Source organism: Schistocerca americana, chromosome 4, assembly GCF_021461395.2.
Source record: "Schistocerca americana isolate TAMUIC-IGC-003095 chromosome 4, iqSchAmer2.1, whole genome shotgun sequence".
Classification (NCBI taxonomy): Eukaryota; Metazoa; Arthropoda; class Insecta; order Orthoptera; family Acrididae; genus Schistocerca; species Schistocerca americana.
Window position 1 is genome coordinate 341,286,659 of NC_060122.1, and position 72,089 is coordinate 341,358,747.

The following is a 72,089-nucleotide window of genomic DNA, read 5'->3' on the forward strand; positions in this document are numbered from 1 at the left end:
TTGCCCACCTCCTCCAGTAAACCGACGATACCAAGTCTCTAACATCTCCTGCGCCCTCTACAAATTTCAAAAATCCCCATAACTCCATTTAGGCAATTTACCTCGTGGTACAACTAGGTAAACTGAAGATCAGCTATCCCATGACCCAAGCAATAATTTCAGGATGAACCACCCAAAGGTTCCATTCCAACAATTCTACGGAACCTACAGCCACTCTGTCAAATTGATGAACAAACTGAAACACCTTACACTACCCTCACCGTAAACTAACGTGCAAACCGCACTTAATAACCGTGTAAGAAAAAATTCCGCAATGGATTAATTCGACATATCACTTAGTATGTCATTGTCGACATTATTTACAGTATTGCAAAATTCTGTCACTCCTTCCACATATTGAAACGCCACGCCCTACTCCTTACCTTCAGTGTTAGTTTACTTCCCCCCCTCCCCCCTTTCCTTCTCCTGTTCTACACTGAACATCTTCGGATTATCTATACTTTCTCCAAATTGACACCAACCACCAATCCTCAATGATGAAACCTCAGAATCTGCTGCACTCGTATCAATATGCACGTCCTCCATGCCCCTTCCCAACTCAGCACATTATAGCAAAGACATCTTACCTTATCCGCCAAATACACCCAGAGATCTGTCCGTTCTTTCCAAAGTTTGGTTGTAGGTCCTTCTTCGTGTTTTCAGTTCTACATCATTCTCAGAACAGTCTGTCAATATAATGCTCACCACCTAGTGTTCTTTTCCTACAACTTATTGCAATGAAGTTGTTATCAGGACAGATAGAAATTTTTACATTTGAAATAAAAAAAAACCATGAAAGTCTTCAATGTACCACCTTCTATATTAATTATTTGAAGATTTGCATGCGGTAAAGTTAGAATTAAACTTACGCTACTTGAGCCAGTGTGGACGGAAAATTACACTACTGGCCATTAAAATTGTTACACCAAGAAGAAATGCAGATGATAAACGGGTATTCATTGGACAAATATATTATACTAGAACTGACATGTGATTACATTTTCACGCAATTTGGGTGCATAGATCCTGAGAAATCAGTACCCAGAACAACCACCTCTGGCCGTAATAACGTCCTTGATACGCCTGGGCATTGAGTCAAACAGAGCTTGGATGGCGTGTACAGGTACAGCTGCCCATGCAACTTCAACACAATACCACAGTTCATCAAGAGTAGTGACTGGCGTATTGTGACAAGCCAGTTGCTCGGCCACTATTGACCAGACGTTTTCAATTGGTGAGAGATCTGAAGAATGTGATGGCCAGGGCAGCAGTCGAACATTTTCTGTATCCAGAAAGGCCCTGCAACTATCTATCGTGCAATTGAATCTCAATTTAGACAAGTGTAATGTGCTGCGAATACGTAGAAAGATAGATCCTTATCATTTAGCTACAAAATAGCAGGTCAGCAACTGGAAGCAGTTAATTCCATAAATTATCTGGGAGTGCTCATTAGGAGTGATTTAAAATGGAATGATCATATAAAGTTGATCGTCGCTAAAGCAGATGGCTGACTGAGATTCATTGGAAGAATCCCAAGGAAATGCAATCCGAAAACAAAGGAAGTAGGTTACAGTACGCTTGTTCGCCCACTGCTTGAATACTGCTCAGCAGTGTGGGATCCGTACCAGATAGGGTTGATAGAAGAGATAGAGAAGATCCAACGGAGAGCAGCGCGCTTCGTTACAGGATCATTTAGTAATCGCGAAAGCGTTACGGAGATGATAGATAAACTGCAGTGGAAGACTCTTCAGGAGAGACGCTCAGTACCTCGGTACAGGCTTTTGTTAAAGTTTCGAGAACATACCTTCACCGAAGAGTCAAACAGTATATTGCTCCCTCCTACGTATATCTCGCGAAGAGACCATGAGGATAAAATCAGAGAGATTAGAGCCCACACAGAAGCATACCGACAATCCTTCTTTCCACGAACAATACGAGACTGGAATAGAAAGGAGAACCGATAGAGGTACTCAGGGTACCCTACGCCACACACCGTCAGGTGGCTTGCGGAGTATGGATGTAGATGTAGATGTAGATGTAGATCCTGATGAAATGTAGGGTTTCGCAGGGATCGAATGAAGGGTAGAGCCACGGGTCATAACACATCTGAAATGTAACGTCCACTCTTCAAAGTGCCGTCAATGCGAACAAGAGGTGACCGAGACGTGTAACCAATGGCACCCCATACCATCACGCCGGGTGATACGCCAGTATGGCGATGACGAATACACGCTTCCGCGATGTCGCCAAAGACGGATGCGACCATCATGATGCTGTAAGCAGAACCTGGATTCATCCGAAAAAATGACGTTTTGCCATTCGTGCACTTCGTCGTTGAGTACACCATCGCAGGCGCTCCTGTCTGTGATGCAGCGTCAAGGGTAACCGCAGCCATGTTCTTCGAGCTGATAGTCCATGCTGCTGCAAACGTCGTGGAACTGTTCGTGCAGTCCGCAGCTCGTGGTCGTGCGGTAGCGTTCTCGCTTCCCACGCCCGGGTTCCCGGGTTCGATTCCCGGCGGGGTCAGGGATTTTCTCTGCCTCGTGATGACTGGGTGTTGTGTGATGTCTTTAGGTTAGTTAGGTTTAAGTAGTTCTAAGTTCTAGGGGACTGATGACCATAGAAGTTAAGTCCCATAGCGCTCAGAGCCATTTGAACCATTTTCTGTTCGTGCAGATATTTGATGTCTTGCAAACGTCCCCTTCTGTTGACTCAGGGATGGAGACGTAGCTGCACCATCCGATACAGCCATGCGGATAAGATGCCTGTCATCTCGACTGCTAGTGGTACGAGTCCGTTGGGATCCAGCACTGCGTTCCGTATTACCCTCCTGAACCCTCAGATTCCATATTCTACTAACAGTCATTGGATCTTGACCAACGCGAGTAGCAATGTCGCAACACGATAAACCGCAATCGCGATAGGCTACAATCCGATCTTTATCAAAGTTGGAAACGTGATGGTACGCATTTCTCCTCTTTACACGAGGCATCATAACAACGTTTCACCAGGCAACGCCGGTCAACTGCTGTTTGTGTATGAGAAATCGGTTGGAAACTTTCCTCATGTCAGCACGTTGTAGGTGTCGTCACCGGCGCCAACCTTGTGTGAATGCTCTGAAAAGCTAATCATTTGCATATCACAGCATCTTCTTCCTGTCGGTTAAATTTCGCGTCTGTAGCACGTCATCTTCGTGGTGTAGCAATTTTAATCGCCAGTAGTGTATTTACCGAATAGATATCTAACTTTTTTTGAACGATGTTCAGAACGTGCGCTACAGGACTTACGTTGTTAGTAGTGTTAGTGCCATGTCTTGCTGTTAGGTGCCGGTGTTGGTACAGGGATTTAGGATTGAAACAAAAGCATCAGCATGCATTACATCTGGGACAGTCAACACAAGAGTGGATGAGGGGAACAAAGATTCACTCGTAAAGCTGTTTTATCAGAACATCTGAAATAGTGCTGCTACTCTTCTCCAGTATCGACGCTGGTGCTGAAGAACGAGTTTAGAATTCTTGAGATTTGGGAATTTCTCCAAAAATTGTTAAATAAATTACTGTTTCCATGGCTGAGAACGCCGGGCGCAATGTGTCATCTTGATGCAATGCATAAACTACGTCATAATAGCTGAACATTCCGTGGCCAACCTGTGCTGGAAACAACTGTGAAATGGTCTTTCTAGTACTGTTCCGGGATATCGTGGATGCAGATGGTCGTCACATCGAGCGACGTTTTGGGAAGTGGTCCGGAGTCAGCGAGAAGCAGGGGGGCGCCACGCCCTGCCAGACAAACAGCCTGAAGTTCCAAAATAACTTCTTTACGGCTTTTGCAATGGTTCACCACAGGGCTAACCTGTCACTGAATCGAACTGTGGACAACGGACAGCATTCCGGATGACGCCGTGACCGTCACACGCGTGTAGTTGTAAGAGCTGCGATACTAACACAAGTTATTTTAGTACAAAACAGCTAAGTATTTATTCGCTTTCGGGCTGCGCTTACTTGGGGTTTTCTCTGCCTTGCGACACGTATGCTGAACACATCCGCGGCGGCCGATGTGGAACGGCTTCCGCCCTCTTTCACTTAGGTAACGCCGTGTCAGCTGTTTTCACACCTTGCATTGCCGGCTCCCCTCATAACGTTACTCTGTTGTATTTAGTAAGGCGTAACATTCGCGCTTGTCTCCTGTGTTTTTGAGACTTCTGTTGTTTGCGTATGTGTATGTTTTCTGTTAACATACATCCACCCACCCAAAGTGCATAAATATGCCAGTTTCACACACATGCTACACAGGATAAACAGAACACCTCTTAAACCAGAAAACTACACACGGGAACTAAGTACAATCAAACAAATTGCTGTTGAAAACGACTACAAAGCAGACATCATAAACAAATTCAACAACATGGTAAAACTCAAACATAAAAATAGCGGCAGCCACTCAAGAGCACAACCAAAGGATCGGAAAATGCAGAGGCAGTACACACAGACAACACAGGAGACCAGACCACATCACGAAAAAGAGACAGTTGGTACACATTAACATACAATAACAAAATATCACATAGAATTGGAAACACCTTGAAAAAGCAAGGGATTCGAATAACATTCAGAACAAACAGCACAGTTCAGAGAAAGCTAAGATCAGTTACAAAAAGCTCAGACAAATTCAGCAACGCTGGAATATATAAACTCACTTGCAACTCCTGTCAGTCCCAATACATAGGACAAACAAGCAGTAACTTCCGAACGAGGTACACAGAGCACATGAGAGCTCTAAAGACTGGCAGCACACATTCAACTTTTGCAGAACATTTAATGAACAAAAACGAAAACCCCACTAATGTCGGAAACGATCTACATATTCTGGAAAACAGCAACAATCTATACCGACAACTAACAACAGAAGAAAATTACTACATACAAAAGGCCATAGTGCAAGGGAAAAATGTAATAACACAACAATACACTCTTTACCGCTCTGAGAGAACTGACCAAGGACACAGAACAGAAACCACACACAAGCAACAGAACCACTTCCCCATCACACACAGAGACATAAATAAGCATAAATAAGGAACAGAAGTCATCGTAATTCCCGTTACAGTTTTCATAGCCTTCACGCAACAAGAGATTCTCCAGCAGTGACACACGCTAACAGCAAGATGGCGTTATGTTTCTTGATTATAAACAAAGTGCGAAAGTTTGGTTTTCTGTGTACAGCTACGTGACTACACGAATAACTAATTAACAGCCCAGTACACACCAAAACTGTATCCCACAAGACTACCGCAACCCCAAATGTATATTGCTGACATACTATTTCTTCTTTTAGTATTTGTGTACTAACAGCAGCTCACACAGTTGCAGATAACGTGATGTACGCTGAGAAAAAACGGCAACAGAAAAAAACACAGAATATATGTCGCAAACAGCAAGAATAATTCGTAAAAACATGCCATGACTTACAATAAATAAGGTCGTATGAACGAATCCATAGCAAACTATATTTCAAGAAACGAACAGTAATAATGTAATCACGTATTACTGCGTTTGTATAACTATGCTATTTTCTGTATGTTTTCATTAAAAAACACTGATGATGGTGATATTTGTCGCCGAAACTACATTCATGCTCATAAATTAACGATATTGCTGATACATGCTGAAACAACGCTCTGGTGGGCAGTTTGCGGGTTTAAATCACCTCGGGGTATTACCATGCGGTGTATTTGACCTGCGGTCGTCGCGCGGTGGCGCTGGCAGCGGTCTACATACACAGGGTTGTCTTGGTGCATGTCAGAGTACGGTGCAGCGAGTAAAAGTGCAGGCGTTCTCAGACGTGCTAATGGCTCAAAGAACACATGTTGATGACGTTATGAGAGGTAAAATACTAGGGCGACTGGAGGCTGGTCGTAGCACAGTGCCTCCGTGTGCCACAACGTGTGATCTCAAGATTATGGCAACGATTCCAGCAGACAGGAAACGTGTCCAGGCGCTACAGTACGGGACGTCCATAGTGTAAAACACCACAAGAAGACCGATATCACACCATCAGTGCCCGCAGACAACCACAGAGTACTGCAGGTAGCCTTGCTCGGAACCTTACCGCAGCCACTGGAACAGATGTCTCCAGACACACAGTCTACAGACGACTGAACACACATGTTTTATTCGCCTGGAGACCTGCAAGGTGCATTCCACTGACCCCTGGTCACAGAAGAGCCCGTAAAGCCTGGTGTCAAGAAAACGGCATCTGGTCATTGGAACAGTGCTCCCAGGTTATGTTCACTGGCAAGTCCAGGTATAGTCTGAACAGTGATTCTCGATGGGTTTTCAATTGGCGTGAACTAGGAACCATATACCAACCCCTTAATGTCCTTGAAAAGGGCCTGTATGGAGGTCGTGGTCTGATGGTGTGGGGTGGGATTATAATTGGTGCACGTACAAAAAAAAAAAAAAAAAAAAAAAAAAAAAAAAAAAAAAAAAAAAAAAAAAAAAAAAGGTTCAAATGGCTCTGAGCACTATGGGACTTAACTGCTGAGGTCATCAGTCCCCTAGAACTTAGAACTAGTTAAACCTAACTAACCTAAGGACATCACACACAACCATACACGGGTCAGGATTCGAACCTACGACCGTAGCGGTCGCGCGGTTCCAGACTGTAGCGCCTAGAACCGCTCGGCCACTCCGGCCGGCTGCACGTACACCTCTGTATGTCTTTGATAGAGGAACTGTAGCAAGTCAGGTGTATCGGGACGTCATTTTGCACCAGTATGTCCGCCTTTTCAGGGGTGCAGTGGGTCCCACTTTCCTGCTGATGGATAATAACGCACAGCCCAACCGAGCTGCCATCGTTGAGGTGTACCTTGAAACAGAGGATACCAGGCGAATGGAGTGGCCTGCCTATTCTCCAGACCTAAACCCCATCAAGCACATATGGGATGCTCTCGGTCGACGTATCGCTGCACGTCTTCAAACCCCTAGGACACTTGAGGAGCTCCGACAGGCACTGGTGCAAGAGTGGGAGACTACCCCAGCAGCTGCTCGACCATCTGATCCAGAGTATGCCAACCCGTTTTGCGGCCTGTGCACGTGTGAATGGTGATCATATGCCATATTGATGTTGGGGTACATGCGCAAGAAACAGTGGCGTTTTGTGGCACATGTGTTTCGGGATGGTTTTGTCAAGTTATCACAATTACCGTGGACTTACAAATTTGTGTCATGTGTGTTCCCTATGTGCCTATGCTATTAGTGCCAGTTTTGTGTAGCGCCACGTTGTGTGGCACCACATTCTGCAGTTATCCTTGATTTATGAGCATGAATGTAGTGTGGGAAATTAAATAAGTAAACTTGTAGCAAGGTTTCTTGCATGAAGACGGACTTAATTTCTGATACTGTTGTTCGTCTCCTGCACTAACAATGATGAATATCAATGAATAAAATTTAAGAGCATCGTACAATATGCTTTTGACAGATATATGCCGAGCTAAGTTATGAGGTATGGAAAACCGTCGTTCGAAAGTAGTGTCAGAAAGCTACTTTGAGTACAAAGAGAACTTCAAAACTAATTTGAACGAAGCCAAAGCCTCATAAACAAACAAAAAGTAAAGGAAGCCAAAATTAGCATAAGGAGGGTCATGTGTGGCGCTTTCAACGAATTCGAACTTAAAACCCTGTCCGTCGATGACAGAAAAAGCTGAGAAGTTAAATCAGTGAAAGGATGAAAGCCATCTGTCCAGACACTCTGTGATCACAATGGCACTGAAACGACGGTTGACAAAAACAAATCCGGAAATACGAAATGTCTTTTCCCAAAACCGTTTCACAGCGGAAAAACGCGCTAAGTATCTCTTTGAAGTAGGCGCGAAAGGCTTAACGCTGGTCATCGGGCCTCGATTCGAAGCGGGAATCGCCACTGAAGACAATTCTACTCCAGTAAATGGGATTCCAGATCGACGACGTGTCTGGAGATGCCCTAGACAATTGTGGGATACCAACGTCACCATCGCGCGCCATGGGCGCGGCAACCAGCAGTGATGGTCTGGAGTGTCATTTCTTTTCACAACAAGACCCCTTGGTTAGATCGACGGCAACCTAGCAACACAGAGGTACGTCGACGACATTTTAGGCCGCACCTTGTTACCGTTCATCTCAAGTCATCCTCCGCTAACTTTTCAGGGACGTAATGCTCACTTACAGACGACGACAGTTTCTATTGCTTGTCTTCGTGCTTGCCATACCCTACTTTGGTCAACGATGTCGCCACATCTTTCCCCAGTGGAGAAGGTTTGGAGGGGTATGGGCAGGACTCTCCAACCAGCTCGGAATTCTGACGATCTGACGCAGCCGTTGCTCAGAATTTAGCACTGTATCCCGCGGGACGAGACCCAACAACTGTGTCAATCAATTCCATGCAGAATACTTGCATGGACAAGAGCAAGAGTTGGGCCATCACGTTATTGAGTTACCCAATTTGTGAAGGTCTTTCTCTTGAATTAATCATCTAACTTCTCTTAAATCGTAATCATTTGTTTGTCTGCACACGTATATCACATTTACCTACTTCCGTCTCAATCTAATAATTCCTTCGTGGTACGTCTATTTTTTGTCTTAGAGTTTATTACCGTGACTCCAAATACCATAAATTCTTTCGACCCGTTACAAGCTCATACATCAGTCGATGTGAAATCTGTTTCCATTCATGGTTTAAGGTGCTGCATGCTGAATTGGTGTCGTTCATGCCGTTGCTTGAGGCTACAGTTATTCAGAAATCGCTAACACCTCGCATTAAAACGATCACTTGAATGCTCTTTGAGACGTCTCGCATAGTGAGTGGTTTCAGACGAACCCTATTCTGTCATATCTACTTCAACGGCCTCATACATGTTATAAGTCACTATATTAATTGCAGTCCGACAGCAGAATAGCGAACAAATGCGGCGGCGGTAGGAGTACCATTGGACAAAACATGTGTTTGGTTGCTATGTAGTGCGGAAATCATAACACAATGGAAATTTCAGCGTCCAGGGTCCTCCTTAAAAAAACGTCAAATGGCATATTTCAGCAGGATGGAGCTTCATCACAGTGCAGCAGTATTTCTCATGAGCATATCCTTCATGATCTCGTGTCTGCCATAAGGATTGAGGGTCGTGGTTACAGCATGTGGCGGCTTCACAACACAGTGAGAGGTCAACCTTAGAGTTCTTATACAGGGCGTCAAAAACCTAGAGGCGGTAAATCAGCTTGAGCCGAAGTGACATTAAGACGGAAAATGAATATCTGACGTGATTCAGTATCTTGAATGAGCCATACTTGTTTGGAAATTGGTAAAGTTCCGGAACAAACAACGTTACTGGCATCTGCAAAGTACTACACAAAGAGAGACAAATGGAAGGGTTGAGCATAAGATTCAGAGGTTTGTGGTGGGATTTTCGTCCATCTTCATTAGCGGTGGATTCGCTGAATAACACTCTGACAGGATTCGCACTGAACCTTCTACGTTGCGTATTACTGAAAATTCTCTCCCCTCTTATAGTAAATGTGGGATAGTAGTTTTACAATAATCTGCATAGTTCTGATGGAATTAATACTATTAAATATTGATTGTGTTATTTCCGCGTTCAGTAAAACCACAGACTTTGTAGTGACAGTATAAAATATGTGGAATTAATCCGGATTCATAATACTAGTACTATGTATGACTTAAAAACCAAAAATAAAATCATGTTGAATGTGCACTTTGAAGGTAATATCCGTTCATATTTAGCTCTTTCATTGTACATTCTGAAAAGTAATGTTACATCACATATATTTAGAATTATGGATGAAGAATTCTTGTGAAGTAGTGGAATACTGACCGTCCCGTTTCAAACTGGGGAAAAATGTACAAATTACGATGCTACTTTAGCTCTCTCTCTCAGATCTCTGAAAGTGAAACTCAAGATATTCTTCCAACGTAAATTTTATGAGGCGGATTAAGCGCTTTCAACGGCTGGTGGTATTTAATCATCTGTTTTGATAACAACAGATTAGATAATTTTATTATCATTAGAACTTAGCAGAACTGTATGCATTATTTTGAGTATTTACACGGGACACTGTCGCAAAAGGAGGCCCCGTTCATAACATTCACTATGATTTTTGTGTTTGGGTCCGTGTTATTGCTGCTTTCAGCCAATCTGTGTTACGGTACGTACTGTGCAGTGTGCCAACTCTTATTACATAACACACTAGCGTAACAGCTATTAGACAATCTCGTGTATTTTTAAAATACTTGAGCTTATCTGTCCATAGCAACTGCCTGATTGATGTTTCAACAGTGAAATGCTCAAATCGTTGGGTGCAAAGCAATACATTTGTGCATACAAGCTATTTAACAAATAACTAAGGTTTTTAGCTTTCCATATTTATTAATGCTGACAGTGCGTCTGTAACATTCATAATTTCTTTTATGTTTCTGTGATAAAGTATAATCGCTGAAGCACACAACACACTTAGAATTCACATTCTAATTAACCAGTTTTTATTATGATTCTCACTCCTACTACTCATGTTTCGCTATCACGTGACGTTTATGGGCTCAAACTGCTTCTACAATTACTGGTTGCTCCTAGGTTCTGAAGACCGAATATTTCCACTATTGATCCTGCTTTAAGTAGTTTCTTTTATAGAAAAGGAGACACTGTTTCCTCTGTAGTTCCCACATTGCTGGCGTAAACTGAATGGAAGATGTCGTCTGTAGACTACCATATATTCTTGCTGTCAAGCAATCTTATTTGGATGAAAGGTTCAAACACCAAGACTTTAATCATAGTTGAAACTGAGTATTTAGGAAATATTAGTTGTCCGCAGCTCGTGGTCGTGCGGTAGCGTTCTCGCTTCCCGCGCCCGGGTTCCCGGGTTCGATTCCCGGCGGGGTCAGGGATTTTCTCTGCCTCGTGATGACTGGGTGTTGTGTGATGTCCTTAGGTTAGTTAGGTTTAAGTAGTTCTAAGTTCTAGGGACTGATGACCATAGATGTTAAGTCCCATAGTGCACAGAGCCAAATATTAGTTAAATATATGTAGGTCAGAGAATCAGAGACAGATGCTAATAGGCAGTACGCCAACAGGTATCCACAAAAGTCTCAAATGTTTTGTAAATATTAGTCTGCCATCACGGGTTCCACATTAGGGTAATCCGGGCTTTGTTTACAACTGGCGAGTAAAATTACATGGCAAAGAACTTGCGATGATCAAACCTTTTTAACATGGCAAATGGTGTTTATTTGGTAACTCCTTGTATTTTGTTAAATTCAAGCCATAGTACTCATGTACAGAGAATTATTTATGCATATGTAACATATTATAGAGATATATCTGCTTAAAACCGAGTTCCTTTAACATTATTGAGGCTAGAAATTTGGGGAAAGTCCATAATTTCATAAGCAAAACGCCTGTTGGAGGCTTTTAACCAAAATAATATTTTCAGTCTTCCATTTGTGTGGCCACAGTGTCCGTCGTTGCTCTACAGTCCTTGTGGGTATTTTTGTTCTGTCATTCCAACTACAAAAATGCGTCATTTTGTTCACCAGACGCGTTTCACTTTATTGACGTAAGGCATCAACAGTGGTCTGTAATTGAATTATTTACATTTTGATTTGCTTTTAGATTGAAAAACAGTTCGTTAAGAATATCCTAAGTTGTACTTTTTGTACTTACGGTGATTTTAACTTGATTTCTTGCTTACATTTGGAAATGTACTAGCAGACCTCATTTACCGATGTAAGCGAGAAATCAACCGAAAATCGCCGTAAATACAAATCAACGTATTCTTAACGACAGTCTTACTCGACAAAGCGTTATACTCCTGTGCGGATCATAAAGGCAAATGTACATGTCATTGTGTTTGTAAATTGATGTGAAACACGTGTCATCACTGATAACGTTGTTTGTGCTGCCTCTACAAACGTGCCAAACGTAATAGAGATTACCACGATTTTTTACGTCACTGCCGACAACAATAACTTTATAACAAAACTAACGTGCGCTACGGTAAAAGGTGCAAATAACTATTTTACGAACCTTATCGTCTATACAACTGGTGTTGTTCTTGTTTTAATAATGAAATGCAAGAAATCTAGTTTCGACACACACGCACGTGTGTGTGTGTGTGTGTGTGTGTGTGTGTGTGTGTGTGTGTGTCAGTGTGAAGGTATGAGCGCGTCTAAGAATGAACGAGATGAATATAAATAGAGGCACATACACAGAGAGAGACAGACTCAAGACACAGATGTAGATATAGATAGAGATGGCTTTATCAGTAAGTTTTATCGACATATTTTTTCAGATGAGACACAGTAGCGTGAGAGGTAGCAATTTAATGAGTAGGAGCTTTCGTGTGCATCTGGTGCCAAGAATGAAATTGTTGACGCAGTCACTACCAGCTTGTGCGCGAAAAGTAATTTCACTGAAGGGCAAGGCACTTGCAACAAAACATAATTCATAAACTTCACTACGAAGAAGAAGATCAAATATACACCGTTCACTGTATTGTACTAAGCCCTGAAGTCTACATTTGGTTTCCTACTGTTACGTTAAGTGACCTGCAATAAAAGAAAAGTTGCAACATCCACAATGGAATTTCCATTTCCTTACATATAAATTTCGCTGCCACTAAGATCGATCCGTCCAAAAATGTTCTTAAACACATAATTATTTTATGTAAACGTACAATGGGAGCACCAGGATAGAACAAACTAATGCACTCACTGTTCCATGAGCTTCCAAGCGAGATTAAGATTTCATTCTTTTGTATGAAACTGTCGAAAATATAATTTATAGCTTTCACAGTAACTTACATTAGGCGTGTTCGCACTGATTGTTTATGTTGAATCGAGAACGTGTCTTATCAGTTTGAGTTAGTTGTTCAGGATGCTGCAGTCACCACATTGACACACCGTACGGAATGTTCTTCTTTTCTGTTTAAGGGCTCTTGCCTTAGTGCTTGCCCCTAAAGCGGCAGGGTATTTTATAGATATATTTTGTCACCAACTGAGCACAGCCATGTTGAGATGAAGATACGAGTAGATCATCTACGGTAACTATATTATGAACTTTTGTAAAAAGGATTAGAGAGATGTATTGACGCTGATCTGCAGACCTGTGTTACGGCGTGACTCGTAAGTGGTAATGCAAAGCGGGTTATACTTAACATCAATCATTGGCTTCGTAGATTCTAAATAACACCTAATTAATGTCAAGATGTACCATTAAACCTTATATGGAAAATGTGTTTGTTATTGGCTAGTTAAAGAAATGGGCACTAGACGAATGTGTTGCAATTTCTGTGTTTTCTTGTTCTGCATTCCAAGTATGAGGCTGTATTCTCTACTTTTACACTTCGATCCATCTTTAACATTCTTCTTTCCTATTGGATGGTACAGCATGGCATGTTTATATAATCTGACGGCTTCCCTTTCTTCCAAACAGCTTCTCCATGTTCGTCGATCTTATTGCATCTTTTTCACTGAAAGAATATGTACACAGCACTTTTTAAATTTATTAATTTCATTGTTAAGTAGAATACATTTTACCTCCACATGGTTTAATTTCAAGCACCCAGCCTATAGATGAGATTTTTTCCTTGAGAATGGGTATCTAGTTTTCACTTTAATACAGTCTTGTAGACTGCCATTGGCTTAAAGAATTCCAATATTGTGTCATGATTGACGTTATTCTTCAGTGTCTGATTTAGTACGCCAAATATTCTGAAACTAACATATTTTAATTCTTGATGTACGAGTGTTATTTTCTCCAAGGTCCAGTCGGTTGCGAAATTAAAGCGTCGGTCGAAATCCGATAAACCTTGTACTGATAATTTGCGCAGTGTCTCGAGTTTGCCCGTCGATTGCGTCAGCAGCACTTTTCAGAACTGAGAGAACATTGAGCACGTAAAGATACCTAGAATAATAGTCTTCCGCCAAATGCGAAGTGCGTGCTGTCATTAGAATTCTTCATGTTGACGGTTCCTCGTGATTTAATGCAGACCAAATAACGGAACTGTCAGTCGTGTCAACAAAGTTCGGCAAAGGTGCAGAAATTTTGAAGCTGGATGTACAGAAGTTCATGATGCAGGTAGTCATGTCAGGAAGCAAATGTCAACCAGTGATCTTGTTCAGCGGGTCAATCAGGCGCTTCGAGAAAATTGTCTACTTCCCTACATAGTCGCTGCTCCGACATTTGTTGTAGCTTTGTACCAGTTTTCCAATACTCTCGTTCACCTACTTTCTGCCAGTTCTCTACGCTGATCTGCTGCTCTTATTCTGTGCAAAAATGCTGTCTTCATAGTCAGCGGTTCTGAATGTGTAGGTACTATGTTCAAGCTTGAGGTGAGTGTGTGATGTCTTTTGTGTATTTGGGAAAAACGGGGGGGGGGGGGGGGGGGTTCTTGTCATGAATTAGGCCAGCTCACTGACGTGCCATGAACCAGCATGTCTATTTAAGCGTTCTGAATGAGCAAATGTTGTATTGGAGTCAACATCTGCACCATGATTATGCTATTGGTAACCTACTTTTCAAGACAACAACAGCAGAGTTCATCGGTCTGGAAAAATATGTGACTGGTTTTCAGAAAAACTCGCCCACCCAATTACGTATCGACTGGTCTGCAATATCACCTAACTTGAACGCCACAGAAAATCTGTGGGACTCGTCGGAACAGCGTATGAAACGCCGACTTCAGCATGCCCGCAATTTGGTGGAACTGCGCTATCAAATCCTCAGGGAATGGCTTAACCTGAATGCGACATACCCGCGCAACTTTGTGGACTCACTTCCTAACCGAATCCAGGAGGTCATCAAGGGCCCTGGACGAAATTACACGCTGTTAAATGATACTTGTTATGATTTTTCTGGGGGTGACTAATTTTTTTTTCCAGTGATCTTACAGCTACACGTGAGCAGACACTTGCACAGTATATTCTAATTTTTATCTGGAAGCAACAAATTACCAGAATCAATTTAAGAACTGGGTCTATACCCGTCTCCGTGGCCGAGTTACATCTGGCTTTCGTGGCCATGCAGTGCGGACATGCTGTTTTTTCGCCTGTGGAGCTGTCGTTCGCTGTTGTTTACTTTCAGCAGCCGTCACTTACATCTACTTGGATCATGGCCAACCGTTTCCTAAAATACACTTTGTGATTCACCTTCTGCAATGAGTACACCCGACCAACATCCTGGGAAGCGGAACGCCACACCTAAGCGACGTAGCTAAGATCCCAGCTTCCGACATTTTCGTCATTCATTTGTCTATCTTAAGCAAAACGGCGTACGTCGAAGTCGTCTTTGACACAGTGCGTGAAAGAATACTACGTGACATCAAACATGGCCTACGGTTTTGCCACGCCGACGGCAATGTCGGCGCTGTCACTGTACATCACACTGGCTTGAGCAAGCGCACCAACGAGTTTTCGAACTACCATTCGAGCTCTCTGTGGAAGACGTTATCGTGGCTTTCCGCCCCTGTGGCGCGTACATGGTCACACTGCCAAACGCCGGGCGCAATTCCAAACGTACCTCTTTCTTAACAGTGTACAACATATCACCATCGATCTCCGCTGCCACTTGCCATCTTACGGTACGGTCTTGGAATTCAGGACCGACGAGGCCTCGAAGAATCTGCACGACAACAAGAATGACGACAATGCGACGCCGGCTCGGCTGTGCCTGTACCTACTCCGCTGGCTCGCCCAGGTGCACCTGAAACAATGGACTCCACCGTTATGACTGTCACCGAGACGTCCTTCGCTTCTACGGACGACATGTGGAACATGTTAACGCCACAACGACAGCGCCCTTGATGGCGTGGAGTGACGACATCGACGACTGCTCGAACCACATGCTGGAGACAGAATTGTCCCAGACATAGTCCTAGTTAAGCCGATGGTAACACCATCAGATGGTGTACGACACGGCTCGGCCCTGGCTCGTTCCTCTTCAACTCCCTTTAATGGACTTCCCTCAATGGCGGGCCTCGACTTCAAACGTACCGAATAGCAACGATCAAAACTAGCAAAATTAGCTCACGCCGGCCGCTGGTGGCCTAGCGGTTCTAGGCGCTTCAGTCTGGAACTGCGCGAGCGCTACGGTCGCAGGTTCGAATCCTGCCTCGGGCATGGATGTGTGTGATGTCCTTACGTTAGTTAGGTTTAAGTAGTTCTAAGTTCTAGGGGACTGATGACCTGAGATGTTAAGTCTCATAGCGCTCAGAGCCATTTGAACCACTAGCTCACAAGCGAAAATTCAACTGCTGCGCGAAATGATGTGGGCATCAGACGTCGACATCGAACTACTACAGGAAGCACACTTGGCCATACTTCTGGAAGTCGTCAGATACAACACTTATCTCTCTCCTGGTGACCACCAGGGATATGGCGTATTGATCTACGCACACGAGGGCATTACGGTAGTTGATATCACATACTTTCCGTTCGCCAGAGGTATGTCAATGGTCGTCATGGGGACGCGCATTGCCAACATTTGCGCTCCGTCCGGCTCCACCTCGAGAAGATATAGAGCACACTTCTGTTCAGAAGAAATCGCTCCCTTATATCTAGGGCGCTGCGACCATTAATTGCTTGGGGAAAATTTCAGCTGTGTCCTGCACCCTAGGGATCAAATGCCCCTACGACACCTGTCAAGAACTGCGCCTTGTCGTCGATGATCTGTTGCGAACTTCGGCACGGTGATGCACCTGGACATTGGTTCCAGACGGGTCACTCCGCGAGCCACCTTGACAGAGTTTAGGTATCTCGGAACTCACACCCGCATTCCAAGGTGCAGAACTCTGGTCATTGGCCTTTTCGGGCCACTGCTCCTACATCTGCAATATTCTTCTCCTGCCAGAATTGGTCTGGAAGCCGATCACCTCCCACCCCTATGATCCCAACTGTCTCCAACGCGTTACTGAGACACAGGCCACCTGTGAACGTCGCTTACCTAAGTACTGCACAACCTTGACTTAGTGGCTGGAAAGATCCAAACCTGCCATTCGACGTACCTTGATTCAGTATGGCAAGGAAGTAGCTGCGTGGCGCCAGCACACTACCGACTATTTCTAAGCTGTTTTCCGCGACCTGGACGCCCAGTCACCCACCTATGAAACCACGTGGTAACGTTGCAGGATTAAGGCACACGTCGTAACGCTGACACGTCGTAGACTGCAGGGGACGGTGGCGGCAACCCGACGTCAAGATTCGGCGAAACAGGAATACTTCAACATACATCATATCGCCTCCGATAGGAAACACTGACGACAACGCCTCATGACCGAGATCTACACCTGTCGCGCCCGGAAAATCACTTGGCAGGCCGAAATTGTCAGTGCCTTTGTAGACCACTACCGCACCATATACCAGGAGGAGACTACCAACACCCATGCTGAGGAGTTTGTGTTACCACACGTCAGTGGGCCGGCAGCTGTGACCGAGCAGTTGTAGGCGCTTCAGTCCGTGCGATGTTTCTACGGTCGCAGGTTCGAATCCTGCCTCTGGCATGGCTGTGCGTGATGTCCTTAGGTTAGTTAGGTTTAAGTAGTTCTAAGTTCTAGGGGACTGACGACCTCAGATTTTTTTTGTTTTTGGAACCCTAGTTAGAGATGACTGCCTCACGGAAGTGTTGATTGTCATTACACAACCTACTGATATGTGCTTTGCAAACCCTCTAGCTGCAGCTGAAAGTTCTACTTTTGAGTAGAGTTGAGATATAGATTGAGTTTTCCCTACTGTGCGATAGCCGTACCCAATGGAAACCACGTTGATAAGCCTGTCGCCTCTTTACCATGCAGTCCCTTCTTTCACGTGCATTTTATGAGTGCATTGGTTGGCAGTGCACTGCAAGTGTCTTACCTACATCCGCTCTCGATGTGCTTAACGGTTGCTGAGTATAGACCATGGTTGAACAATCCCGAACCGCTCTTTCTTTTCAGGTCACTAAGACGCACTATCACCTAGCGCATTTTTCAGTACCAACAATGAGTCACATTAGCAGCTACACATTTATTATAAGAAAAAGTTTACAACGAATACATCTGACCTCTTGCAACAAGCTCGTAAACTAACACTTATTCCTGACAGACTGTAAAGCGGTGCATAATATGAAAAAAGTACAGCTGATTAGTTTTATTCATAGAATCTCGCATATACACTGCTTCAAAAAATTCCAGCACTATAGAATAAAAGCATTGATTATAGCTATAGTTCCAATAATGCAACCTGGTGACAAACGTTGTGGGGAAAAGTGTAGCCAGCTCGCAGCCATCTCTTCTTTTGCTTACAAAACAGGCAACAGAACGGGCACACGGCGCTCGGAAATGAATTACGATTTGCTGGAGTTTGGTATCTGCTAATCGGCTCACTCAAAAATCAGTCGCATAGATGTTTGAAACGAAAAAGAAAGTCCTCTTTGTGAGGAAGACCTAGGGATTTAGTTTTCTCAAACATGGTGGCCCTGGTTCACATAAAATGACATGACTAAACGCAACAAGAACTTGTAACGTAAGGAAATTCAGGCAGCACTTACTGCAAGTGAGGTCTCTTTTGTCATACGGTCTTTCAGATACCATTTTATAATATTTGATTATCCATGGAACATAACATACTTAAGTGTAACTATTACGAAATAGCCGGCCGGAGTGGCCGTGCGGTTCTAGGCGCTACAGTCTGGAACCGAGTGACCGCTACGGTCGCAGGTTCGAATCCTGCCTCGGGCATGGATGTGTGTGATGTCCTTAGGTTAGTTACGTTTAATTAGTTCTAAGTTATAGGCGACTGATGACCTCAGAAGTTAAGTCGCATAGTGCTCAGAGTCATTTTTTATTGCGAAATATGTAGGACCATCAATAAATGTTTCTTTTTATTTTGCAGCTGCACCTCCAGGGCAGGGTGACTCAAGAGTTGTGAACGGCACAGAAGCGGGAGATAACGAGTTTCCTTTCATGGTAAAATGTCAGCGTTAATTGGCCATTTATTGTCTCCATTAGCACATTCAGATACAAATCCCAGGCAGAAGTGCTTCATGAAGCTAATGAGAAATCATGCATTCTGGATAAATCAAACGTGAAACTTAATGATAGATTAATATTGTGTCCATGGTAGGGACTCAAACCTGGGACCTTTGCTATGGTCCCAGGTTGGAATACCTGTCCGATAAACAGTTTTAATCTGCCAAAAAAACCTCAAATCAGTGCTCACTGCAGTACAAAAAATTTTCTGCAAATAATTTAAACCTGATTGGCTGTCTACTTGACATTAATGATGAGACTCACAGCGCAAAGTCAGAATACTAGTCAGTCAACACACAGATAGGTTATCAACCTCTCAACCTCGCAAACGAACATGCTGTAGAAGATACCGCAGTTACATTGCCGAGGAATTGGTACGAATTAAGGAAGACATGACTGTTAGTGCAATAATGATACACACCTCAACGTTGTTCCAAGAGAGCAACATGCTATAATGCATCGTTACTGTGATCCTTCAAACTATATTTTATCTGAAACTTCATGGCAGATTAAAACAGTGTGCCGAACCGAGACTCCAACTCTGGACCTTTGCCTTTGGCGGGAAAGTGCTCTGCCAACTGAGCTACCCAAGCACGACTCACGGCCCGTCCTCACAGCTATACTTCCGCCAGTACCTCGTCTCCTACCAAACTTTACAGAAGCTCTCCTGCGAACCTGCAGAACCAGTACTCCTGAAAGAAAGGATGCTGCGGACACATGGCTTAGTCACAGCCTGGGGGATGTTTCCAGAATATTTTATCTTTCTATGTATAGCTAATGAACTATTCACTCTTTACAACAATGTTCTGTTGATCACACATGATGACATGATGGCCCTGTTCTTACTACAATTTTAAAAAGTGAGTCCCTAATATCCGAACTTTTTTTGACAACACTGAAGTCTAGTACCGTTAGACAATAAATTAAAAATGACTCTCCACTACACCACACTCCTACCGATTCAGTTACTTCCTGAGTCCAGTAATCATGGATTGTAAAGTAACATTCGCTATGATAGGCCACACAGATAAGCGTACATGTATGGTATTTCAGAAAACGATAAATAACTGTATGTACCTAGAGCATAACTAAGAAATCTGCGGAGTAACAAAATCTGGTGATGTGGTTGTAGCGTGTGGCATCTAATCAGCGAATGAAACACAGATAAATTGAAAACGTAGATCTGTTTTATTTGTTCCAGGCTCAATATGTCCGTTACGGTGTACCAGAATGCAGCGCTACAATCATCAACGAATACTGGGTGATGACTGCTGGTCACTGTGTGGATGGGTAAGGAAAACTAGAATACATCACCATGACGACAAAAATAAACACGTCTGACTATATTTCTTTAGCTATCTATAGATGAGATTGCTGTATTTCAGTGTCCTAAAAGCCAGAAACTAAGTTGTAGTACTGTCTGCAGATTTTAAGTCCAACTGGGAAATTATGGTGTTACGAATAAATTTCAGTGTTTTTATGCCTATAACTTCACATTCAATGGGACTCTGAATGACTATTACCTTTCAATGACGTGAAATCACTTACAACACGAAGAAAAATTGAAGTCTAACGCGCCATGTTTGACAGAATTTAGTACGAGGTCACTCAGGAGAACACCCAAAAAGTCTATGAATCAAAGACAAGCCGAATAATTGCTTGCGAAGGACCATGGTCCACTTTCTCAATTTGTGAAGCTCGTCCTCTTGAATAAATCATCGACTTTTCCTGTAAGTGAAAATTTCGTTTGTTCGTCTGTACATATACATCACATCTACCAATATCCGACCAATTCAGATAACTCCTTCGTGGTGCGTTGTTCTTCATTTTTGTCTTAGATCGCTACAGTATACTACGAACGTACAGAAGGCAACTGAAAGAAGCAGGCAACGAAACGAACAAAAATGACACTTTTCTTCACAGAAAATAGTTACATTTTAGTACCGCGATTTACGATGGTCCCCTGGACAATAAAAAAGGTTATCCAGATTCGTTAATAGAATGTGTGATCACCACGCAGTGGATGGTATGCAACGTGCTCCCATTTTGCTACCAGTTTGTTAAGGGTGTCCCATTCCTCCACCAAGGTACTTGACAACGGAAGGATGTTCGTTGGTGCATGTGGATATGCTGTGATAGTCGCCACTAACATATCCCACACGTGGACAGTATGATTTAATATAGTGGCAGGGGAAGGCCAGTCCATTAGCCAAAAATCCGCTCGTTCGAAGAGAGCTCTTCCACCAGCGCAGTTCCATGTTGCCACGTAGTGCCTTCACATCGATAACTTTTAAGTGAGCCAAAGCAGCAGCAGAGCACCACTTAGCTGAATGGGTGTCGAAGTCTCTACAAGTACATTTTTAACGTACTCAACAAAGGTGCGAGCTGTTGTTGAGAATTCTTCGGGGTTATATGGCCGTGGTCCGTGAAATTCTTCTATTTCTAACGTTTCGTCCAATACTACGTCGGACGTCTTCAGAGGTATGGCTGGTCCTGCTGAGTCCTGCCTCGCACCACGTTTAGAAGGTTCTGAATCACACCTAGTGGTCCTGTTCTGTGTACTCGAGCAAAAATTGTGGTCGCGCTACATTGAAAAATGGTCAGATCACTTTCAATGGGGTTGCAGACCGACGGTGTCCTTAGATTAGGACTGAATCACCAGAGGGTGTCATCAGTTTCGAACCTTGTCAAGAACGTCGTCCCATTGCTCATCACACTGTGACCTGTCGTTTTCGGCAGCGAAATGTGTCGAAATCAACGCCCAAAGGTCAAGGGTGGTTTCATGGAGCTCCTGAGGGCTCTTGGTATCGATTCTCAGCGAGCGGCCGTTTGACAAACGTTTTCTTCGACCACCCGTAAGAAACAGCGTGATATCAACGCTGTATGTCGTGGCTCTGACCTCCACCGCAGAAGCGTTAAAAGAAGGGAGTGAAATGTAGGTAAGAGAAGGTGTGACAACTTTCCTATCACGTGACACGTCCACGATAGCGATGAGCAGCATTACAGTGAAATTTGGTGTCAATGAGAAACAATTAGCCCACCTTACACCTCACATGAGCATCTGAGGTGTGACCACTTTTTCGCATGCGTTGACACCTTGCTGTTTGAGGCGTCGCTGAGTCAGAGGATGAGGTCACAGGGCGCCAAGCTTTTTCACTGTTACAGAGGAAGATTTTAGTCAAATCTGAAACAAATTCCAAAGGTAAGAGTCACAATGTAAGTTAGGTATGGGGTTTCGAAGAAGTGGTAGACATTCTGGACTCATATGCAATTTCGTCATGTTTTTCGTCGATCCTCTCTTAAGACGTCATTCACGATAACCTGAAAGATTTAGTCTGTTGCAGTTGATGGTCTTCTACTTCTTGGATTGTCCTCAATGCTTGTCCAACCTTCATGGAAATGAGTAGACCGCCGTGACATTGTGCTTTTACCATACACCTCTCTCAAAGCGTTGTAAATTTCCGCTGGGTTCTTTCCACGTAGGGAATCGATTTTGCTATAGGGACACTGGTCACTAAGTGTAATCCGGCATGACTCGGTTTCAGCTTCCATTTTAAAAACGGAACTCTCACGACACAGCCACGTGAACTAGCAAACACGTATACGACCATCAAGCCTAAAGTGGCCCTCAGAGCTGACTAGCAAAGATGGCGACCAGTGAAGAGAAAGCTTTTTTGTTTTACAGTTTGCATGGACTGAATCTGTTGTTACATGCAACGAGCCTTCCGTTTTAAGTTCCATTGTGATCTTCCAAGTGATAACAGCCGTAGTTGCTTTCATAAGTTTGAGGACACCCGGCTGTCTTTGGAAAAGGTGTTGAACGAGTGAGAGACTCTTTCACGCTCAGTCTCAAGAAATTAGTTCGGAAGGCTAGTCGTGAATTAGTAATTGCAGTGACGTCTGCATTCAGGCTTTTATAGAGACCTTTACAACTACACTCTTATCGTTTGCAGTTGTTACAATCTCTAAAAGCTTACAGACTACGGTTTACGTGCCACACTTTACAAAAGAATGTTTCTGCATGGCGATGACGATTTTCTGTATCGTGACGTCTTCAGTGATGGATCGACATTTCACCTAAGTGGAATTGTGAACACACATAATGTGCGCATCTGGTATAGGCAAACCCCTTCGAGAAAGTACTGTCGGAACGAGACTGAATGTTTTTTTACAAACAATCCTGTCGGAGGAACAGCCACAACTGAGCATTATACCAGAGGTTTAAAATACCGCTACAGTTGTAAGGTTCCTTCATTTAACACACGACGGGTTTCGGCTTCTTATACGCCCATCTTCAGGTGTCGCAACTTGGAGCTGTGACCCCGAGCGCCGTGGTGGACGTATACAAGACGCGGTGTGCTACCAACGATCGCCGAGCAAGGTGTTAGGACACCTCAAGATAGGCGTATAAGAGTCCGAAACCGATCGTGTGTTAAATGAAAGAACCTTACAACTGTATTTTCAACCCGAGGAAAATGTTTTTGTGCCATATCTCGGAGGATAGTCTGTGAGCCTTTCTTTTTCGCTGAAGCAAATGTAACTACTGTTTCTTATCTTGGTGCGCTAGAGCTACAACCCTTTCCTCAATTGGAAGAAGCTCAACCTCAGAACTTTATTTGGCAGCAAGATGGTGCGCCACATCACATGGACACAACTCAGTACGCGATTGGTTAAACCAAGTTGTAACCGATCGCCGGAATGGCCTCGATGGCCAGATGACCAGATGATAGAGCTTGTTTCGCATGCCCTTCATCCGATCTGACTGCATTCGATCTTTACCTTTGGGGGTTTGTAAGGGACCATGTGTATGTGCCTCCGCTACCAGCTGATCTACCAGCCTTAAGAAACAGGACTGAAGCAGTTGTTGCAACATTTACTCCAGGCACACTGATCAAGATTTGGGAAAGACTCGCCTGTCTACTCGTTGTGTGCCGCTTCACGAATGCTACTTCCCACTGAACACATGAAGAAAAGACCTGTTTGAGCTGCTCTTTGATGTACTGTATGGTGAATATAATAAATTCTCAATTTATCCTTAGTTTCCTTCACAGTTTGCTTAAAGTATGGACTGGGGTAGAAAGTCAATTTGGTTTTTCCTGAGAACAATATCCTCCTTGATAGTTCTCGCCCAGAAATCTGAATGGGGGACTATTTTATCTCAAGAATATTTTATCCGAGAGAATGGTATCACAATTAAGCCACACAGGTATACTGCTCATCTTGAATTCAGACATTCACAGTAACAACGTAGCAAGGCCATATTGTATAATATTAATAATATATATCCTTATATTAATAATACATATCCCAACTGTTGCTCCTGTACCTAGTGAAAAGGCTGCCATCTGTCTTCTGATGGCTGAAAATGACTTACAAGTTCGTGGCGCCCTCCAGCGGCTTCCACTCTCGCAGGCATACGTTCAATCAGGTACTGGAACGTTTCTTGGGAAGTGGCAGTCCATTCTTCACGGAGTGCTGCGGTGAAAAGAGGTATCGATGTCGGTCGGTGAGGCCTGGCACGAAGACGGCGTTCCAAAACATCCCAATGGTGTTCTATAGGATTCAGGTCAGGGCTCTCTGTAGGCCAGGGATGTTATTCTCGTGGAACCACTCCGCCACAGGCCGTGCGTTATGAACAGATGCTCGATCATGTTGAAAGACGCATTCGCCATTCCCGGATAGCTTTTCAACAGTGGGAAGCAAGAAAGTGCTTAAAACATCAATGTAGGCCTGTACTGTGATAGTACAACGCAAAACAGCAAGGCGAGCGAGCCACTTCCATGCAAAACACTAGCACACCATAACACCGAATTTTACTGTTGGCACTACACACGCTAGCAGATGAAGTTCACGGCGCATTCGCCATACCCACACCCTGCCACCGGATCGCCACCTTGTGTACTGTGATTCGTCACTCCACACAACATTTTTCCACTGTTCAATCGTCCAATGTGGCCGAGCGGCTCTAGGCGCTTCAGTCTGGAACCGCTCGACTGCTACGGTCCCAGGTTCGAATCCTGGTTCAAATGGTTCAAATGGCTCTGAGCACTATGCGACTTAACTTCTGAGGTCATCAGTCGCCTAGAACTTAGAACTAATTAAACCTAACTAACCTAAGGACATCACACACATCCATGCCCGAGGTAGGATTCGAACCTGCGACCGTAGCGGTCGAACGGTTCCAGACTGAAGCGCCTAGAACCACTCGGCCACACCGGCGGGCCGTTCTCTTTTCCGGAAACAGTGGACCTAGGGATGTTAAAGAGCGTGGAAATTTCACGTACACTCAGTCACCTGACCACGTTAGAAAGTCCCTGAGTTCCGCGCAGCGTTCCGTTCTGCTCTCTCACGATGTGTAATGACTACCGAGGTCGCTGATAATCAGTACCTGGCAGTAGGTGGCAGCACAATGCATCTAATATGAAAAACGTATTTTTTGGGGGTGACCGGATACTTTTGATCACATAGTGTGTGTTGTTTCTGTCACCTACGGTCTTGCCATCTATACCGTTTAGGCACACAATTTAACCCACCACGTACGGCCCTTGGTTTTTGGTGTGTGCGTGGCGGAAGGGGGATGGGCGAGGGGGGAAGGATTTCACTCATTTCAAATGCGCACACTTGACTGTAGGAAGCACGAGTGCGGCCCCAATGGCACTGTGACCTGCTTGCTTCACACGTCTGCACCACAGTGAGCCTTTGGATGTGAGTGTTCCATATTAGATGGTAGACACAGATGGTGCTCTGGCAGCTATGCTGCTACGATGAAACCTTTATCAACACACCTACTACTCCCATGTGCCACATGGCGTCATCGAATCAAAATCGACGTCGTCTTTCCCGGTGCACTAATTTTTTCTGGCAGTGTATTTACGAACTTTGATTTTCGTGTAACTCTAAGCTCAGTCTTCTTTTATACAAGCTTTTTTTGTTTTTTCCAATAATGATTGCCGCTTCACTCCGTTCAAAGCCTTTTATAAGGTAATGATGTTCTTGTTCTTTTCAGTCACTCTTTCTAATATAATTCGTGGTGCTATTACAGCTTCTCTTGTTCTTCGCTTCAATTTTGGAGAATCTGCCTATTTTTAAGCTGAGTTTTTGATGCGTGTGGTGTAAATGTCAGGATTATGTAATTTGAATTTTCATTGGCATTTCCTTTCGAAAGCGTGGTAACGTTTTTTATTGTTGGGAATTCCCCTAATAGAGTTTCATCCCTTTGCTTACTTCATACTGCTTCCTTTTGTTAATCTCCAGTATATTTTATTAAGTGAGTGGGAATATTGTCTGTCCTTGTCACTTGCTTGTTGTTCAACTTCCTCTAAGCAGTTTCGATTTCTGGTGTGTCAGTTTGTAAGGGGTGCACAGCCCTTTACGTAAAGGTAAATGTAAGTTTGCCTCACACAGTTAGAGGTATGTGTCGGCATCGATAGTCGAGCGCCGCCAGCGCCAGTGAGATACAGCAATTGTTAGTAAGTGAAGTGCAGGCAGTATGCAGGGAACTGTCGCTAAGAGAGCTCTAAGCGAGCAGGACGTGGTGTAATGGATGAAGGCCGCCCGAAATGCGTATTGTCGACTGAGCGAGTTGACCCTCAGCAATTTACCGATCGTGACAAAAGAGTTTATTTGGAAGTGTTTTATTACCTATACTGTACCGTGCCGACAATCTATTGCACTGCAACTGTGATGTGTTCGTGCTAATTAATGCTATAAGGTGTGAATGTGCCAAAGGGTGACCTTGTGATGAGTGTCAGCACCATTAAATTGCCTCAAATTTGTGTAAAATCGAGAATGTAGCAGTTAATTACAGCGGTACGCTGTAGTGATTATTGTTACGACACAACCTTATTGATCGTGTTAATACAATATTCAGCGGCTGAAACACTGATACAAAACAGGTCTCACAACAGTATTAGCCGATCAGCCCCTTATCCTTAGGACACTGTCAATATAACTCATTTATTAGGCCCCTACTTGGTGATTACTGATATCGAAGCCAGTCGGTAGTGTTTCAAATTGATGTTTTTGAGCATTAGTTATCACACTTTGTATCTGCTTTTGTTAGGTCTTGTTCTGTGTCAATGCTTATTTGTCTCGTTGAGTTACGTTTTTACGACAGTTATTAATTATTTAGCGTTCGATTTCTGTGTATCTGTCAAAGTGGCATTTTACAAATTAATCTTTCTTCATGGAAGACTAATATTGATACTAAGTGGCAAAGTACAACAGCACTGAAGAAGCAGAACACATGTTCTTAGACAGAATTTCATGGATTTGTAAAGTACTGTAATTTCCGTGAGACGACGTGGCATTTCTATTTCAGAAAGGAGATCCGCGTGTCTGATGTTCGAGCCGGTACCAACAGTGTGAGGAATGACACTGGAGTACTCATCCACGTCAGTGAATTCGTCTTCCACGATAATTACCATTACGACTACATAAACGACGTAGCTCTGATTAAGGTAAATGCGAGACTCCTGTATGCATATTAAGTGATACTATATATATATATATATATATATATATATATATATATATATATATATATATATATATATATATATATATATATATATGAGAGAGCATCAGTAGGTGGTAGAAGTTATTGGTTCAGCGTTGCATGATTTCTCAGAGGATAAGACGTATAGGTATAGTCCTTGATAGTACATATTACTTTAATAGAGATTACTTGCTTGAAAGGAGATGAAATAAATGCTAATATTTGAGTTCTCTTTTAAACTTTGTGTAGTCTTGCCCTCCTTCCATTATTACATCGCAGATATATTGTCAATAGAGACACATTAGCACTGACTGTCTCAGTACTAGCTTTAAAAATTAATGTCATGCTCCTGTGGCTGTATTTGGGTGTAACAGGAACGGAGGGTCGTGTGTTTTTCACACGCTAACGCCATCAGTAATTCATAACTTTTAATGACCACTTAGGAAATATAAAGCTAATTTTTTTCCAGTTACATGTGTTGTGACCACATGAAACTACTTCCATGTTGTCACAACTGTGGGTTCTTTGATTGCTCTGAGAGATGGCTCATCAAACTAGAACTTATTAGATATTAGTTCACTTTGTAGATGTACTTCACTTTCATTCACGTTGTTGCCACAGGAGTACTGGACAATTTACAATTGTAATGAACCAGCGAAGCATCACCTGATGCTCCAATTAACAGACTGTTCTCTCGCAGTACCATGTTCAACCTTATGGTGTACATTTTATCAGAAACTTCAACTAACTGTTGGTCTTAGACGATGATGTTGACTGGTGTAATTGAGGTCTCGAAATGGGTTGAGTTCATGCATGCTCAACACTATACTGATCTCAGTTTCAGGGCGCTACTGTTGCGGATAGGGGAGGCGTGGTCTTCACGAGCCCATGCCATATACCTTTGCGGACTGCAGCGAGTCGTCACAAGTGTTTTTGGTATCGATTCACGTTGCCAACTTTCGTGTGGCGACATGATCCCTGTTCTATACCACAACATGTGTGTAGTCCTTGTGAACATCGAAGTTTAACGTCACAGCGCTGCAGCGCGCAGCTAGAAAAGCCAAAACAATATGCATCAGTCTAATCATGGCAAGGAGACGGGCTGCGCCATTTCATTTTATCCCATCTCGCCTAGTGGCACGCTGCGGTACTGCACCGCAGGGTTTTCAGCGTGTACATGTACTTCAGATATGTATATGCAAGCATACAAAAACAGTTCCAAAATTAATTTTGTCAAGATAGTAAGTAAAACCTTATGCCCATTTCTTATAATGTTAATAAATACGTTAGTATTCGACAAAATTCTAGCCTACGTTACCTGGGGAAACTTTGCAGCTGAACATAATACAAGGTGGAGAAAGAGGTGTTTCATAGCACGCGGTTAATCGAAAAGTGTTGGACATAGGACTCTGCAGTACATAGTTTTATGGCGCGAGATCATTGAGCGACTGATATCACAAGTTAAAGGACCTGTGTGAACTGTGAAAAACTGAAGCGAGTTCACTTACATCATATTTCTATTTACCTCAAGATAGCAGTCGCGAAATAATGATGGTAACATTGTTAAGATGGTTTTCATTCACTTGGCCCTCAATGCTCTCTATGGCGCTATTAACGCATACCAACAGATGTGCGCCTTTTCTTGTGTGCATGCACGTACACAATGGAAAGAAGCACATGCATCGAGGTTTGCTAGACACACACAACGAATGCATGTATATTATAGTATACAGGTGTTGCGTTAGTGTTCTTACAATGTCTATCAATGCTATATTTTCAGATGTAGCACAAAAAGGCAACATAATCGTCTGTCAACTTACATACTATACTCCACACAAGATGAAACGAAATTATCGACTTTCATGTAAAATATTGATTCAAAATCTAAGTTTGTTATTTTGAGGATTATCAAATTGCCTGTTCTCATATTTTTGTTAAGACTGGACTCAACTCATGCAATACGCCTCCAGTCTTCTATGGGCACTAGTCGACTTTCTTAACAATCAATTGACATCATGGACAGAAACACGCAACACTTCACAGCACACCACATACGCTTCATAACAGTCTGTTCACAGCGGATGTTCTCAGGTCAAATTACGAACGATATTCCCATCAAGGGCTATCTGCTTTCACGTTTGAATTTTTTAAATATATGAGTACTAGCTACTTCGTTACAATTTCTATCAATAATTTGAACGATTTTCTAAGGTAAATGATTTGGATCCAGTCAATTGACAGTATATGTCTGTCCGATCAGTTTCGATATTGATGAACGCATATACTTTTCAGTTCTTCCCATGAGACTACCACTATATATTAATTGTTTTTTACTGGCAGGTTGTTATTGAATAAAAATTTTTCAGTGGAACAAAAGGAGCCGTCCACGTGAAATGATTTTAGATTAGATTTAATACTTGCTTTGCTGCCTATCATACATTTTATGTTTTTGGGAAAAAGATCAAAAATTTCTTGCTGCTGCATGCTGACCTCCTTTCTGAGCCACTGAGACCTTCAACAATTGGTAATAAAGGTTATTTTTCCCTCTAGTGTTCTAGGTATGTACATCACTGTTCTTCTCAAATTGTGATTGATTACTTATGGCGAATTCCATTAGCGAATATAATGATTGTGACAGCGCAGTTGAAGTGCCTAGTTCCTTGAAGAGGTATCTACATGAAGTCCGTGGGTTAACACATATTATTCTTACTGCTCGCTTTTGTGCGATCAATACTTGTTTTGTAAGTGATGAATTACCTCAGAAATTTGTTCTGTACTACATTATTGGGTGGAAATATGTGTAATATGTCAGGAAGTTGTTAAGTTTGATTCCAAGATCAGCAATTGTAGTAAGAGTAAAGTAGCTGAAATTAACTTTTTGAGAAGCTCGGTAGTATTCTTCTTCTAATTGGGAAAAATGTGTACATCCGAAACTTTGGAGCTTCCTACCTTGTTTATTGACGTCAATTGTTTGTACTACTCTATTTGTTCTACAGAACTAAATGTAGCGTGCTTTTTTCAAAATTTACGGAGAGCCCATTTTCAGACAATCACTAAATAATTCTTTGGAAAATATCATTTACCATCCCTTTTGTTGCTTTTTCTGTAATGGGATTTATTATAATAGTAGTATGGTCTGCAGAAGGTACCAGGTTTTGCTTGTTGAATGTGAAGTGGAAGTTGATTCACATATATAAGGAATAGGAGGGACCTAGTAACTGAATTGTGTGAGACTCACTTTGTGATTTTTTCCCCAGTCTCTAAAATTTTCACCTTTACGACATTGTCTGAATTATTCAGCACAACTACTTGCATTCTCTTTGTTAAGTATGGTTCACACCAGTTGTGTGTAAAGCCATCAAGTCCATAAAACTTGAGTTTTGATAAGAGAGTGTCCTGCTCTACAAAATGAAACGCCTTCGAAGGATCACAAAAAATATCAACTCGCGATATACTATTATTTTAGGCTTGTATTGTTTGATGAGTGAATGTATAAATAGCACTCTCAGTCGAGCAACCTTTCGGGAATCGAAACTGTGTTTTGCTAAGTAGATTGTTTCCACTGAAGTGTGCAAATACACTTAAGAACATTACTTTTTCGAATATTTTGGAAAAAGAGGCCGATAAGGAGATTATATCATAATTTTTAAGTCTGTTTTAACACTTTCTTATCAATTGCTTTAATAATCGTATATTTTAACCTCCATGGAGAAATTTCCTGTGGCAGTGATGTATTGCATATATCATTAAGGACATTGCTGATTAACTTGCAATAACTTTTCACAATTCTGTTTGAATTTCCATCATTCGAACATGAGCTTTCGTTTTTTAGAATTTTTATAATCATAGTAATTTCACTGAAGGATGTTGGTGGTATTTTTAGTTTTAAAATTGTCTGGACTGATACCTTTAATAAATTCTCTTGCTTCTTCAACTGAACTACTTAATCCTATAGTTGCTACTGCATTTAGAATGTGATTGTTAAAAGTACTTGCAGCTTGGGTATTGTTAGTCACAACATTGTTAATTTAGTTTGTTAGGGAGTCTTGTATACTACCTGGCTGTTCTGTCTCTTGTGTGACACAGTTCTATATAGTTTTAATTTTGCTATTGGTATTATTTTTTCTGTTAGGACATGCAAAGTTCTGGAAATTTTATTGAATTTCCTTACAGTATTACAGTATCTATTGTAGTAGGCAAGTAATGTCAGATCTCGACTTACTTCGGTCTTATGTTGTAAATAGTTGATCGCTGACTTGGCTTCGATGCACTCTGTGACGCTATTTATGTGCAGCACTTGGATGTAGAAAATAAAAACATGTACACTATATATACATTGTAGCGCACATGTGTTGCATTAGCATTCTTGCAATGTGTTTCAATGCCGTATTGTCAGATGCAACATAATAAGAGAATATAATCGTCTGTTAACTTACGTGCTATTGTTCTGAAACTGTGAAAGCTCTACCTTTCGTAGAGAACTGGCTCCACACAACATGACAACGAAATTGTTTCTTTAACGCTATACGGCTCCATGTAAAAGACTGTACTTCGATAACTTCAATTACATTTTTTCAGCTAATTAGTTTTTATATTTGTTATTTTGAGGATCATAGAATTGCCTGATCTCATATTTTTCCTAAGGGTTGAACTGGTCTCCTACAATACGTCTATGGTCTTCTCTGAACGCTTTTCCACTTTCTTAACTAGCAAGTGACATCATGCGTAGAAACGCACAACACTTCACAACACATACACCTCAAAAAAAGGCTATTCACGCCGTATATTTTCATGTCAAATAACGAACGAGATTCCAATCAAGGGCTATCCACTTTCACGCCAGTATTTTATTTTTCAAAATATATGCATACTAGGTACTTAGCTACATAGCTACAAATTCCATTTATTGTTTGAACGTTTTGTTAATGGAAATGGTGTGGATCCAGTCAGTCGACGGTATATGTGTACATGATTAGTTCTAACAGTAACGAGTGTATATATTTCTCAGTTCCATTCATTCAAGTATCCTTGTAAACCAGCTGTTTCTTTATTGGCTGCTAGTTCTTAAATAAAAAGTTGTCACTGCAACAGAAGGAACTGTCCAGATGAAATTATTTTAGATTAGATTTGTAACTTGTGTTGCTACCAGGCAGACATTTTATCTTATGGGAAAAAATCATAAAAAAATTTATTGATCCTTGTTACACTAGTTTCTCAGCCACCGACAGCTTTGATAATGAGTAATAAATGCCATTTTTTCTTTTAGCGTTGTAGGTACGGCCATCACTATTCTTCTCAAATTTTCGTAGATTATTTATGACGAAGTTCATTAGCGAATATAGGTACTGTGAAGGCGCAGATGAAATGCCTAACACCAGAAGAGGCGCCTACATATTATTCTCATTGGTCACTTTTGCGTAATCAGTACTCTGTAGAGTTGCCGTGTAAAATCATTGCATAATGCATTATTATATGGAAATTGGCAAAACATGTCATGGGACTGATTCGCTTGTTTTCGAGACTGAAATTGTACAAAAAGGAAAAGGAGCTAAATTTAATTGTGTGAGTAGCTCCATAACATGCTTTTCCCAGTTCAAGTTTACATCAGTGTGTACTTCAAAAATTTTGGAATATTCCATCATGTTTAGTGACTCCTGTTCAACTGCTGTATGAATTATTGGTATGAATATTTGCTGTATAGAACTGAATACCATACTGTGACCCTTAAGAACTGGTGGGGAATCCATTTTCAAACAACCGAGTTTCTAAGTCCAAAACGGTAATAATTATGAGAAATGTCTCCCAGATATTTCGGAAGGTGATCTTATGCTCTTGTGGAGTGACGCTGTACTCAGATATAGCAGGTTCGAATCTTGTTGAAGAGACTTTCATCACCAGCATTAGGCTGATCAGCAGACTTTGCGCCAAATTCTGAGCATTGATAAGTGTGTCACCGGATGGGGGTATGTAACAATATTATTGATGACCAGTCCTCCTTATAAGGACTTAAAGCTTTGTAGTTCCCAAAGTGCTCTTCAGGATGTGTAGGCTGCTTGCCGTTGCGTCAGCATCACCACCAATGCAAACAAAATACTTAGACGTCACAATTGCCTACATTACTTCTGTTCTAAAGGGACTTGTAATTCATCCCACACAAATTCAGTCCACCACAAAATGGTTTGCACTAACCTAAGAGCCACACGAGTGTATACTCCATGTACTCAGTTCCTCTTTATAATGCCCGCACGTCCTCACCATACTAACAACAGAATGGAAAGTGTAATAACGGTGATTCTTTTGACTGCTTTCAGCTGGTGCAGCCTCTTACCTTAGGACCCACAGTACAGCCCGTCCCTCTACCGGAACAGGGACAGCAGACTCCTGGCGGGACCATAGCCACTGTGGTCGGATGGGGAGCTACAGAGGTGAGCCAGTGTCAAGTCACAAGAATAACTGAAGTGAAGTGTTGGTGAAATACTGTACGTAGGAACAAAACAGAACGGATTTCTATGACCTTTACTGTTGCACCGCATCTCACTGTGTCACCATCTCACAGCGTTATCACAAAAGCTGTATTATTTAAGTGTGTCTAGATACTGTACTGTACGGTACGGTCATAGTTAACGATGATAACTATTATCCAGTTAAAGGGACTAAACATTTCGGTTTTCAGTCTCCCCTTCCACTGGAAATTCAGGTAAATTGATGTGAAACAGGAAAAGAAGAACGAAACTTCCTGGCAGATTAAAACTGTGTGCCCGACCGAGACTCGAACTCGGGACCTTTGCCTTTCGCGGGCAAGTGCTCTACCAACTGAGCTACCGAAACACGACTCACGCCTGGTACTCACAGCTTTACTTCTGCCAGTATCAGCGCACACTCCGCTGCAGAGTGAAAATCTCATTCAGGAAAAGAAGAACGATTAGCTCTAGCGCCTTTATCATCGAGGTAGAATTTCTCGTGACAATAACTTCAATCAGATGGTAACAACTGAGTTATTACCCTGGAGACTCTCATCGGCTGGTATCTGTGGCAGTAAGTGCGTCGGCCGCACCCGTCCCACACCAAAATCACGGAAGGATACAACAAGGAAGGTCATCAAATTTAGTATGACTAACATGAGGGGAACTTAACAGGTCAAACAGTAAAATAAATAAAATGTGTTCGTACAAATCCGTAAATGCATTGCTGTTCAGGTGGAGAAAACAGCCGGAGGCCACGTGGGACACACGCCATAATGAGAATCACAATGTGTAGGAAAGTACACACGTAGAAAAACAGCATATAAACTAAATGTACTAAGTCAACTGTTTGACACGGAAAATGGGTCAACAGTGTCTCCTGAACAGCCGTCTGCCCACAAGCACAGAATCATATCAGAATTTAGGAGACCAGTTTGAGCACGAGTTCCGAAGAGATTGGTGATTCTTAATGAGAAGGATCCATCTAGATAACAGCAAAGACAGATCAACCTGCTATTGTATTTTTCCAGATGAAAGTACTATACTCTGAAGTGGCAAAAGTCATGGCATAGCGATATACACCTCCACAGATGGTGGTAGTAACGCGTACACAGTGTATGAAAGGGCAATGCATTAGCGGAGATGTCATTTGTACTCACGTGAATCATATGAAAAGGTTTCCGACGTTGTTATGGCCACACGACAGGAACTAACACACTTTGAATGCGGAATGATAGTTCTAGCTAGAAACATGCGATACTGCATTTCGGAAATTTATTTAAGGATCTAGGGATATTCACAGTACCTTCTCAGTATATATACTCTCTTATGAAATTTGTTATTAACAACCAAACCTAATTCAAAAGTAATAGCAGTGTGCATAACTACAATACTAGGAGAAAGGATGATCTTCACTATTCAAGATTAAATCTAACTTTGGCACAGAAAGGAGTGAATTATACTGCCACTAAAGTCTTTGGTCACTTACTAAATAGTATCAAAAGTCTGACAGATAACCAACAAATATTTAAGAAGAAATTAAAAGAATTTCTGAATGACAACTCCTTCTACTCCATAGAGGCATTTTTAGATACAAATTAAGAAAAAAAAGAAAAAAAACCAAAGAAATAAAAAAAAGTTTAAAAAAATAAAAAAAAATAAAAATAAAAAAGTTGTTATATTAACTTAATTATGTTGTTAAATTAACTTAATTGTGTCATGTATTGGAAAATTTGACTCGTTCCACATCATTACGAAATATCGTATTCATGATCCATGGAACTAGTATTAATCTAATCTAATCTAAGGAATTCAGTATCACGAGATCCACAGTGTAAAGAGTATGCCGAGAATACTACATATCACGGAATACCTCTCACAACGGACAACACAATGCCTACGGCCTATACTGAACGACCGAGAGCAGCGGCGTTTGCGTGGAGTTGGCAGAGCTAACAGACAAGCAACACTGCCTGGAATAACCGCATAAATCAACGTGAGACACGCGACAAATATATCATTTAGAACAGTGCGACGAAATTTGCCGTTAATGGGCTGTGGCAGCAGGTGACCAACGTGAGTGCCTTTGCTAACAGCATAACATTGCTTGCCGTGCCTCTCCTGAGCTTGTGACCATATCAGTTGGACCATAGATGACCGTAAAAACGTGACCTCGTGAGATGACTCGCGATTACAGTTGGTAAGAGCTGATTGTAGGGTTCGAGTGTGGCGCAGACCCACGAAGCCATGGACTCAAGTTGTCAAGAAGGTAATGTGCAAGCTGCTGGTGGCTCCGTTGTATTTACATGGAATGGACTGATTCCTCTGGTCCAACCGAACCGATTATTGACTGGAAACGGTTACGTTCGGCTACTAAGAGACCATTTTCAACCATTCCCAAACACCGATGCCGACCGGAGTGGCCGTGCGGTTCTAGGCGCTACAGTCTGGAACCGAGCGACCGCTACGGTCACAGGTTCGAATCCGGGCTCGGGCATGGATGTGTGTGATGTCCTTAGGTTAGTTAGGTTTAATTAGTTCTAAGTTCTAGGGGACTGATGACCTCAGAAGTTAAGTCGCATAGTGCTCAGGGCCATTTGAACCATTTTTGAACCCAAACACCGATGGGACTTTTATGGATGAGAATTCGCCGTGTCACCAAGCCACTGTTGTTAGAGATTGGCTTGAAGAACATTCTGAACAATTAGAGGGAATGATTTGGCCAGGCAGATCGCTCTCCATGAATACCATCGACAATTTTGGGGAAATAATCGAGTGGTCAGTCTGTGCACATAATTCTACACAGGCTACACTTTCGCAATTATGCACTATATTGAGGCAGCATGGCAGTATTTCTGCAGGGGACTTCCAACGGCTTGTGAAGTCCATGCAATGTCGAGTTGCTGGACTATGCACGGCAGAAGGAGGCCCGACGTGTTATTTCGTGATATCCCAGGACTTTTGTCACTTCAGTGTAATTAATCCAACTAAGGAGATACTAAAAGCAGGAATTCTCAATAATATTTAGCAACGAGTTTTTAAATATTTCCATGTTGTTGTACTCATTGTTAATTTTGTAAGTTCATAGTACATTCAGCTCATCCTAATACTGAAAAAAACACTAACGATAAATTCAGTATGCGAAAAACATTTCAGTGAACAACTTGGAATAATCTGCATTTTGTTGTGCGTGGAAACCATAAACAGATGGCGCATATCTCGCCGGAAAAGTATTAATCAACTCCTCGACTGATTGATTGATTGAGGGGGTTATGGGACTAAACGGAGAGCTCATCAGTCCCACACACAGACGCCTCCTTAAAGAGCACACTGGTTGCTATGTAGCTCTATAGATGGAGTAGAAGTACCAGTCGGTTATGTGACAGTCTATCGCTAACTAAGTCACCAAAGTGAAGTAGTGTCTATGCGTCAGTCACTCGTATGGAGTTAGTGCACGAAGAGGGATCGACGTCGTGACATGATAGAATGGCAGAAAGGAGGTACTGTATTTAGAGCTGCCCATGAAATAAGACTTAAGAGCAGCGCGTCCCGTTACAGGTTTATTTAGTAAGCGCGAAAGTGTTACACAGATGCTGCGCGCTGTCGTCTTCTGTTGAAATTCCGAGGGCGTATGTGTCTAGAATAGTCAACCAATATGTTACTTCCTGCTACATATATCTTGCGAAAATCTCATGATCGTAAAACTAGAGAGTCCAGCTCACACGGAGGCCTACCGAAAATAGTTCGCGACTGCTACGGTTGCCAGTTCGAATCCTGCCTCGAGCATGGATGTGTGTGATGTCCTTAGGTTAGTTAGGTTTAAGTAGTTCTAAGTTCTGGGGGACTGATGACCACAGATGTTAAGTCCCATAGTGATCAGAGCCATTTTTTTGAAAATAGTTCTTCCTGGGCGTCATTCACGATGGAACCGGAGAGAAGGGCAGTGAAAGTGGTACACAAACTACTTTCCACCACACGCTGTAAAGTGGCTTGGGGAGTATAGTTGTAGATGTAGATGGCCAAACCCTGAACGAATTTGTCCGATTCATTGGTGTATCTCCGCGCACTGTCTGTCATCTCTAGAAGGAATGATGTGTCGCTCGCAGCCATGTAACATGATGCAGGAACAGTCCCAGTCTTGCCCAGCAGGGATCAGACATGAGTATCATACCGTATCAAAGACAATTGGTTTCAAGAGCGACAGGAACGTTTGCGGTGAGTGGCCAGTTCCATCACAACTCATTTCCTAGCAAATGTTACCCGGGAACTACATTCAATTGGCATTTGGTGTAGTTTACATCGCAAAAGACTATTTCTGACAGGAATCCTGGTGACTGCCTCTTTATAATGTTTTTTTAAGGGTGTGTAGCGTCATTTATATCCTGCACATAAAATGTTTATGCTGAAAATTTCGATTACTCCCTCTGTATAAATACAGAACATCCTGTATTCCTATTTCGGATACTGATTTCCATCATATTCCTTATTTTCTCATACTTTTCCTACATATTCAAAATTTTCGACGTTTTATTCATATTTTTCACATCTTTTATCCATTTGTAAGTGTGTAAGTACAAGAATATTCATGCTCTTGTTTCATACCCTACCAAGGTTCTTTGGCATCCATTAGTGATTTGCATCCCTAAACCAAGCCAGATAGAGTCTCCAAGATCACTTACTCTTCCCCTTCCTGCAAATGGTAATCCAGAAATAGAATCTTCGTCTACACATAAGGCTAACTTAAGAAGCCACTCATCATGTAAGCTACAATATATACACAAAATGCATTTAAGACTTTAGATATCTTAAATATAGCTTTATACCTACTGATTATCACAAAAATATCACTCCGTGACAACCTAACAACGTTGAAATCCATTTGTCCTTTCTTGTATGTTAATAGCACAATATATTCCGTCTACAGCTCGCCAAGCTTCATACATATACTGCAAGCTTACTATATATATGTGATAGAAGGGAACAATAATAATGTTCATGGAGCTAACGTTATCCTATTGTAAGCAAACATAGCTCTATTATACCGTTTTACGTGTTGGCCCCAAGCCCCCACCCCCACAGATCTACTGTGGCTAGATCCACTTAAGGATACTGCTTCAGATGTAATGCTGGTGAATTCAGTTGTGGACGTTACGCTGGATGTAACTTTGGTGGATCCAACTCAAACAAAGTCTTAGTCATTACACTGGGGGACCAACCGCAAACAGTAGTATCCTGGGCATAACACTGGCGGATACAACCTGAATATTATCCCGGCCTTAATGCTGGTTGATCCACTCCAAATTTTATCCTGGACCTAAAATAGTTGGATCCATCATCAAACACCACCCTGTACTTACCACAGGTTCAAAAAATGGTTCAAATGGCTCTGAGCACTATGGGACTCAGCTGCTGAGGTCATTAGTCCCCTAGAACGTAGAACTAGTTAAACCTAACTAACCTAAGGACATCACAAACATCCATGCCCGAGGCAGGATTCGAACCTGCGACCGTAGCGGTCTTGCGGTTCCAGACTGCAGCGCCTTTAACCGCGCGGCCACTTCGGCCGGCTTACCACAGGTAGATGTACTTCCGAGCCGCATCCAGAATGTATGCCAGACGGTGAAGAGAATTCTCTGAGAAACCGACACACAAAATAGAGTAATTCACCTATGTTTTTTTACAATAGGAAAAGTAAGTTAAGCTTTTCCAGCCGTAGGTGGACTGTATTCTGTTTTATTAACATATGAGAAAGTGAACACGGATGTCATCATTGTTGGGTGGTCAAAATGGTTGGAATGGCTCTAAGCACTATCGGACTTAACATCTGCGGTCATGAGTCCCCTAGGCTTAGAACTACTTAAACCTAACTAACCTAAGGACCTCACACACATCCATGCCCGAGGCAGGATTCGACTGTAGCAGCAGCGCGGTTCCGGACTGAAGCGCCTAGAACCTCTCAGCCACAGCGGCCGGCTTGGGTGGTCATGGAGACTTTTTTTTAAGAATCAGTAGATGTAAAACTGTATCTCCTAAAGTCAGCAGTTCACGTAATTTTGTGTGTGTGCTTTAGCGCATATAAGTTTTGGGTTTGATAGTTGGCATTATATGGTGATGGAAGGTTTCCTTTCGGGTTATCATTTGGAGCAAAAAGCGGAACAAGTGATTTTGCAGTCACGTTATAGAATCTCTCTGTCATGTTCAAGGGATCCAAACAATTAATGAATGCTAAAGAAACATGGTGGGATATGCAATAAGAGCATAAATATTCTTGTGCATCTTTGAATAAAATATGGATAAAAATATGGGAAAAATGTGGAGAATAATGAAAAATATGCGAAAAATGGAAAAATAAGGAAAATGGTAAAAATATAAAAAAATTACCAGGGAAACACCAGAAAGCAATTAAAGGGAATATAAGTAACCTACGACTGCATCATACAAACCAGAGTTGCCTGACATTAAATTCATGTTCTAATGGAACAAGTGCGTAGCTATTGCATCCGCTTCAAGGGTATAATACAAGACACTGCTGCGAGGTGCAAAAGCCATGGGATACTTCCTAACATTGTGTCGGGCCTTCTTTTGTCTCGACGAGGCGTGAACTCAACAAGTCGTTGAAAGTCCCCTGCAAAAATATTGAGCGATGCTGCCTCTATAGCTGTCCATTATTTGCGAAAGTATTGCTGGTGCAGGATTTTTTGCACGAACTGATCTCACGACTATCTCCCATAAATGTTCCAAGGGTGGCCAAATCATTGCTTGAATTGTCCAGAATGGTCTTCAAACCAATCGCAAACAATTGCGCCCCGGCAACACAGCACAGTGTCATCCATAAAAATTCCGTCGTTGTCTGGGGACATGAAGTCCATGAATGGCTACTGAGGGTCCCAAAGTAGCCGAAAAATAACCTTTTCCAGTCAATGATCGGTTTAATTGAATCAGAGGACCGAGTTCATTCCCCGTAAACACAGCCCACACCATTATGGAGCCACCATGAGTTGGGAAAGTACGCTGTTGACAACTTGGGTCCATGAATTCGTAGGGTCTAACGCTACGATCGGCTCTAACCAACTGAGATACTCATCTTTCCAGGTCATGGTTTTCCAGCATCCATTCGATATGGTCACGAGCCCAGGAGAGGCGCTGAAGGCGTTGGCGTGCTGCTAGAAAAGGCTCTCGCATCGGTCGTCTGCTGCCATAGCCGATTAATGCCAAATTTCACTACACTGTCCCGGCGGATACGTTCGTCGTACGCACCTCATTGACTTCTGCAGTTATTTCACGCCGTGTTGCTTGTCTGTTAACACTAACAACTGTACGCAGACGCTGCTGATCTCAGTCGTTAAGTGAAGGCCGTCAGCCATTGCGTTTTCCGTGGCGCTTTAGTGAGAGGTAATACCTGAAATTGGGTATTCTTGGTACACTCTTGACACTGTAGATCTCGAAATACTGAATTTCCTAAAGACTGACGAAATGGAAAGTCTCACTGTCATTCTGCATACAAAGCCTAGTAATTCCCGTTTTTTTTTCTTCTTTATTGTGATTTTGATCACCTTACACAAGGCGGGCTGTCAGCAGCAGAGTACGCCAATCTTCAGCCTTGAGTTTTTTTACAATAAGTAATACATATAGGTGGCATGGAGAATACAATCAAAACGGCGGGCAAAAAATGTAGACACTAAAAAACAAAAAACATGGAGCCGTTCACGCTGGACGAGAAACATCACTAACACTAGTTGACACGGCGCACATAACATGGATGATGGCGACGGTACATGTGAACAGTGGTGGCGTGACGGCGAACAAACACTAAACACAAACGAAGGCACTCACACGAGACACTGATGGCGATGATCTCCAGCACGCGAAAGTCCACGTAGCGTGTGCGAGTCCGGGGACCTGCCAAGAGAGGAGGAGGGGGGCTGGGGTGGGAGAGGGAGAGGGGAGAGCAGAGATGCCATGGGCAGAGGAGATAGGAGGAAAGGAGGAATGGGGAGGGGAAGCCCGGGGGAAGAGGGATGGAGGAAGAGGGATGGGGGGAAAAGGAGAGAGAAGGGAGGGAGGGTGCCTAAAGGAAAGGACACCGGAAGTGGCGGTGGGGGGGGGGGGCAGGATCAAAGTTGATAGGAGGGGTAGATGGAGGGGAGGAGGACATCATCACGGAGCGGGAGCTGGCGGAAGCCACCTTGGGAGTGGGTAAGGAGGGTGGAGAGATGAAGATGGGGTGGGAATAGGGAATACAGGCGCGGCAGTGGGCGGGGGTGGGAGAGGATAAGCGAGACAAGCGGGTGAGGAGGATCGAGTTTGCAGGAGGTGTACAGGATCCATATCCTATCGAGGAAAAGAATGAGGTGGGGGAACTGAATGAGAGCGTACAGGATCCGCGCGGGGGAGGGGAGACGGATGTGATAGGCGAGGCGGAGAGCATGGCGTTCGAGGATTTGAAGGGATTTATAAAAGGTAGGGGGGGGGGCGGAGATCCAGGCCAGATGGGAGTAACAAAGGATAGGGCGGATGAGGGATTTATAGGTGTGGAGGATGGTGGAGGGGTCCAGACCCCACGTACGGCCGGAAAGGGGCTTGAGGAGACAGAGTCGGGAGGGGGCCTTGGCTTGGATTGTCCGGAGGTGGGGAGACCAGGAGAGGCGACGGTCGAGGGTGACGCCAAGGTACTTAAGGGTGGGAGTGAGGGCGATAGGACGGCCATAGATGGTGAGATAGAAATCAAGGAGGCGGAAGGAAGGGGTCGTTTTGCCTACAATGATCACCTGGGTTTTGGAGGGATTGACCTTGAGCAACCACTGGTTGCACCAAGCGGTGAACCGGTCAAGATGGGATTGGAGAAGGTGTTGGGAGCGCTGCAGGGTAGGGGCAATGGCAGGGAAGGCGGTGTCATCGGCAAACTGGAGAAGGTGGGCAGGGGGTGACGGCGGCGGCATGTCCGCCATGTACAAAAGGTACAGAAGGGGGTAGAAGATGGAGCCTTGGGGCACACCGGCGGAGGGGAAAAAGGTGAAGGAATCCGTGTTATTGATGGTGACGTAGGAAGGACGGTGGGAGAGAAAGGAACCGATCAGACGGACGTAGTTAATCGATCCTCTGCTTCTGGCGGTTATCGTCTGATTAAATGCCAGCACGTAGGCATTCTGTACATTCTCCAGTTGCTGTCTTGTTTTCTAACGGCCATGTACCCCGTATTTCTCTCTTATATATTGCCTGCGTGATGTATGGGGCGGGTGCGTGGCGAGTGCTACAGTTCTCCTAGCTATGGCGAGGTGGTTACTGGCGAACAGTGGCGGCAGTATGGTATCAGCCACTTACTAGGTACATTGTGCTGGAGACGGTTACACATAGATAGGGACCTGGCAGAGTGTTTCAGATAGAGTCAGTCTCTCCTCAGCTGTACAAAATAGCAGTAAATAGCAATGGATGGATGTCATCATTTGTCAGTGTGCTTCCAAAGGCACAAGCAGTAAAGTATTTGTTATTAAGTAATGCATTGTAGAAACTGTTTAACATTTGAAAATACGGAATTTACATGTATCTTAAAATAGAAATATGTTGTCTTTAGTGAAAACCAGACAAAATTGTAAACAGCAGTGGGAGGTGGAGGATTTACAGGAAATGCCCAATACTCTTTTAGCTTACTATAATATTTCTGCCAGCAGAACGATACACCCGTTTTAAAATATACACTAAGGCGTCACACAGTAGTGATGTAACGGTTACGTAGAAGTGTATTTGTTTAAATATCGTTTGTCGTATCTGATCATCATTTGAAGTCTCAGGAATAGCGAATTTGTTGTAAGTAATTCACTGCGGAAACAAATTATTGCACAATATCAGCGTATTAAAAAAAAAAAAAAATCAACTGTAGTAACCAACATCTGTCCATCCCTTCCCGCCCCTTCTCTCTCAGCGTTGCCACACCCACCCCAATTGGTAGTCACCTGTTCTAACCGCGACAGAATTTCTGTTGAGATTGTACACAATACATACGTAAAAGTTTGGTGGAAATCGATCCAGGAGTTTAGAAGGAATTTTTTACGCGTGGTCTAGCCCCTAAACACGCATGTCACGTATATGTAACATATATTTGATATATTTAACACGTATTTCCACATATATTTCACCTGTATCTCTAGCGAATTTCGCCCTGCTGCTTCCTTTCAACAGCTCAATATTTATGACGTCATTCTCCTGAGCTATGTATCTCGTAGGTACAGTCAGCGGCATATGTGGATACTGCACCTTCCTGGCAGCTTAAATCTGTGTGTTGGGCCGAGGCTCGAACTCGAGACGATCGCAGCCTGTGGGCAAGTGACCTACCAACTGAGCTACCCGAACACGACCCACGACCCGTCCTCACAACTGAATTTCCGTCACTAACTTATCTCCTTCCTTCCTTCCTGTCCACGAAGAACAAAGGTCCCTAGTTGGAGAATCCGTCCGGCACACAGTTTTAATCTACGTGGAAGTTTCGTATCAGCGCATTCTCCACTGCAGAATGTAAATTTCTTACTGGACGTGTGGATAAAATTCTGCGAAATCTGTTGCCAACAGAATTAATAGCATGGAAGCAGTAAATTAAAACATCATACGTGATGCAACAATTTTCCCACGCAGTTCAGTGATCAGGACGTCATCGTACTGTGTTTCACACAGTGATATAATTTTGCAGGTGCATTATGTAATGTGCGTGATGCGCCTTTTTTACTGCATGAACATAGAAAAACTATTCCACTTTCATCATTTTGTGGAGGTGTCAGCAGAAAATAAAGTTTCGTAAGAATTTCAAATTACGTGTGAAGTTTTTTGCAAGTCATAAGCGCTTTCATGTCAAATACTGGATGATTAAAATCTGGACACTCACAGGTATTAGGCTACAATACTATTTCACCCTCACCCCATCGCTTTTGTAGGTGGATTGTATTTGCCCTCACAGCGATTCTCTCCAGACGGTAAGTGTTTTGTGTACCCGTTTAGTTGAAATTGGTTCATGTAGGGTAACACGATGCCACGCACAGTTCGTGTAGAGGACCAATATTTTACTGGCATTTTGCAAAACATGCAATGATCTCATAAAGTTATAGAATTTTAGCCACACTCAGTAATGTCCAAGAATCTAACACCGTAAGCTGTGCGAATGTTTGCCGAAATTTTGTGGGTGGGATAAATCTGCTGCAGCCACTCGATGATTCTTTCTTCCTCTCACTACAGCATACAGAACCAGAATGTCAAGGCCCACACATTTTCTCTACTAATAAAAGGAAGAGGATGGGTAGGAGGATCCTGATTCATATTGGTATAAACTTCGAAGAGAAGTCGTATGGTCAATATTGCCTCCCGTGTTCCTACATTCCTCCGGAATCCAAACTGACATTTTCCGCGGTCGGAGTTTACCAGTTTTCCTATTTTTCTGTTAGAAATCTGTGCTACGATATTGTAACCATCGCATTAATTCGATAGCTCTGTAATATTCACATCTGACAGCATTTGCTTTCTTTGGAATTTTGATTATTATATTCTTCTTGAAGTCTGAAGGTAATTCGCCTGTCTCACACATCTTTCACATCAGATGGAAAAATTTTGTGGCTGGCTCTCTGAAGGCCATTAGTAATTCTGATGGAATATTATGTACACCCGGGCCTTGTTTCGACTTAGGTCTTCTCGCAGTATAATATCTTCAACTACGTCTTCTTCTATTTCTATAATACTGACTTCATCTGTCTTGCATGGACCCTCTGTACACTCCTTCCACCTTACAGCTTTCCCTTGTTTGTTTAGGACTGGTTTTCCACCTGAGCTCTGGATATTCATTCACTTGCTTCATATCTAACTGCTTATAGAACAGTCTCTATCGTGTGTCCTTTCAGTTTTCTGCCCACTACTGGTAGTGCTCTGTCTGGAAAATTTGGCCCCCCCACTTTATAATTTTAGCATAGACCTTGTTATAAGACTCAGTATCAATTATTTTATTTTGCACTATATATTATATCCTAGATTGGCAACATTGCTCCACGCAGTCGACTGTCAGGTGTCACTCCACGTGTCCTACACCTTACTATACTCTTCAGCTTGCAGAATTCCGACGGAAGCTTGAAGAACTTCCTAATTGTTTCTCTTGACACTCTCATGTACGCACTTTTCAGTTCTTCCCACGCATACATCACCAAGCTTATGCCAGCGCAGCCTCTGTTTGCGTCATCCAGATAGAACTGTGTGTGCTGCTCCCCGAAATGGGACAAAAAGAAAGTAGTTCCCACATGACACCTTGTAGTATAGTACTTTCAAAACTTAAGTAATTTCTAGTCAGTCTAGATGCTGCATGTATCAAAAATTTGTGTTCATACTAAACATGGAAAAGTCATCCTCTGATTTCCGATGTAATGGAGAGAAGATTTGTCGTTCATTTAAGTTATTTCATTATTTAATGGGGAACAGAATATAGGCACGCAAATGCCACCCAGAGAAATAATAGAGCTATCATTCTTCAATGAGTCACTTACCACACAGAATGGAAGAATTAATGACAAAAATTGCAATCAAAGAAAGATATTGATCTTCACCCACATTCACCTTGTAGCCATTTTTTGAGGGCTCTCGCAATTCACAGAAGATAAATTCGTCCACATTCTTCAGGTTATGTGTAAATAGTAATTAGTTTTACCTTTATTTTTAAATATATGATTATTCTGCTAGTAGCATGAGCAGTGTGACGGACTGAAATCTTGTTTTCTGCAGTAACACTTGAGCAAAGTGAGTGCTTTATAAAGTGTAAATGTCTAACATTTCGCAATTCTCACAGCCAAATTCTGTGCAGATAACGTGTAATCCGACACATTCCACATCATTGAGATGTGAACTGGATTAATATCCCACGTAATATGGAATTAACTGACTAACGTATTGTTAATGGACAAATGATACGTCAAAATCATTTCGTAGATATAAAATTTTATTTTTAGTTCTACGATAGCTTGCATAATGTTTTCGAGTTATGAAGTTTACGAATGTCATTCGTTTTGATAAACTGTTGTGAAACTGGAATGTGTTATTGTTCCAGTCCGAATCTTCAGCTGAAACACTGCGGAAGGCTGACATCCCGGTGTGGTCTGATGCGGACTGCCAGGAGGCGTACGCAGGCTACGAGTACCAGGTTCTAGAGGAGGACATCTGCGCCGGGATGCCTGAAGGAGGCAGGGGGCAATGTAGCGTGAGTTACATTCTTCTGTTTACATATACGTCTACAGAATTTAGTGTGGCTGTTTTCCATAAAAATAAGTTGTTATTGATTAGGTCACGTCATTTTACCCTTCTACTCTTTCAAGAACCTGACGTTTCGACTACTCTGCTGGTACATTCTTCAGGACTGCTCTGATGTCCATGCATGTCTTAACAACACAAAACTCCTAAATATGGTTACAGCGGAAGCGTGGTAACATCGAGTCGTAGAAAGAATATGAGAGAAAATGAAACAACAGAATCAGTCAGAAGAGTTTACTTTCTTCACTGCTTTACGATTATCAACAGCCTATATGGATTTCGAATTTTAGTTGTACGAACATTACAAGTTGAAGCGGCCGTGAAAAATCGATTTATGTACAGTGCGGTATGAGACAGTGTTTAACATGATACTTGCATTGCAGAGGAACGGGAGATTGTCTTCTTTCGCTGTACTAGGTAGTTTTGTCAGTGAAATTCATGGAATATGAGTCACGAAACATATTTTTGAAATGAATGAAAGAATTCGATGTCCGTTGTAAGCTGCATAATGCTTTGTTAAAGGCGTGCTAATATCTAATTTCGGCCGGGAGCCATTATAAAGAACATTTGCTGTGTCATGTATTGCACATCGGGCTACTCACATTATTTTGTAAAGGAATGTGATAAACACGATATGTAATACATGAAATAGCAAACGAGATTGATAATGATTCATGGCCGAAATTAGCTAATAACGCAGTTTTCATAAAGTAAACACACAGAGGCTGTGGATCCCGATGGAAGCAAAATATTTTTGAAAGGTGGTGCTACACAGTTACAATTTGTTTCATGTATATGTAGCTACACCATCAGCGGCTGCCAAAAACTTCATTAAGTCGTTACTAGTTATGGTCTACGCATGCACCACTTCGGGCACTGGTTAAAAAATTTGTTATAGCATTTTACGTTCTGTTCTACATCTACATCTACATCCATACTCCGCAAGCGACCTGACGGTGTGTGGTGGAGGGTACCTTGAGTACCTCCATCGGTTCTCCCTTCTATTCCAGTCTCGTATTGTTTGTGGAAAGAAGAATTGTCGGTATGCTCTGCGTGGGCTCTAATCTTTCTGATTTTATCCTCAGGGTCTCTTCGCGAGATATACGTAGGAGGGAGCAATATACTGCTTGACTCTCTCCTGCAGAGGCTTCCACTGGAGTTTATCTATCATCTGCAACGCTTTCGCGATTACTAAATGATCCTGTAACGAAGCGCGCTGCTCTCCGTTGGATTTTCTCTATCTCTTCTATCAACCCTATCCGGTACGGATCCCACACTGCTGAGCAGTATTCAAGCAGTGGGCGAACAAACGTACTGTAACCTACTTCCTTTGTGTTCGGATTGCATTTCCGTAGGATTCTTCCAATGAATCTCAGTCTGGCATCTGCTTTTCCGACGATCAACTTTATATGATCATTCCATTTTAAACCACTCCTAATGCGTACTCTCAGATAATTTATGGAATTAACTGCTTCCAGTTGCTGACCTGCTATTTTGTAGCTAAATGATAAGGGATCTATCTTTCTATGTATTCGCAGCACATTACACTTGTCTACATTGAGATTCAATTGCCATTCCCTGCACCATGCGTCAATTCGCTGCAGATCCTCCTGCATTTCAGTACAATTTTCCATTGTTACAACCTCTCGATACACCACAGAATCATCTGCAAAAAGCCTCAGTGAACTTCCGATGTCATCCACCACGTCATTTATGTATATTGTGAATAGAAACGGTCCTATGACACTCCCCTGCGGCACACCTGAAATCACTCTTACTTCGGAAGACTTCTCTCCATTGAGAATGACATGCTGGGTTCTGTTATCTAGGAACTCCTCAATCCAATCACACAATTGGTCTGATAGTCCATATGCTCTTACTTTGTTCATTAAACGACTGTGGGGAACTGTATCGAACGCCTTGCGGAAGTCAAGAAACACGACATCTACCTGTGAACCCGTGTCTATGGCCCTCTGAATCTCGTGGACGAATAGCGCGAGCTGGGTTTCACATGACCGTCTATTTCGAAACCCATGCTGATTCCTACAGAGTAGATTTATAGTCTCCAGAAAAGTCATTATACTCGAACATAATACGTGTTCCAAAATTCTACAACTGATAGACGTTAGATGTATAGGTCTATAGTTCTGCACATCTGTTCGACGTCCCTTCTTGAAAACGGGGATGACCTGTGCCCTTTTCTAATCCTTTGGAACGCTACGCTCTTCTAGAGACCTACGGTACATCGCTACAAGAAGGGGGGGCGAGTTCCTCCGCGTACTCTGTGTAAAATCGAACTGGTATCCCATCAGGTCCAGAGGCCTTTCCTGTTTTGAGCGATTTTAATTGTTTCTCTACCCCTCTGTCGTCTATTTCGATATCTACCATTTTGTCATCTGTGCGACAATCTAGAAAAACATTGCATTACATATAGCTGCCTCAGCATTAAAATAAATAGACCAGCATCAGTATTGTTACTAGCGAAATATATCACTGAAGCTTACATATTGTCTTAATATTAAGGCAGTGGTACGTGATGCGTCAGAAAACAAAATGGAAAATAGAGTATTCTGACCAGTTCCAGAAAATGGTCCATGCGTAGAACGAAAGTACTATCAGCTTGTCGAAGTTTTTGACAGCAGTTGATTGTATAGCTAAATAAACATGTTTTTCATCCGTCACGTAATGTCACGTAGTTAGTGTTATCAAAATTATCTACACGAAACAATTAATCTCAGCACACAACACCTGTAAGGAAAAAAAATGCCAATAAATGTGAAGGGGGAATGGTAAGTGAGTAATCGTGGGGATTTTCTATTCACCTCCAGCCTTATAGTATCTACAGTATTCAGTTTAGGTCATTTCCAGATACGAAAAAGGAATGCTGTGTGGCTGCCAAAAAAGAAATAAAGGTTGTAAAGTTTCTAAAAATGCAGTTGTGCATGACTGCCAAAAAAGAAATAAAGATTGTAAAGCTCCGTAAAGTGCACCTATCGTAAATATGCAAACATGATTAATTTCTTCATATGAACAGACGTTATAGAACTATCCCATTCTATTCCAGAGTATATAGAATAAAAAACTGTAATCATAGTTCCAGCTAAGTGTCTTCTTGACATGTACTTGTAAATGTGCATGTGAAGTGGTAGTTGTTTTCATTCCATGTTAATTTCTCTGACTTCTTTCATCTCGCTGTAGACTGTCACTTGCTCTGAACAGAGGAGGAACATTCGCTTGCAGAGTGTTCATTGACGGCCACATTCCTAGTCAGGAGGTAAGAGTGTCGGATCGCTGGTTCTGGTTCCTGGTAGTCATGCCAAGTTTCTTTATGTTGCAGCGGCCTCCCAATTACTCAGTCTTAAGGAAGCTAAATCGTAAGTTAGTTGAAGTAGTTTACTACATGTGGTTCTACAGCCACAAATTTTTGAAAGGAATAATAACTTCCCGCTACTGATTTATGCACAAGCAAAAAATTGCTTTTATTCAATCACTATTGACCATTTTTTGCTTTAATCTATTTTAGAATGTGTCTACACCAAGCTATTTTTGCCTCATGCACACAGAAGTATCAAAAGTAGCATTCGATGTTTGTGTTAAAAAAAACATTAGGACCTGAGAAAAACATTTTGTGCACATTTGAAAATAAGCAGCTTTTACCGTACAATGAGTGCAAGTTGCCTAAGATGTAATAACAGCAAACTGTTCATTATGTGATTTCCGCAGAGGGCTGATCTAAAACGCGCCAGTATTGACCCACAAGCCACTAAAGTGGTATAAATGATAAATCCACGTAACTACACCAGGATAGTGTTGATGAGGCAAACTGTTCACTGACATTCGAAACAGACTTTTCCAAAACCGCATCAGATTTGTCGTCGCTAAATTTCCACCACTGTATGCCCACTTTCGCTACTTGTCGTTTCTTTACGATTGCGTTCCTACGCACTTCATACTATTTTCTTCCATTTCGTACTTGTAGTATTTGATTCTTATACTTAGACTGAAATATTTATTTATTTGTATGTCTCTTCCTCCTGTGGCTTACACAATTCGTGTCTGTTGACATAATTATAATAATTTCTTACTCTTTTTCCCATACAATTCGCTAAATCTATTTTCGTTCCTTTCTTTTAGACCTATTTCCAATTAATTTCAAACATTCATCTCATATAACACATTAGTTCCTATTATATACCATGTTTTCGCTTATCACTTTTACTCGAGCATTGTAGAACGAAAACCTGACCCATGTTCGCTGTAAGTGTTATGTTTAAATTCTGTATCAATGGGTTCTGGAAACTCAGCTGGCCACTTACTGCTTGATCGTATTGATTCCATCACTTATTAACCAAATGCGCTTGTGGTATACCACTATCCTATTGTTTTCTGGACAAAAAGTTTTTCTTCATGCCTATTACTTATCTAAATCCTGTTACTTCTCTAATCCTATTACTTCTCGAACAAGATATTTCATTTTCCGTTTTTTTTAGTTTTCCTATGATATTAAAATTGCGTGTACTCTTAGTCAACAAGTGGAGATGTACCTACGACATATTAACAAATTTAATAATACATATAGCCTCATAAAGTTTTGAACATACAGGCTGTAGTTTGCCGCATTTATAGTATAACCTATGGTCTATAATGATACCAGCTCATCGATAGCTTGTTAGGAGTGTGCAGCTGTGTGTGTTGCAGAAAGTATTAATAGCTGACAACACAACATCAGGTAATGAGCGAATAAACGAGGCAGAAATCAATAACTTTTACGTTATTTAAAAACCACCGCGAGCGTAAGATACAATGTTAAGACACACACAGACATAAACACACACACACACACACACACACACACACACACGCACGCACACGCACATATGCACACACTCACACACACAACCAATGCGGATACAAATAAATTAGATATTTTTAATTCCGGCAACTTGTTTCGATCTGTATGGCCATCTTCAGACCAGAGGCTCAGGTGGCGAAATGAGCCGATACACGCAGCCGTTGTACTGTGAATTCCAGCTTGTGCCTGGAATCTGTGAGTTTGCGTCAGGCACTAGCTGTTACTCACAGAAGCTCTGTGTACTGGCTCATCTCGCCATCTGAGCCTCATTTCTGAAGATAGCCATACACACCGAAACCGATTGCCAAAGTAAAAAATTAATAATTTAGTAGAACCTGAACTGGGTCTTTTGTTAACAAGAAGCAAAAATTGTTGAGTACGCTTCACGACGTACTGGAGTCACGGCCGGATTTAAGGGGTTTAAATGCTGGTACTACTGCCCTGATTCGGTTTTCCTCTGCCATTCATAGTTCGTCATACAGTCGATTTTCTTTGAAGATCTATCGCAGGCTATGCTGCCCCGTGGTCAGTAACAACGAAGTCAAGTAAGGATAAAAATAAACTTCACAGTTAATTCTTCAAGTGTTCAAAAATTTTTTGTTCAGTGGATATTTTCTATCCTGAAATAACGCATTTAAGTCAATAATATGTCTCTTTAATCACGTTCTAGTTTCTGTGACATGTACTCGGTTGGAAGTATCCTGCAAGGTAACTAAAATTACCAATTTCTCCGTATTTTGTGGATGCTCTGTGTGTGCGAGACATGAAATCGTTGAAATGGATCCTCTGAATTATGTCTAATGTAGCATTTCACTTGTAGCATGTTTGATTAACTCATATTTCTCCTTTTTCAGGGAGATGGAGGAGGACCCTTGTTAGTGAACGGAACTCAGATCGGTATAGTCTCGTGGTCCAGGAAACCCTGTGTTACCAAAGGATCTCCTGGCGTGTACGTTGAAGTTTCGTACTACGTCGACTGGATCAAAGAGAAGACAGGGAGAGCTTAAAGAATTCCCACCACTAAATAAATCATGCAACACCGTGAATGTGGTTAAAATTTGATATACACTCTGTAGTTTCCTAATGCAGCACATATTTTGCAATCACATGATGAAATCGGAGAGTTGCACACACTCACACACACACATTTCTTTATGTGATTATGAAATATATGTGCATTACGAAGCTATGAAACTATTTCACTAAATGACAGTGGATAGTTCTGTACATAAACTGAGACTGCGTAGAGCGTAGCTCTTCAATCGAACGGATTGTTTTTTCTTTTTTATTCAGCTTTAAGTACAAGCTGTATATGAAATCTGGCGATATCTGTGATGCGTAATAGTTCATTTTTCTCTGATTTCTTATCACGCCAATCAACGTTATCTTCGTGCCAGTAACGAGTGCTATCTGACTGCAGTGCTGTGTACCATTTAAATACCGCTGTTCGACGGGTAAAAGAGGTTAAAATTTCAAGGGCCTAATTTAGTTCAATAACAAGATTCTAAAATTTATTGTAGTTAATATTTAGAAGTTATTCTTATTATATTTCACAGTTTGCATACTTGTGCTTTTAGAATGGCATTGTGAACTTAGCACGGCACATACGTCGATTGTAGTTGAGTGAAAGCGTCTTCAGATGATGTTAGTTTAACAATATCGGCACATATGTAACACCATAGAAATTTCAGATCTCTTTATTGTGAACGTCTTATGCTTTCACGAATATAAACTCTTAGTTATGAGAAGAAGTATTTTGCTTGGATGTGTGATACGAAATGGCAATGTCCATAGCGTGAAGAACTAATAAGGGCTGAAATATAAACCGCTGATGACACAATTTGTGCAAAACAAACATGGTGATTCTTCACACATACATTTCGTGTAACGCTTAGGACAGAAAATTGTCAGTTGTTATTTATCCAGATATCATTTTGCAGTGGTATTAGGAACAACAACAACAACAACATCAACAATAGGAAACACAGCTGCTTGCTCTTATCTTCGTGATAGACATAAAAGAAATACAACTTAAAATCATACATGCATTCATATAACTACTACCTATAGATATAGTTACAGATGTAGTTGAGTATCCAATGCTCCTTCGGAAATTAGTTAATAACACTAAAACTACGTTACAATAGAATCAATCTCTCTCTTTGCAGCGGGATGCACTGTTTTCCAACTTTCTCACAGACTGAAAGTCTCCCCTGGACCATGGTATGAACCAAAATCTTGCCTTTAAGGCACAACGCCATCGCCTACCAAGCTACTTTTTCCTTTCTCTCTAGTTTTTGGACATGCTGCCTCTTCTTGATCCCTTCCCTTTAGGTCACCATTTATCGCTGCTATACTCTTTTACAGGGTGTTCTCCACATCAGTGATTTAGCACATAGTCCTTGATATGCATCGTGTTTTGCCTTACGTCCCAAGAATGTTTGATAGATTAAACCTAAACGAGATATTTAATCACTGTGAAACTTCCTGGCAGATTAATACTGTGTGCCGGACCGAGACTCGAACTCGGGACCTTTGCCTTTCGCGAGCAAGTGCTCTACCAACTGAGCTACCCAAGCACGACTCACGCTCCGTCCTCACAGCCTTAATTCTGCCAGTACCTCGCCTCCTACCTTCCAAACTTAACAGAAGCTCTCCTTATCCTCGCAGGAAGGCTTCTGTTAAGTTTGGAAGGTAGGAACCGAGGCACCGGTAGAATTACAGCTGTGAGGATGGGTCATGATTCATGCTTGGGTAGCTCACTTGGTAGAGCACTTGCCCGCGGAAGGCAAAGGTCCCGAGTTCGAGTCTTGGTCCGGCACACAGTTTTAGTCTGCCAAGAAGTTTCATATCAGCGCACACTCCGCTGCAGAGTGAAAATCTCATCCTGGATTTAATGACTGTGGTAGGTAAATAACATTTGTTTCATGGCTATCTCTCCTTGGACCCTCTTCATTGTGGAAGGAAGTAAATGGAGAGAGCAACTGCGCCTAACTGCTTAAAACGACGTTTACAGTAGTAACACCCGTTTATAAAGGTGTTAATAACGTTCTAATCTATAATTAAAAACCATTCCCTCCCTATTTTCCTAAAAATATTTGAAAAAATAGGTTAAAAATATTGGCTATTTTTCTGCAAATAATCTTATAACAACAACTCGTTTTGATTTCTGTAAAGCATTCTGTACTGAGCAAGCAATATACAAGCTGAAGAACTCAGTTATAATAAAAATAAACAAGAGAAATTACCCTTTGATAGTTTCTATGATCTTGCCAAGGCGTTTGATTGTGTATATTAAAAAAATGTGTAAGGGAAGCTAAATGGGACATCATTACACGCTATCCCCTTGTATGGGTGAACTCTTATCCTAACACTACAAAATGCAGGGTAACATTAGTAGACTACAAGACCGGGAAAAGATTAAATCTACAGTGATGTCGCATTAAATATGATGTGTAGCAGGGTTAAGTGCTGGTCCTGCTGTAGACATGCACACATGACTTACTATACCTTTCCCAAGGCGCTGTTGGGCTGTATACGTTGGTCACTTGGGTTTTCCTTTACTGCTATGAACACCTGCATGCGTCCTGAGACACTGACCTCTCACAGTTGTGGACAAGTTACTTCCATATCTCCGTGGATGACAAAGTTAGAGTATTTGTCTCAAAACATAGGCCCCTGATTGCGTGCTATCATTTGCAGGAAACTTCCTTTGGATTCTTGAAACGTTTATGAGATTTTACGATTTTTATGACTACATGATTCACGATGTGCAACGGTTCTCAAAACCGAATGATAAGTATTTCATAGCAGTCGACATGTCTACATGGATATAACTGGCAGTGTCGCACGCGATCGTCCGTCTGATATAAAACCCAACAGATCGAGAACGAAATGAGGTATTGTTCTGATTTCGACTTTACGTAAAATTTAGATATCTTATCTACATCTACATCGACATCTACATCACTCTCTACAGTGTATCAACTAAAATCGACCATACCTAAAGCTTATGCAATGGATATTCACCTCTTTAAACTCTTTAAAATTTCGTGCAATGTTTCACTTCCTTTGATACAGCGCAGTTTGTATCAAGAATAAAGGAAATAAATTTAGTTCTCTGTTGAGTTAAGGTATCAGACTATAATATGTGCAAAAATAAAGTTTTTCACCCGATAATTTTCGAAAAACCGGGTGATAAATCTTTCATGTCCGCCAGAATGAGATTTGGCAAGAGGTATAGCCGTATCAAAAGCCGCCCTCGACACGGATTGGAGAGAGCACATTTGTAGCAGCGAAAGGGTTAAATGACCGAAACACACCCATACCAATCTCAGCCATGAGCATAATATGAATACAAATGATTCATAGCCAACAGTTTAATCACTGATTTTACAAAGCATCCTATTATGCTATTTCAGACGATTAAAAATGTCTTTCAGGTACAAGTAGTAGAAATCTATGAGTAGTGAATAGATGATGCTCCGTGTGTGACTTTCTTGTGGATTCATATGAATAATAAACTGAGATGGTACCGGAATATGCATGAGTTAACTAGAAAGCTCAGTTCTGCATGCCCTACATTTACAAATACCTCTCATTATATTGCCCTGCATACAAGATTCCCAGTGTATTCTGCATACTCACTGCTACAGTACGGAATACTCTTCTGACAAAAGTTAATTTAGGATACGTTGTGCAATACACTACCCTAAAACTACAAGTAAAAGTAATTTTCATGTCGACTGTACATCCCTTTCGCGATTCAGAATAGAATTTCATAATATGTTGCAACAGTCTACAACAGGTTTCAGGTAATCATCAAGCAAGAAATTAAAAATTTCCTAATATTCAAAAAGTAAGTAAAGGGATATCACATTAGCCACTACTTCCACAATTTATTGGAATATTTCGACTCAGGCATGTAAGTTCTGCTTAACTAACTTTTTATTAAATAGACCTTGACGTAGTCCGTTTGTAGCAGCTGATAATTGTGTGTAGTTACATAAACGCTTTGTACAAAGTATTATATAAACCAACAGTTGAGTAATGTGACTGAAAATGGTTCAAATGGCTCTGAGCACTATGACACTTAACATCTGATGTCATCAGTCCCCTAGAATTTAGAACTACTTAAACCTAACTAACCTAAGGACATCGCACACATCCACGACCGAGGCAGGCTTCGAACCTGCGACCATAGAAGTCGCGTGGTTCCGGACGGAAGTGGCTAGAACCGCTCAGCCACCGTGGCCGGCATAATGTGACTGAACTATTGAAGTTGCCAATAACATGAAACGCTTCCAAGAGTGAGACTGCTTATTAGCTCTGTACAAGTCATCCACTCTGGGTAGGAAACCACTACTATTTTTATAGGATAGATGGCCTGTCGATCTGTGGGGCGTTATTAGTTATTGCTAGTTTTATTGCTCACTATACATCTTGTAGCTGTAGCCTCAGCAACAACCAGTTTCTGCATAGGCTGTAATGGAATCCGCTGTCATCAGTGGAAGCCTAAAGGCTGCCTGGAGGTTTCTGCGCCAGTCCATAGCATAGGCTGGCCACTCATGGTCAATCATAATTAGTACACATTTATTCAACACTAAACTTCTATTAAATATTCCTAATATGCCAATTCCTACCATCTGAAATGGTATTTCTGATTCTAGAAACCTATGGAGCTGTATTCTGTGGTGACTGAACTGTAAACATTGAGTACGTGGGATGCTGTTTCTGATATGCTTTTCCACATCACCATGTGCTTTTCACCGAAATATTTCTGTAATTCATCTATCAGTCGCTATTTTACATCCATGTCCCAACAGCACATGGTCAAATGGCTTTCATAACATTTCGCTTTGGAGTGCTGCAGAAATGAAGACATGTGTTCTACATTTTATTGACCTACACAGTAAACATTCATGCATTAGAAAGTGTGGCTACTTCCTGTAGAACTGGCATTTTTTGTCAGCTGCTTGTGCCTTCCTTCACTCTGTCAGAACAACCTATGTACTTGTAACACTATGATTTTTCTTCTAAGTGTTTCCACTTTTGTTTGCTGAATTTCAGGCTTGTAAACTACTTCGTATCAAAAATCACCTCAGTGCCGATCCTGTCTGTTAACATGAAGGGTCTGCAGTCCCAGTAACCACTTCAAGAATTCATGATAGAAAACTAATTTAAATTTATGACCATGTAGCTAACAGCAGAAACACAAAATACTGTATATTGAAACACCTCTCTTTTCGCTGTAGAACTGTTGTGCTCAGCCCTATTCAGCTGACATCGTGCATATGCTGCTGGATAATCCTTTCCATATACGTTTTGGCTCGAAATGGTACCTAAGGCATTGTTATTTGCATCACATGATAGTACAAATGCTTTCGTAAAATCAAGGAAAAGCACTATAGGATCGTATTTCTGTGTCTCCTTTATATTTTGAAATGTTGTTTGACATTCTGATGTAACACCTTTCTTCAGTAATCTAATCAATGGCTGTGCAAATTTATTGGCACCGCAACCTGATCATTTATGTTCCTTACATGTGCTGTAATCCTTTGTATAAAAGAATACCTCTTGTTCAGAATGTCATTATTTGATAGTAGTTTTGCCAGACATAAAACTTGCTACAGTACATTGACATCTGCTCTAACCCAAATTAACTTACATGAGCTTGTCAGTACTCTGTTATGTGAAACAAGCTTTAATAGCCTTGTATACAGTTTGTTTGGCATTACCTTAGAAATGGGTGTACCTTTCACATAGAAACATCAGAAACTGATGTACCCATTGATAACAAATGCTTGTTGTGTTCAACTGTTTGTTGCAAAGATCGATTTTAGTATGATACGTAACCAGAAAGTCTACTGCAGAAAATACTTGTCCCACAGTTGGAAACACTTCCATTTGCTCACGAAAATTTGTATTTCCTGCGTTATTCGAGCTGTGTAGTGCCTACAGAATTTATATTATTATCTTGTAGTGCATGCAGTCTGTATCTTGGAGTGTTCAGTCTCCTCTTGCTCACAAAGTCCAGCCTCACAACCGATTACATGCATCTCTGTTTCCACTTGAAATCTACACTTTTTGTTATTTACCCAAGCTATCAAGCAACAATCCATCTTTGTGTGTGCTCTCATAATGCTGTTTTTACAGGGAATGCTGTCTCATAGATGGGACATTCCTTCTGGTGCTTAACGCCTTATTTTCTTGGTGTGCTTGATCCGTTTCCTGAATGTACATTCCTGAGTCTTATGCTCGATTGTAGTATTATGGCTGGCGACATTGTGCCTTCAAACAATATAAACATTCTTTACCAGACAAATATAATCTCTGGTCATAATGATTTTTTTGTTGTATTGTGTACTGATTGCAAATGGATCCTGCAGCTAAATCACCAGGGTATCCCATACGCATTGGCCGTGAAAGAGTGGGGGGAATTTCTGTTAAGAAATGCCCAATGCTCCGTTCTCTACTTCCCTGAACATGACCCTATCCGCATCTGGATTTTACGTGACCTGTCAAACCACAAACTCTAGAATGTGTGGGAAGGAGATACCTCTCATGACTCTCTTACACTGAAACAAATATACTGATTCACTTGGCGGTCTAAAAGTTACTTTCCAGTCCTATTCTGGATATGGCAAAAATATAATTTTCTATGAACAAGTGACAGTGCTTTTTTCTGATTCATCCGATGGACCTAATGCAAACGCTGGTTGCTGACAAGCCTCTGTCGCCTCTGTTGGTGTGTTGGGTCATAACAACTTTCAGGGTTGAAGTCCTTCTTAGGCTTGTCCAACACTTATTTCCACCAAGTGTACAGTGATGTTGGGGTCGACTGCTTCTGGTATCCAGTTTGTAACAGTCAACCCACATCCGAACTGTAAAGTAGTACTATTTTTCAGGATATGTGGCCTGAAGACCTGTAAAACGTCGTTTGATGGAAATAAAACCAGATTAGTGGATACTCATTTTATTGTTCAATATACATCTCTGGAGCTGTGGCTTCAGCGACAGCCAGTTTTTGGGTCAGTCATAGTGGAATCTGCTGTCATTAGTGGCAGACTACAGGCTCTCAATTGGTCGCTGCATCGACCTGTAGCATAGGCGTGCGACTCTTCGCCTGGCAGGTTGCACCCACGCCGATCCGTAGGCGCTACCTGGGTGGCAGATCCACTGCAAAGTTGACAGGGAGAGCTCAGTCCCTCTCTGGTCCCTCCTTGTATTGCCCCGTCAGGTGGACCATAGTTTTGGGTGACGTGAAGTCTGATGTCTTGATGTTCGCTGATTCTGGATGACCAGTTTGGTGGGCGCTCTAGTCTGTATGATGCCAGAGTATCACAGCGGCTTATGTCAGGAACTGGAATGGTTTAGTTGATCCACGGACTACCCATCAGTGACAGTTTCTAGTCCTGGAATCCAGCTTCATGCTCACAGAGGTGCTGTAGTTATGACAGGCAGTGAGAGTATGACTGGCAAGTGTGATAATACTCGAACAATTTAACGCAAGATGTTACAATACAATAATCAGAGAACCCAATTCAAACAACACGTAGGGCGTTGATCCTACAGATAGAGTGCCGCTAGTGCAGCTGGTCAGGTAATTTACTGAAAGGAGGAGAGGCTTTGCCATATGACGTCATTCGTAATAAGTGGATCGGTCCAATTTATTACGAGTGGAGAGCGGTCTCTAGTTCTGCTACATTTAATTCAGGGATTTGTTTCAGTACCATAACTGAACCATCAGGTCCCTGACAGGAGCTATTGCGTCCTATCTAGTGCACCTTCTTTATGTTTGTTTGGTGTGCTCTTGCCTTGCGCTTTTATGTTGAGCTCATTCTCTCTCACAAACAGAAGCGTCGATGTCACTCTTTCGTTGACTGACTAACCGTGTCGAATTGTTTACGCCTTGCAGACAGCTTTATTGACACCTCCATGCCGAGCTGTGGGGACTTACAGTCTTTTTCCCTCCCATTCCCGTACTATCTCGATATGTAACCGATCATTATAAGAGTCCTCGGTCAGGGCTGGAACACAACTTTCACTAATCTGTTGCCTACGAGAAACATCATAGTAAATTCGTCTCTTAGTAAGGTAGTCTGTCCCGTAAATCCACAAGCTATTCTCTGTGGCTACCCATGTAATCAGAAGATAGAGGATTACTAGTAGAAGAGTTGACAATTTGCGACACTAAATATTTTATTCTATTCTCTAACAAAATCAACTGTCACGGAAATTTCCAAGAGATCGCTGGAACAATAAATGTTCACTATTATCATCCGTGGCACCATGAATATTGACGAATGATCATTTAATAATTGTGTATCCGTGCATGACAGTCATACTGTTGCAAATTTGTACACTTCTCACTAAAAATCTTGTTCATAAGAACACATGATTCTTTTTAGTCGGTGCGTCTTTCTACTGACTGATTGTAGAATCTCATGAACGGTACACACAAAAAACTGCCTGTAGCAGTTTGCGCCATTTTCTAATTTTTGTTGTTGTTAGACAGGAGGCTGTGTCTTGCACTACATACTGTGTAACAAATCTAAGATATGACGTTTTCGAAACCCTATAACTTCCTCCCATAAGTATGAACTTTAACTTACGGATGCCTACAGCGCCCTGCAATCTAACCCTCGGGCTAGGCGATGCTTCGAACTACAAGGAACACAAGGGAAAAAAGGGCTACAGCTCACAAGGAAAACTCCCCATCGCACTTCCCTCCCCCGCCCCCCTCCACCCCTCTCCCTTTAAATTTAGTGGTAAGAGGCCCAGTGGACAGCACGTCAAAAACTAAACACATATAAATCATGAAAACAGGAAGATGGTGTACTGAACTGTAAAAAAAAAAAAAAAAAAAAATAGAAACAGTCAAAGAACAAAAAGTGCAACATTGAGGGAACAAAAGAACCGACGGTTCGGGGTAAAGTGGTCACAGTTAGACTGCAAATCGGGAGAATCGTCTTCACAGCTCCCTCGTACCTTTTCTTCGGGCACTGTTTGCTGTATTCAAATTATTTTGTGTCGTGGTGTGACGTCAGTTTACAACAGCGATATGTAAGGAAGGGATTTATAATGAACATTGATTTTGCAGAACTACTCTGTTAGCAGCCGAAAGAAATGGGCTTTCGAATGGGAAGCGCAAACCTATGATGTCAAGGCGACAAATCAAGCGAATCCTCCACCGGCATTAGGGATAGTATATAGTACCTAATTTGTACGCCTCGTGAGTGAGTGAGATATGACTCTTTGTCCTTTTGAGGTGTTTGTTCAAATGTGTATGTGATCACTCCCAAGGAAATAATGAAAACGTAATAGTTTGTCACATAACCTGCAACAAATGAATGCAACAATTTCAAAATCATACAGTTGCTCTGTGCTCTATCACAACATGGGGTTTTAACGTTTTTGAAGTAGCGATCCGTTTCGTAAGTTTTGATTCTTGAATTCCTTTGTTGTAACATAGTTCACATCCGTTTATTCGTTGTTTTCATTTCTGTGACACGTTTATATGGTATCTAGCCTTCTCTCACTATTCATCACATTTACTTGCGACGGTAATGTATTGATACCACATGACTCATATTTTATAACCAATGTGTAGTACGACAGCTTCCAAGGCTACAGAAAGAGAAGAAACATTTCAATGATCGAATGGATAGTTCATAAAATTGTGAAAACAGTGGCACGAAGGGATATTTCGAAACCGGCTCTCCGCTGTCGCATTTCAATACGATGACCACGACGCCCTGTCTGCTACACTGCCCTAAATTTTGCACTTGGTAAGCTTGGACCATTCACTCTTTTTATTTTGCTTTTTTCTCGTAATTCAGAACGCCTTCTTTCCGTTTTCATGCTTGATCTGTATTCAGTTTTTGACGGGCTATCCTCTGGGCCATCTTACCACAAAATCTGAAGGGGTGCAATGGGGTGGGTTCCTCGTCAGGATAGCATTGAGGAGTAAGATTGGTTAATCACGTCACATTGACACCAAATTTCACTACCCTTTGCCCAAAACCACTGTCGGCGTGCCACAATGTACTAAGGTCGCCACAGCACCCCATATTAAAATTTAATCTTTTCTTTTAATGCCTCTGTGACTGAGGTCATAATGGCGACACCCAGTGTTGAAATCACGCGGTTGTCTTATAGGCGTTCGAGTAAATCATTTCAGACACACTGCCACTCAGAATCGACGTTGAAAGGACTCAGGTGGTGACACAAAAGGGCATCTTTGAAACTACTTCTTTCTCTAGGTCGTTGATTCTCACACATTTCGCGGTCGAAGACGAAAGTGCGATGAGCAACAGAAAGAAGTTCTTGACAACCTTTGACACACGTTTGTTACCCTCGGAGGTTTCAACCCTTTTCTAAGGACACTGTGGAGCTGCATCACGATTGAATGTGATCAATACCCTTAGTGACATCTACTCACCTTTGCTGAGCGCATTAGAAATGTAGCTCCAGAAATTTTGACACCAATTCAGCCTGGCAGATGCTGTAGGGCCTGAGGATTAGGCAACCCCGTTGCTTGGGTGGGGCTTGCCTACCACTGTGGTCTTTTTTCGCACACGACGACACCCTGATGTCTGAAGTGTCACCGAGCCCAAGAGTGGCATCACAGATCGCCATGCTTCAGCACCATTACAGAGGAAAGTTGTAGGCACCTTTGAGACAAATTTCAAACTTATGCTTCGCAATGGGAGGCAATAATGAGGCTTCGAAAAAGTGATCCTTTAATTCTGTTGTTCAGGGTATATTATTGAGCGACTCTCTCAGGTACTGGAACCTTTAAGCGAGTATTGGTTGCAGGTGGCCTATCTAATGGCTCCCAGGAACAACAAAAACGGATTGAGAGATATAACGCTACATTAAAAGCTTAAGACAATAAGACATACATTATAGTTCGAAACTGCTTGTTTTTCTTCAGACAGGGTGAAATTCGCTAGAGATACTGATGGAATAGAGGGTAATTTTTCCACCCTGTACAGATTCTAGGAATTGATCGATGAGAGAATACGGAACAAAAAACGATTAATGAACTAATTTCCGTAAATGAATGGTTTCCACGGTAGAGACAGTTTATTCAGTTATACATTATTATTGAGACTGCGGTCTAATACGCACTGTACCACGCAGCCACAGTTACAGCATGTGCTGAAAATGGTTTCCATGTGCCTGAACGTATGTGCTTCCGCGCATTAGCATGTTCTGTCTCTCACGTGCACATCGGCTGGGCTGCATCCGAAAGTGTCAAAGTCAGCATGAATATGCTGCTCCAGTCGGACATCAACGCCGAAGTGCGATGGAACAACATCAAATGTAGCCGCCACATAACCGTTCGAATTATCAATGGCACCTAATCCAGCAGGGGAGCAAAGTCACCCGCAAGAAACGCCGATAGTTCCGGCCTGTTAAGTAACGTGTAAGGAACACTGGCTCCAAAATACGATCGCCAATTATCCCGGCCCGCTCATTCCGGCAGCACAGATGCTGATGATTCACTGTCACCATACCATGGCTGTCCTGCCTGTTATCCCACAGAAGACTACTATGAAAGTTGAAGATATCACTCCGCTTAAAGGTGGCTTCATCTGTGAATAGGATGCCTGACACAAATCCGGAATCGTGATTTCCTGGTGAAGAAACCAGTGACAATGCTATTCTCGATGTGGAAAATCTATACTAGTAAGCCTTGAACACGCTGTAAATGGTAAGGGTGGTAACATTTGTCATGGAGAGTGTTTCACACGACCGTCTGGCTTACCCCTGTACTGGCGGATCAACTGCCTGGTACTGACACTGTGGTCATTTCCCACAGTGTTTAACGGATGTTCCTCCAACTCTGGCGTCCGAGCATTTCTCGTACATCCTTCATGATTTCCTGCTTCCTGAAACAACCCTGTCTCAGACAAACGGCGAAACACTGTAGCAAATAATGAATGCTGTAGTTGTTGTCGGCGGGGATATGTCTCCTGATACAACCTTGCTGCCTACCGCCCGTTGCCGCTTAATTTCTCGTACGTAAACACCATGTCAGCAAGATCTCGGTTAGAATACGGAACCATTGTGTGCAAGACTGTATTCCATCCTCTGCAATGTGAGTCAGCAAGAGAAGTTAATCACATACAACCCACTTAGTAATTATTATGACAGAAGAGGGTGCTAGGGCATGACTTATGAGGAACAATACCACCCTCTAAAAGGAAATGCTACATACTGTAACTGTGGCTGGATGGTGCAGAGCGTATTAGACAGCAGTCTCTGTAACAAAGTATGGTTGAATAAATTGTCTCTACCATGGAAACCTTACAGTTATGGACATAAGTACATTAGACCATCTTTTGTTCCGTATCCTCTCATCGATCAGTCCCTACAGTTTATATTTGATGGAAAAAATCAACCTGTAAATGTAGATATTGGGATGAAAAGCATGAAGCATATGCGAAATATTTATCACATGTGTGTATGCCGGCAAAGCCATGGGTAAAAAGCTCCTTCTAAACCAGTGGATAGATTTCAAGCAAACTTGGTACACATATTACTATGTGTAAAGAAATAATGTGGGGATAACAACCAACAGTCTCCCGTTAGGGTAGGTGTGAGAACGTGGAGAGAGAAAGGGAAGGAAAAGATGGACAGACAGAGAGGGGAAAGGAGGAGATGGACGCAGCTGTGAAGGAAGAGGAGGTGTACAGACTCAAGAGGAGGGGAAATGAACAGAGAAAGTGGAGAGGAGGAGGGAAAATGAACAGAGAATGAGGAGAGGAGGTGAAAGACTGAGAAAGGAAAGGAGAAGAGATGGGAGAGGAGATGGACTGAAAGAGAGATAAAGTGGAGATGTACAGAGAAATGGGGAAGGGAAAATGGACAGAAAGAGGAAGAGGAGGAAATGGAGGAAGGAGAAGAGGAGGAGGAGGACAGAGAGAGGGGGGCAGATGAACAGAGGGAGAAGGAGATAGAGAAGGTGAGAAGGAAATAGATGGGGCAGAAAGAGATGGAGTTAGAAGGGGAAGACGGAAATAAGGGGATGGAAGAGATGGACAGAGTGGGAAGTGAACAGAGAGACAGGCAGCAGCAGATGGACAGAGAGAGTGGGGTAGTAGCATGTGGATAGAGAAAGGGGAAGGAGGAGACGTGAAGAAAGTGGGGGTAGGAGGAGACTGCTTTTTTTCTGTCATCAGCCTTCTGACTGGTTTGAAGCAGCCTGCCACGAATTACTCTCGTGTGGGACATTTTTCATTCCAGAGCAGCAGTTGCAACCTACGTTGTCAATTATTTGCTGGCTTATTCCAATCTCTGTTTTCCGCTATAGCTTTACTCTCTACATTTCCCTCTAGTACTATGAGGGTTATTCTCTGATGGCTTAACAAATGCCCTATCATCCTGTCTCTTGTTCCGGTAATTGTTTTCCATGTATTCCTTTCCTTGCCTGTTCGGCAGAGAAACTCCTTCGACATTTTCAGCATTCGTCTGCACTACCAAATCTCAAATGCTTCTGTTCTGTTCCTGTTTCCCACAGTTCATATTTCAAAACCATACAACTCTGTGCTCCACATTCTCAGAAATGTTTTACTCAAATTAATCCTATACTTGACACTAGTAGACTTCTCATGGCCAGGAGTGACCTTTCTGTCAGTGCTAGTTTGCTTTTTATATTCTCCTTCCTCCTTCCGTCCTGGTTCATTTTGCTGCCAGTGTAGCAGAATTTCGTGATCCCCTTTCTGATGTTAAGTATCTCACTGTCGTCATTTCTGCAACTTCTCATTACTTACCTGTTCCTTCGATTTACTCTCAGTCCATATTCTGTATTCATTGGACTGTTCATTCCGTTCAACAGATCCTGTAACTCTTCTTCACTTTCGCCCAGGATGAAAATGTCACTAGCAAATCTTACCATTGAATTTGAATCCCACTCTTGATCCTCTCTTTTATTTCCGTCATTTCTTCTTCGTTGTATAGACTGAACACTGGGCGCGAAGTCCAGGTCGCCATAACCTATGACTGTTTTTTGATTTTTCTTCAATCTTACCTCCACTATCAAGTCCAACGTAAGGACTGCCTCTCTGGTGCCTTTATCTTTCATAGAGTCAAACTGAAAATCTCCCAAATCTTCGGTTTTCTTTTCCATTCTTCTGTGTATGATTCTTGTTAGCAGTTTGGATGCTTGAGCTGTTAAGCTGATTACGCGATAATTCTTGTAATTGTCGGCTCTTAGTGTTTTCGAAATTGCGTGGATGATGTTTCTCTGAACGTCTGATGGTATGTCGCCGACTCATACCTTCTACACAATAACGTGAATAGTCGTTTTGTCGCCACTTCATCGAAACGTTTAAGAAATTTCGATGGAATGTCATCTACCCCTTCCGCATTACGTGATCTGTAACTCGTCCAAAGCTCTTTTAAATTCTGATTTAATAGTGGATTCCCTATCTCTTCTCTGTCGACTCCTGTTTCTTCGTCCGTCGCATCACGAAGCAAGTCCTCTAGACTAATATAAATGCAATAAATAAATACCCTAGCAACTGCAGGTACTCTTCTAGAACGTTAATATACAAATCCATGAGGGTAGCATGTTATAACGAGTGCTGTTCTTGATACACATCAATTAACTTCCGAATAGCGTTAGTCATAAGGAAGGAATTCTGTTTGCAGATGACTGAAATATTCTTGTCACTGATAAAATAAGAGAACTCCTTGCCGAGAAATGAAATGAAACCGTCAGGGAAGTTAACATCTCGTTAATATCCAATAAAGTGACATTTCTAAGAATTTATTGAACCTAAGTTGAGTAGTACAGATGCATTGAGATTCTTGCAAAAAGAAAATAATTGACATAGGCTTTCCAACAGTGTATAACACCTAGAGTTTTCTAGACACGCCGGCCGCGGTGGGCGAGCGGCTCTAGGAGCTCAGTTCGGAACCGCGTGTCTGCTACGGTCGCAAGTTCGAATCCTGCCTCGGGCATGGATATGTGTGACGTCCTTAGGTTAGTTAGGTTTAAATAGTTCTAAGTTCTAGGGGACCGATGAGCACAGCTGTTAAGTCCCATAGTGCTCAGAGCCATTTGAACCATTTTTTCTTCTAGGCACATAATATTAATACACACTCAGTTCCTAGCTGTGGAATTCTTTCCTGGTAGGCACCGGATTTTTGAACTACACCGTGTGAGTAGTTTTACCAATAAGCTGTGAATTTTTTGGCAAGAAGTGAAACATTTACTTGACACAAAATCTCTTAACATAGGGACGTGCAATTGTGAAGTCTGAACGAATTGGAGCAGTTTGAAGATGTGGATACTGTGAGGACTGTGGCTTTTCACATTGTACTGCTGCGTTGGGGCACAACCGTATGTGTCCCTTGTCTAGGGTGCACAGTGTTCCATGTTGATGAGTTTCAGTCGCCTCACTGAAGCAGCCCAAGATAGTGTATAAAGGATGGCAACATAGCAACTTATAATTTGAAACTTCCTGGCACGTTAAAGCCGTGTGATGGACCGAGATTCGAACTCGGGACCTTGGCCTTTCGCGGGCAAGTGGTCTACCATCTGAGCTACCCAAGAATTCACGGCCCGTCCCCACAGCTTCAATTCTGTCAGTTCATAGTCTCCCCGACTAGTTCTGCAAGGTCCTCAGATGGGGTTTTGTTAAGTTTGGAAGGTGGGAGACGAGGTACTGACAGAATTGAAGCTGTGCGGAAGGGGCGTTAGTCGTGCTTGGGTAGCTCAGACGGTAGAGCACCTGCCCGTGAAAGGCAAAGGTCCCTATTTCGAGTCTCGGTCCGGCACCCAGTTTTAATCTGCCAGGAAGTTTCATATCAGCGCACACTCCGCTGCAGAGTGAAAATCTCATTCTGGAAACTTATAGTTTGGTTCGTTTTACTGTTGTGAGTATATTGGACGCACCTGTCTTATAACACCTCCACTCCCGTACTACACTTTGTAATGACACGTATTCCTAAAGACCCGTACACTATGGAATAGTGCACATCTGATATTATTACCCATTTTTCTACTAATGACGATAAACAAAATCTCGGTTAAATGGAATATTATTCAATGGTCGATTCGATATTTCAGTTCTTAGTTGTTCTGATTTCCTGTTCATTAATATGTACAGTTAACTGAAAGAAACTTACGGTCGCCAGCTCGCTGCAAAAGCAATTCCACTATACAAAAATATTGAAATAATGACAACAGTAGCGTAATTCAGCTCATTTCGTTATTAGCAGGCGACACTTCTCAACTTCTCACAATACATTGACACTTCTACGAAATGGAAATGCTACAGCAAAAGGATGGTTTCGTTCCTGACTATTGAACGGAGTAGCTGCTCAAACCACTGGCACTGCCCATTAAATTCTCTTTAGCAAAAGGATCACATCCAACAGAATATTACAACTTTACTCACCTTAACGCTTAATGTTGGCTGCCATCAGTATATCTGTAGTGGAACATGTTTGCATTTGCTCTTGTATATTAGTTTCGAGAATGGAGCAATAAATTAATATACTTTCAGTCGCAGCTATCTTATCGATAACTGTCGCATGATGATCACTGCAATGCATAAGACGTTAATTTAGTTAATCAGTAAGAAATAATGTAAAATCGAAAATTCATATTCATGTTAAATGCTCTTTCTATCTAAGAAGCAATGTTTAATGAAAAAAGCCTGAAAGCTGTTACTGGAAACGTGGTAGTACTGACGACTGTTACAATCATTTAATGTATGACCAGTCACTTCTGTAAAATACTTCTTGAATAGTTCTCTCAAGAAAGTTGGGTTATTTCCTTTTGGTTTCAGAAAACGCACATCAGAATGTCGCTAGTATACTGTTGCTCAATTGTGAGCAGTTAACATAAAGCATTGTCAAAGTTTCGACTGTTTAAAACCTATCACAAAAAAGGAAGTTATTAGATTACTGTTCACTCATTTAAATAAATTCCTCTCTTAATACAGCTCGGAATTTCACTTAAGGAAAGCAAGTATCCTATCATGGAAAATTTTCAGGTTGGAACGTAACAATTACTATCACAACGAAAAACTATAATTTAAACACTATCTGTTCTAAACGCTGGGATGTCTCTATAAACTCGTACGATAAACTGGTTAGACCTTACTTTGTCCTGAATCCTCTTAGGTGCCTTGGTGGATAACGTTACGTAGCAATAAATGGTACAGGATCTTCATTGTGTCGATTTACAATAAACAACACTGAACTCACAGTACGTTTTGTTGCCAGTTAAGGTCTTGAAGTTTTGTACTGTGCCCACATAATTCTAAATACTGCCTGCCCACAGAAAATTTTCTCATTGCAGATTGTAACGACGAACATTTCAGCACCATCATAAACACACACATATCTCAGCACACTTTGACTGTAATATATTTTACGTCTAAACCAGAGGCAGTCCAGTAAAGCAATGCAGTGCAACTCCAACAGCTGTTTCGAGAACAGGTGCTTCAGAAGACATTAATTAAGCCTATCGATCGATACTCTTACAGGTAATGTTACGCCCATGACTAATACATCGTGTCAACATACAATACTTTAAACATTTATCATTAATGTATTGACATACAGCTTACTGAATTAAATAACATTAATAAATATGTCCACAGCATAAAAATTACAGAAAATATACACAATCCTAACCATATATTAAAGCAAAAATATGGTGTCAGTCTTTTACAGAGTATTCAGTCTTCAGTCGTTTGTGCTTCTGTTTTTTTTATATTCGTTAACTTTCAGATGTAGAGCTTAGGAGATACGTGATCTTAGTGGGTGATACAACAAACTGAGGACCGTATTTTAAAATAATTTTTATTCAGTTTTAACGTTCAAGTTTTCCGCTGTAAATATAGAAGTCACACCTCTCAGAAATATATAAGTCCTTACACTTTGTAACACCTCCAATTTATGTACCTAGACCCGATCCGGATCTGAATAGCAGCCCAAATAAATATTAATTAATGTGACCGTGTACCTAATGGGGCTGCCAATCGGATTTGACTGCTACGGAGTTGTTACATTCCATTTTGTCCTTCTCAAATGCTGTAATAATGAAATGTCCGGTGACAAGAAGAAACGCCAACACAGCTTCACTAATCAAGTACCTATATTCGTCTCAAAAACATAAAAGGAAGGAGACAGCCACTGCCTTTGTCATACATATTTAATTACGGCTAATCTCAGCACAGGCTTCCTCGCTATTCATTATCGTCACACACAAATTCAATCACTGCAATCCAACACTGCAATCCAAATGATGCCGGCGCGGTAGACGCGGAACCACAAATATCGGCACAGAAATATCACTGATCAGCCTCGTAATTACACTTTTTCACTTTCCCGTATTATTCTAACACAAAGGGGTTAAGCCGCGGCGATGGCCACTCCCTTTGTCCATTATAATTATCCGGGCTGTTATGCCGTGGTCGGTTGATGAATTCTGTGGTGATTCCCAACGTTTCGTCTCCGACTGCGGGAGACATCGTCAATGGGGTCCTTAGCTTGATGGAAGGTCCAACACACACACTGGCTCGTCAGTAGCTTGATGGAAGGTCCAACACACACACTGGCTCGTCAGTAGCGAGCCAGTGTGTGTGTTGGACCTTCCATCAAGCTACGGACCCACTTGAAGATGTCTCCCGCAGTCGGAGACGAAACGTTGGGAATCACCACAGAATTCATCAACCGACCACGGCATAACAGCCCGGATAATTATAATGGACATGATATTTCCGGCCGTGAGAGTTTACATTTAAGTATCGGCCACTCCCTTTGTCGGTAAAGCCTTGCATTACAGCAACAGGCCTCCACACGGCTCGGCCCGCAACCTGGGAACTGACTCAACACTACACTCGCTCTCGCAACACGACACACTATCGATTGTTTGCCCTATCGACCTGTGGCGAGTGCAA

At 42.1% G+C, this 72,089-nt stretch overlaps 1 protein-coding gene across 1 annotated transcript; it reads left to right on the plus strand.

The window, feature by feature from the left end:
- The first annotated feature begins 10,131 nt into the window (after positions 1-10,131).
- Positions 10,132-53,906, plus strand: LOC124613886 (trypsin-1-like). Its single transcript, XM_047142625.1, has 7 exons — positions 10,132-10,232; positions 18,946-19,019; positions 20,284-20,372; positions 27,403-27,541; positions 33,891-34,004; positions 47,107-47,256; positions 53,013-53,906. Exons 1-7 carry the CDS (start codon positions 10,178-10,180, stop codon positions 53,163-53,165), a joined length of 774 nt encoding a protein of 257 aa, XP_046998581.1. The 5' UTR covers positions 10,132-10,177; the 3' UTR covers positions 53,166-53,906.
- The last annotated feature ends 18,183 nt before the right edge of the window (positions 53,907-72,089 follow it).

Excerpts from the sequence above, each read along its gene's own strand:
- LOC124613886 (XM_047142625.1), top strand. The coding sequence starts at position 10,178 with ATGATTTTTGTGTTTGGGTCCGTGTTATTGCTGCTTTCAGCCAATCTG. Across the intron at positions 27,542-33,890 it reads ACGACGTAGCTCTGATTAAG|CTGGTGCAGCCTCTTACCTT; the intron begins GTAAATGCGAGA and ends GACTGCTTTCAG. Across the intron at positions 47,257-53,012 it reads GAGGCAGGGGGCAATGTAGC|GGAGATGGAGGAGGACCCTT; the intron begins GTGAGTTACATT and ends CTCCTTTTTCAG.